General features: G+C 32.2%; 5 protein-coding genes across 13 annotated transcripts; 2 read left to right on the top strand and 3 right to left on the bottom strand.

Moving 5' to 3' along the window:
- Positions 1-280: 280 nt before the first annotated feature.
- LOC137825735 (WAT1-related protein At5g64700) lies at positions 281-8601 on the bottom strand. Its single transcript, XM_068631490.2, has 7 exons — positions 8341-8601; positions 7879-7941; positions 1852-1968; positions 1495-1723; positions 1247-1405; positions 866-1017; positions 281-679 (listed from the first exon to the last, which is right to left on the bottom strand). Exons 1-7 carry the CDS (start codon positions 8532-8534, stop codon positions 457-459), a joined length of 1137 nt encoding a protein of 378 aa, XP_068487591.1. The 5' UTR covers positions 8535-8601; the 3' UTR covers positions 281-456.
- A 21201-nt stretch (positions 8602-29802) lies between these two features.
- Positions 29803-32519, top strand: LOC137823816 (L-type lectin-domain containing receptor kinase VIII.1). Its single transcript, XM_068629095.2, has one exon. It carries the CDS (start codon positions 30126-30128, stop codon positions 32157-32159), a length of 2034 nt encoding a protein of 677 aa, XP_068485196.2. The 5' UTR covers positions 29803-30125; the 3' UTR covers positions 32160-32519.
- A 10395-nt stretch (positions 32520-42914) lies between these two features.
- Positions 42915-45642, bottom strand: LOC137826340 (UNC93-like protein 1). The gene is made up of 3 exons (XM_068632274.2): positions 44948-45642; positions 43889-44597; positions 42915-43438 (listed from the first exon to the last, which is right to left on the bottom strand). Exons 1-3 carry the CDS (start codon positions 45402-45404, stop codon positions 43270-43272), a joined length of 1335 nt encoding a protein of 444 aa, XP_068488375.1. The 5' UTR covers positions 45405-45642; the 3' UTR covers positions 42915-43269.
- Positions 45643-46979: 1337 nt separating this feature from the next.
- On the top strand, positions 46980-64065 carry LOC137824042 (DNA mismatch repair protein MutS, type 2). 9 transcript variants are annotated; one of them, XR_016514950.1, is made up of 22 exons: positions 46980-47330; positions 48001-48129; positions 48246-48413; positions 48501-48584; positions 48842-48892; positions 49983-50039; positions 50121-50203; positions 50319-50442; positions 50519-50578; positions 51194-51436; positions 52120-52267; positions 53691-53818; positions 54005-54052; positions 54140-54270; positions 58855-58937; positions 60057-60160; positions 60468-60538; positions 61407-61717; positions 61938-62128; positions 63145-63314; positions 63436-63524; positions 63690-64065. XR_016514950.1 is itself a non-coding variant. In XM_090294179.1 (19 exons), the coding sequence occupies exons 1-19, from the start codon at positions 47133-47135 to the stop codon at positions 62093-62095; spliced, it is 2379 nt and encodes a 792-aa protein (XP_090150305.1). In that variant the 5' UTR covers positions 46987-47132; the 3' UTR covers positions 62096-62129. The 9 variants fall into 9 exon arrangements, 2 of the variants coding, with proteins under 2 accessions (XP_090150305.1, XP_090150306.1); XR_016514951.1 differs by having other exon boundaries at positions 46986-47330; positions 63149-63314; XR_016514954.1 differs by having other exon boundaries at positions 46986-47330; positions 52116-52267.
- Positions 64066-66353: 2288 nt separating this feature from the next.
- LOC137826584 (TRP-like ion channel protein (Protein of unknown function, DUF599)) lies at positions 66354-68081 on the bottom strand. Its single transcript, XM_068632596.1, has 2 exons — positions 67701-68081; positions 66354-67252 (listed from the first exon to the last, which is right to left on the bottom strand). Exons 1-2 carry the CDS (start codon positions 67860-67862, stop codon positions 66662-66664), a joined length of 753 nt encoding a protein of 250 aa, XP_068488697.1. The 5' UTR covers positions 67863-68081; the 3' UTR covers positions 66354-66661.
- Positions 68082-72089: the final 4008 nt, after the last annotated feature.

Below are 72089 nucleotides of genomic sequence, written 5' to 3'. Positions count from 1 at the left end.
ACACAAATCGATAAAGTTTTCCTCATCACTGCACTGAACCCTGCTACTGACCACAAGCTTGTAATCACCTGTTACACATTTAAGAATGGTTGACTTCATCTTTAATGTCTCTTTAATGTGCATTTATACCAAATTATTGCTGCTGTAGTTTCAGTGCAGTACTCACCCAAACCCTCACATTCTCCCTTGTTAGGTCGCTCTCATCTCATCATCAAACCTTCATCATATTTATTTCATTAAAATTCACAACATCTTTTTTTCAAACTTAGAATCCAACGTAGAATCTACTTAAAATTATTTCAGGTTAAAATCAATTCTATTCTCAGACTCAATTTTCAACAGGGGATTAAACATGCAATTTTGTAGTCATAAAATAGATTGAAAGGCACATATTTACATTTTATTTATCAGAAGTGCAGTTCTGTGCCCAACAACTTATTTTCAAGTTAATTAACATTAATTATTCTCAGTCTTTTCAATTTCAAGAATCACAGAATCGGTGGTGGGTGAAGCACTTGGTACTACTGTGGATGTTGATTGAGTCGCAGTGAGTCCATCAGCCATCATGGTTGATCCTTCTGCAGCTGCAACATTTGGCTGAGACAACTTCTGTGTGTCATTTTTTTTGCTCCACAAAAAGGAGTACAATCCCATTATGATCAAAACCATGCCAACCAACCTACAGACAGATTTTGAATTAGCAATTTTTTTATCTTCATGCTGTTCATATTCCATTGATCTAGTGAGGTTGACAAAGTGCTTATTTGATGAAAGTTAGGTCAAATCTCAAAATTGATCCTAATATAACAATTTAAAGTGACATTGAAAATTAACATGTGATGTAAAGAGAGAAAGATGTTCTTACATTCCAAAGGTTAGTGGTTCTCCAAGTATGACAGCTTCTGAAAAGGCCACAAAAATGAGAGAAAGGGGATTGAACATTGGAGGATAACTAGGTCCTTGGATTGTTATTGCCCAGGATAGTATGCAGAAGGTAGCAGCAGTAGCCAGTGCACCCTATACATAAATAAATCCAACTCTGTAAAACAATAGTGTTTGTTTCTGTTCTTCACTCTTAATCACTCTTGATAGTTTTCAAATTTCGTTAATCAATAATCACTTTGTCTTACAATGAAATTTGAGAAGCATTAATTAGAGCAACAATTTTAAGAATATATTACATTTTAACAATTTTAAGAATATATGAATTTTAGTCAATTTTTAACTGTGAGGAGGTAAATCTTACTGAGTATAGTATAGTGATGAGTTGTAGATTCCACTCTAATCTCCAAGCAGCTTTACTGGAATCTAAACAAACACCAATTACTGCTGCTTGAATTGCTGCCAGAATGCATGCTAGCATTGTTCCCCAGTACTTGAATGGAAATACTTTAAGCAACTTCACCTTTTAAATTGAAAATATGTAGCAATTGAAGATGAAAATTAATATAATCTCATTGAAAACAATAAAGTAGCTTGTAGAATGGAACTTACTTGTGCAATAAACCAGGTTGTGTATGAGAAGCAGCTGCAAATCAAAAAGATAGTACCATGTAGCATGTGGGTTTTGTGTGGTGCAGTTTGATGAGTATGATGATTGTGATGATCAAGATAAAATTCCCTCCCTTTGTAAACACTGCTAACTAATGCTCCTCCAACACACATAATTGACCCAACAGACTTAGCTTTACCAACCCATGTTTGCCACTTCAGTTTCTCCATTCTGCATTAATGAATTTGAAAGTAATTTTTTTATTATTGCAGTGTCTTATTAATTGCTTTAACTGTTGTGGTAAGGAACTAGTCAGAAATTAATAGCCTTTACTTTTATGAAGCAGTGTTTCCAAATACCTTAATATGATAGAGGTAAAGAAAGTGGTTATAGGAACCAAGTTGAGAAAACTCATAGAGTAAGTAGCTGAAGTGTCTCGCAGACCATAATAAAACAATCCTTGAGCCATGGCCATCCTGTAATTTACCTTATGTTAGGAAACAATCAGAAGCCGAAAAGGTTAGTGGAGATACCTACTGTGTATTTTTTTATAATAACAAACACAAATTAAATTTTAAATCATAAAGATTCATCAAAATATTTTCCAGCAATAATATATATGATTTTCTAATTTAAATGAAAGAGTTTAAAGATAAGCTCACCTTTCTTAGTTATAAAAACAATAGAACATAAGTGTAGGATATTTGTGTTTTTTAACGGCACATAAGTGCACGTGATTCATTACTTAAAAAAAGGATTTCATTTATGCATAAATGCAAATGCAAAATTTGTTGTATATACTTGTAAGAAAATGCTAATGCTTTGTTCAGTAATATTAAAATGTTTAATTATTATTATTCTTATTATTATTATTATTATTATTATTATGTTTTTTCTAAATGTAAAAATCAATTTGAGATGAAGAGTTTAAGAAAATATTATAAATGGGTACTTCTAAAACATGATGGAAGAATAGAGAGTAATTTTATATTAACATATTATTTGTCAAACTAATTTATAATATATTTTAATGTAACTTTGAATTAAAAATTCTTATTCACTACTTTCTCAATGAACTCCTTTAAAATACAGATTAATTAATTAGGTGACCTATTTAAGCATGCAATATTACAGCTAAATTGACTCATTTATTTTTTTGTTTATTTTGGTCTTTCTATATATCTAAACAAATAGCTAATATATATAACTTCTTCTTATTGCTTGTTTTCTACAATAAACAGGAGTAATAAATTTGTTAAAAGAGTAGAATGAAGAATTTTGGACGCAAATTCAAGTAAGGTTATTTGTAAGTTTCACATTCAAAGGTCTCACTTAGTTTCTTTATCTTCATTTTTAGTCTCAATACTTCCAAATCAAAATTGCCACCTACTTTTCTTCAAACCAATATACTCAAATGTTTAAAATGCACCAAAGATTGCCTTAAAAAACTTAAACTATAAATACAATGCATCTATAAGTCTATTAATTGTTCTATAAAAGGTGAAAATAAGGAGGACCAGAAAAAACCAGAACTTACTTCTGAAAAAATTACTTTCTCTGCAAACATATGAATTATATATATATATATATATATATATATATATATATATATATATATAACCTTGTTGTATATTGTGTTTTTTAACTGTATATAAATGCACGCACATAAGTGCATCCGATATTTTATTTATTTATTCTGTTTTAATTATGTTATGTTTTAATTGTTGATTTAATATTTTTAGGTAACTGCTCATAAAATCATTTAAGAGTCAGTAGATACTATAAATGTAATTGTTAGCAAAGATAATAAAATATTTTTCTCTGATTTAGTAAAAAAAAAATCAACCATTGGTATAAGAACTATCTTCTTGAGGGATCTGTGAGGTTAGTAGAGAGCATCAATGGAAGGAGGTTTCAATTTTTCAGCAATGGCACCACCTGTCTTTGATGGAGACAATTATCAAATGTTGATTTTTCGTGTGGAGACCTACCTATAAGCATTGGATTTATGGGAAGCTGTAGAAGAGAAAATTCAGTCCCTTCCAGAAAAAATCCGTGACACAAATAAAATCAAAGATGGAAAAGAAGATGAAAAGATCAAAGGCAAAAACATGTCTCTTTGCAGCTGTATCTCCTATGGTATTCACAAGGATAATGTCCTTGAAATCAGCAAAAGAAATTTTGGGATTACCTCAAGGCAGAATATGAAGGTGATGAGAGGATTCGTGGAATGCAAGTGCTGAATCTAATAAGGGAGTTTGAACTATAGAGAATGAAGTAGTCAGAATCCGTAAAAGAGTACTCTAACAGACTTCTAAACATTGTCAACAAAGTGAGGTTGCTTGGATTTGTGTTAAAAGATTCAAGAATTGTGGAAAAACTACTTGTAACGGTCCTAGAGAGGTTTGAAGCCACCATAACAACCCTATAGAACACAAAGGACCAGAGCTCTTAAATGTTTTACAAGAACAAGAACAAAGAAGAGCCATGAGACAAGATGGAGCAATAGAAGGAGCCTTAACAACCAAACATACATACATGAAGGTGGTCGGAAAAATAAAGGTAGCAAGATCAAGCAGAACCAGCAAGAAAATGGAGAAGTTGCTGCACACAATAACAACAAAAGGAGAAATTACCCTCCTTGTAAGCATTGCAACAAGTTAGGTCATCCACCATTTAAGTGCTGGAGAAGGTCTGATGATAAGTGCAACAAGTGCAATCAACTTGGGCATGAAACAATCATTTGTAGAAACCAAAGTGAGCAACAAGATGTAAATGCTCAAATTGCAAATGAGGAGGAGGATGTATTTTTCGTTGCAACTGATTTCTCCAACAATATTATATTTCAAGTGCATCTTGGCTGATTGATAGTGGATGCACAAATCACATGACTTATGACAAAAAACTTTTCAAGGAGTTGAAGCCTTAAAAAATTTCAAAGGTCCGGGAGGTCACATTTCAGTAAAAGGGGAATAGGAACCATTGTTGTAGCAACACATTCAGGTACTAAAACTATAACTGATGTGTTATATGTACCTAACATAGACCAAAATTTATTGAGTGTAGGTCAGTTGCTGCAAAAAGGCTTCAAGGTGTTTCTTGAAGATAGCCACTGTTTGATCCAGGATGCAACAAGACAAGATTTGTTCAAGGTACAAATGAGATGCAAAAGTTTTTCATTAGATCTATTTCAGGAGGAGTTGACTGGTCAAGGGCTTTTCAAGATGCAAAAATCTGAAATGGAAGATGATTCACCAATTAAAGGCAATCAATTACTCTCTGACATATATCATAGATGTAACGTTGCAGTATGTGAAGTTGCTGATCACAAAGAACCTGCTGATCACAAAGAAGTTATTAATGACCCAAAGTCGAAAAAGGCAATGGAGGAAGAGATGTATATGATTGAGAAGAACAAAACTTGGGAGCTTGTTGACATAACTCGAGATAGAAAGGTACATCAAATGGATGTCAAGTCAACATTCCTTAATGGATTTCTTGAAGAAGAAATTTTTGTTGAGCAACCTAAAGGTTTCATTGTGGAAGGAAAAGAAGACAAAGTTTGTAAGTTGTCTAAAGCTATTTATGGCTTAAAAGATGTTCCCAGAACATGGTATAACCGAATTGATGATTATCTTATCACCTTAGTCTTTGACAAAAGTCTTTTAGAATCTACACCTAAATCAAAAGGTGTTGAATGGAGATTAAGCAAAGCGAGGATGAAAAAAAAAAAAAATTTTGCAAATTTGTTTAGCAAGCCACTTCTAGCCAACAAGTTTGAGTTCTCAATACTGAAGATTGGAATTTGCAGTTCAAAAAATCAAGGAGGAGTGTTGGATATTATGTTTTTTAACTGCATATAAATGCACATAAGTGCACGTGATATTTTATTATAGGCTCAAATACTTAAAAAAAGAATTCCATTCATACATAAATGCAAAATTTGTTGTATATACTTGTAAGAAAAGGTTAATGCTCTGTTAAGTAGTATTAAAATGTTTAATTATTATTCTTATTATTACTATTATTATGTTTTTTCTAAATGTAAAAATCAATTTGAGATGAAGAGTTTAAGAAAATATTATAAATGGGTACTTCTAAAACATGATGGAAGAATGGAGAGTAATTTTATATTAACATATTATTTGTCAAACTAATTTATAATATATTTTAATGTAACTTTGAATTAAAACTTTTTATTCACTACTTTCTCAATGAATTCCTTTAAAACACAGTTTAATTAATTAGGTGACGTATTTAAGCATGCAATATTACAACTAAACTGACTCATTTATTCTTTGTTTATTTTGGCCTTTCTATATATCTAAACAAATAACTACTATATATAGCTTCTTCTTATTGCTTGTTCTCTAAAATTTGTTAAAAGAGTAGAATGAAAATTTTTGGACGCAAACTCAAGTAAGGTTATTTGTAAGTTTCACACTCAGTTTCTTTATCTTCTTTTTTAGTCTCAATACTTCCAAATCAAAAGTGCCACCTACTTTTCTTCAAACCAATATACTCAAATGTTTAAAATGCAGTAAAGGTTGTCTTAGAAAACTTAAACTATAAATACATTTATAAATACAGTCTATTAATTGTTCTATAATAGGTGAAAGTAAAGGAGGACCAGAAAAAACCAGAATTTACTTATGGAAAAATTACTTTTTCTGCAAACATATGAATTATATATATATATATATATATATATATATATAAACTTTACTGTTGGATATTGTGTTTTTTAACTTCATATAAATGCACATAAGTGCACGTGATATTATATTTTGTTTTAATTGCTGATTTAATATTTTTAGTTAACTATTCATAATAAAATATCTTCCTCTGATCTATTAAAAAAAAAAAAAACAATTGGTATCAGAACTATCTTCTTGAGGGAGGGATATGTGAGGTTAGTAGAGTGCATCAATGAAAGGAAAGGAGGTTTCAATTTTTCAGCAATGACACCACGTCTTTGATAGAGACAATTATCAAATGTGGGTTGTTCGTATGGAGACCTACCTAGAAGCATTGGATTATGGGAATTCACAAGAATAATGTCCTTGAAGTCAGCAAAAGAAATCTGGGATTACCTCAAGGCAGAATATGAAGGTTTTGAGAGGATTCATGGAATGCAAGTGTTGAATCTAATAAGGGAGTTTGAACTGCAGAGAATGAAGGAGTTAGAATCTGTAAAAGAGTACTCTGACAAACTTCTAAACATTGCCAACAAAGTGAAGTTGCTTGGATTTGTGTTAAAAGATTCGAGAATTGTGGAAAAACTACTTCAGAGAGGTTTGAAGCCACTATAACAATCCTAGATAACACAGAGGACCAGAGCTCTTAAATGCTTTACCAGCACAAGAACAAAGAAGAGGTCATGAGACAGGATGAAGCAATAGAAGGAACCTTAACAGCCAAACATGAAGGTAACTTAGAAAACTTAAACTATAAATACAATGCATCTATAAGTCTATTATCTATAAAAGATGAAAGTAAAGGAGGAAAAAAAAACAGAACTTATTTATGAAAAAATTACTTTCTCTGCACGTATGAAATATATATATATATATATATATATATATATATATATATATATATATATATATATATATATATATATAAACCTTAGGGGTCTAAATCTTTTATATAAGTAAGCATTTTGCCGCATAGTTTTAACTAAAAAACTTTCATTTGTCTGACAGTAATTAATGGTGCTGGAAATAGATAATGTTTATCTTTGACGTGTATATTTTTTTATGACTTGTTCATGTGTTCTTCTATCAACCATGACATTGCAAACCGCTTTAAAAGGATATCTTAGAAGTAAGATGACGGAGATCCTATCTTAAATCTTAAATAAAATACTCCACATAGTTTTAAATAAGACTCTCTTTCATCCTTATAATAATTTGTTTAAAAAAAATTAAAGTGCATATAAAAATTATCAAGAAATAATCTTATAATACTCTTATATTGGAGTAAAAATTAAAAATAAAAACTGATAGTGTATATAATCTTTATTGTACAACATTATGCTCTTTCATAATAAGAAAAAATGTATATTTTTAAATTATAGTGTAAATAAAAAATTATTAAAAAATAATCTTATACTATTTTTGTATTGGAGTAAAATTACTATTAAGAATTGATAATATAGTATATAATCTTTATAGTATCTTTATGTGAAAAATAGGATGTTCTGTAACTTTCTAATATGTATTTTATGAATTTTGAAATGAAAACTTTCTTTCTTTCTGTTTTCAATTTCTTAAATAATATTTGAATACGTACAAGACTCTTTGTTTGTAAATTGAAGGGTGACGTGAAAGCATTCTACAGTGAGAACATATTATAATTAAACTCATTAAAGAACGTATACGTACCCCGTTAGTGCATTCACGAAGAGCCAAAACCAAACCTTGCAATTGAGCTTCTTTGGGTGACCTCTGCAACACCAATTGAAGAGAGAACATTAATAAGCTAAATGTTTTGAGGGAACTTAAAACAATCAAATATCAAATACAGAATAATTGAAGAATCAAAGTTGCATTAGGAAATAATTGTATATCTTCTGAAAGTTGCATTAGGAAACAAAAGGAAAAACATTACTTCTCAAAACTATAAAGAACAAAATTAGCATGCACCAAGCAAAGTGACAAGTTTATCTTAACACACTATGAAAGATGAAAAAAAAAAACATGCAGACTCCAAAACCTGTTCAATAGTAAAAAAAAATTGATTCTGCAGCAAAAAATTGAAGATATTAAACACATTTATTCTGTTGATACTCTTGATAAAATGTGAAGAAGCCATATATAGAAAAAAAAGTTGAGAAAGAAGAATACCTTTCAAAGTAGAGTGCAAAGGGGGCAACACAAATAGCAGCAACAAGGTGACGATAAACAATAAGTGCACCAATGAAAGTTCCTTGAACTAATATAACCCTTGAAAGCAACTGCATCCCAGTTAGAAGAACTTGCACTAGCAACATGCTCAATAGAGTCTGTGATGAAGTGAACCATTCCTTGAGAGTTTTCATGTTCTTTGCCTCCGTTGGTTCTCCCTCTAAGTGACTCAGTGCGTAAGGAGAAGAAAATAAATGAAGAAATAAGTGCTAAATCGCTGTGTTTGTCTGTTAGCACAAGAGAGACAAAAGTTTTAACATGGATACGCATGAAAGAAACGGGTTTTGGCTCGGATGCACAAGTGAAGTGCAGAAATAAATGATAGACAGCTTAGGAAAATTCTAAAATATGGTGACAGATGCCATTTGCTAGGTACCAAACTCTCTGTCACCTTGCCACTGGTTTCTCCAATTTTGTCACCGTTACCTCTTATGCTGTATTCCACACTGATATAATCATATCAACACTAATATCACTCTTTTCTTGTAGTTGGTTTCGATATTGATTGGTGCCAGTTAAGCTTGCTTCATTTGCTCATATATCTATTTTGATTTTAAGATAACTTTGCTTTTAGATGTTTATGAGTTTGTTTTATATATCAGATAAAGAATAGAAAAGGAAATAAGAAAGAAAATTATATATTTTACTCATCTGCCTAAAAGATTAAAAAAAAATCAACCGATAACAATTACAACTGATAGAACCGTTACAACTGATAGCAGTTATAATTGATAGAACATTTATAATCGATAAAACAATTATAACCGATAAAATAGTTATAACCTATGTCGTGTGAAGATACGTAGAATTTATATATTATATAATTATGAATTATATAAATTGACAATAAAAATTTATATGTTTAAGTATGTTTCAGTTTTTTTTTAATAGAAAAATATTTTTTATAGTTGGTTTAAAAGAATTTGTTTTTTACTTTTATAATCATACTAAAAATTTATACAATAAATTTGAGTTTTTAGAAAATTAATACATTTCTCTATTTTAAAATTGTGTTAAAATTATGTTAGAATTGTCGAAAATTCAATAAATATTTTTTTAATTAAACATTTGACTGATACGTGTCATACAAGTATCTGTATTCGACATGCTATTTATTTAAGAGGAGTGTCCAAACGTCATATATTATAACCGATAAAAGAGTTATAACCAATCAAATACAACTAAGAATGTAGTTATAACAGAAAATCTAAAATATTAGATGGGATATTTTTATCATCTAATAATATTTTTATTAATTAGTATTATACTGAATGAGAGAATGTTTTTTAAATTAACCTCTCAGATAAATCTCTGTATATAAAAAAATAGAATATAAATCTCTGATAATTCAAACTATTTTATTTTTTTATATTTGTGAAATAGTTTTCCATACTTATATACGATTCTTTTATCACTTTCACATGAAAATGAAATGAACGGAAAAGGATACTCCGACCATGGTTATAGTAAAAGATACCATTTTATAATTATAAAAATTATTTTATTTCTTTAAGTGAAATCTACATTTTTAATAAAAAATTCTAATAGTATTATGGTGTAGAGTTATTAATAAATCGCCACGCAAAATTAATATGTATGAAGTAAAAAGTTTATTATTTGAGTTGACATGGAAAGAGTTTAACAAATATTATAATAGCATTAATTAGAAACTAAAAAATGATTTAAATATTTCAATTTAAATTCAAACATATTCTTTGTTTCAGTCAACTGAGTTTAAATAGGATCTAGAAGTGAATAAATAAATATAGGAATTTCGTAGAGTGTTTTCTGCAAAAAAAAGTATGAGCAAGAGTTTGTTACGCTACACATTAATTTTGGAGTTTTCCTTTTTTATTGATTTAGGATTACCATCATTTGAGATTTTTAAGATTAGGTGTTACATAGGAAAGAGCTAATGGAGTCTACGATTGAGATTTTTTCTATATATATAGATATATCTAAGAGTTGAAGTAGTGCCTCACGGATCTCTTAAAACAAGAATCAAGGTTGAGGTAAGGGAATGTTTCTCAATGGAGGTAATGGAAGATCTTTCTCACCTAACCTACCACAATAATTTTTAAAGTTAGGGAATTTCTAAGAAATGGAATAATGGTTATTTGTTAAATTACTTTTATTTCTTTTATATATATATATATATTATAAATTGATTTTATTTAAGTATAATTATATTTTGTCCCTACATATTCAATTTATTATAGTGATTTTTTTTAAGAAAATCAATTTGGTCTAAGTTTTGTTAAAAAATATACAATTTGATTTCTTTTATTAAATTAATATAAACGGCATTAAATGATGATTACGTGACATGAATTTCACATATTACGTACATTTATAATTAATTATTGATTATATTTATTTTTAACTTTTGAATATTATTTCTCCGCTGCACACACTCTACTCCCGAACTTATAAGCAAATTACAGGTCTAGCTTCAATTTCTCGCAATTATTGTCTTTGGAGGCGAATTTGGAGAAAAGGTCAGAGTGTATTGGCGAAGCGAGTGGGTGGCAAGGTGGAGGGCTTAATGGAGAGAGTTGCGAAATTAAGGAGATTTAGGATTTAGCGGCAAGGAATTGGAGAGGAGGTTTTGGGAGAGCAAACCGTGGACTAACTCTTTCACCAACTTCTGACGTTCTTCTTCTTCCTCAATTGTTCTACTTCTTTCACCAACAAACCTTTTCTTTTTTTGTTAATTTTCGTGAGGAAAAAATATGAGTATTTTTTTTTATTTGTTATGGACGAAGAAGTGAAACACAAATGTAAATGTAAACATACTTTTGGCGTGAGACCCTTCATTTGTTGGAAAGACTGAATTTCAACAATACCAACTATGGATTGAAATTCAACAACCCCCTCTTAAGAGATGATTTTTAACTTGTAGAAAAATAACTTAGTAACTTACACAAAGACTTTTTAAGAGTTAGTGGTCATAACATTATCCGAAAATAAGGAAGAATGTGTTTTGCTATTAAATTTATAAGAGTAAATTTTGTATTTAAATTTATGTAAAATTTCTTAAATTTAACCATATGAATGGAGTATCTATTGATCCGCTTAGGTCCGCTCTATATAATTTGTAGTTTGTGTAGGACAATGATGAAATAGGACGAGTTAGTCCACAAAACCTATAACCAAAAATATTTACTATATTTTAATGTTAGTAAAATGGAATAAAAACAATTATACTTTTAAAATAAAGATAAGATGATAATTAATTACTATAATTTTTAGTCACTTAGATAATAAATTTTTTATATTTATTTATTTATGAAATATTTAACTTTAACATATTTATTTAATTAGATGTTAATCATATTTTTATTTAGTTTAATTTATTTAAATGTTATCTATATCTATATATAAATGAGATTTTCCATTATAACCGTTTTTTTATACATAAATATTTTCTTATTTTACCTTTATTTATCTCATTTTATTAGTATAATGGAGTATTTTGTTATTTCATATGAATATGAATTACTTAAAAAGTAAAATTATTGTTTAATTTTTTAAATTAATATTAATTTACAGTTTTTATACACAAACCAACTTCTTGACTCTTCCATTAATTCCTTATTTAAGGCAACAATAGGAAGAAAAAGAGAGCATACTCTTACTCATTCCTATACCACAAAATCTTACTTATCAAATAAAATAGTCTTTATTTCCAATCACTCTCTTCACTCCATTTCAAGTAACTATATTCTTTGGTAAAACTATTTTTTTTTTTTGTATTTATCATCAAGCCATAATGTGAAATGTGAAATTAAAAAAAAAAAAATATTATTGTAACATTTAGATGTAGATTTTTGTTTTAGATTTTATTTATGGGAGATGAACCGGAAACATGCGAGCCCATTATTATGTGGGGAGCGGGTCACCAAAACTAACCCAAGAAGTCACCAAACAACAATATATAAAGCAAAATTATACATTTATTGCATATAAAGAATGCATTCTTATCCCATAAAAAATATGTTTATTTTACTGATTAAAAGTTCATTCCTTGAAATGTGAACATGGGAATGTTGCATTTCTTATATCACAAGTTTCCATAAATTATTCCGAAAATTACTGATTTTCAAATGAAAAGTAACAAAATATTTGGAGTGGAAAAAGTAAAACTTGGGGTGAAAATGGTAACTAAAGAATGCTTACCCCATCAATGCGTTAACGAAGAGCCGAAACCAAACTTTGGAAGTAAACCACTTCCATAAATTTTTGAAGTAGTTTTCGACATGTTTTGTAGTAGTTTAATCGTATTTTGAAGTCAATTGCTTTAAGATTTTTCTTTATTATCGTATTGAAATTTTTTGGTCGCATATGAGGCTTTTAGGATTTTAAACTCGATTTCATGAACTTTTATTTTTTGAGTTCTCTCTCACTCTCACTCAGCTTTCACTTTCTCTCTCACCCACAATGACTCCTTTTGCTCCTTACCTCTATTCACTATAAAGTTTTTTTTTTTTTTTAACACTATTTTGAAAAACACTCTTTTAGGTTGTGTAAACAGTAAACATAAGAGATGCAGAAAACATGTGCCTATTGAAATTTAAAAATTTAAAGCTTTGGAGCCAAGTTCTCAATATATATAAATATTCGGTGTGAGGAATTTTCAATTTCATACCATTTCTCCATCATAGAAGTGGAGTTTCATGTGTGTGGATTTTAGTTTGCTTTTTTTGTTTTATATTGTTTTACGTTTTATTGTTTTACAAAACCGGAAGCAAGAAGCCAATATGTGAATTTGGAAAAATCCTAACCACACCTTCGTCAAATTCTGGAACCACACCGACCGGCGGAAGCTCGATTATTTGGAGTACAAATTGGAGATGTGCACCAATCCTTTAAATCCAAGGTTGTCCTACGAGAACCTTTGACAGGTTTAGGTGGATGAGATCACAAAGAAATGTCTCGATTTCAAAGTATTCCAATCGCGAAATTTGGCAGCGGTGCCAGAAGCTGATTGGGCAGTGAAAGAGGAAGAAGAAGTGTAACAATCATGTCAAGACTCTTCGAGAAAGGACATCTCTCGAGCCTGGGGTAAGTACACTGGTCGAGACCAAATGGTTCCAAGATGTCTCGATATCCGGTGTCGATCGACATGTTTAAATTGCATTAAGATTATTACAAAATAGAATAGAGATGAACAAAACAGAACATAGATGAACAAAAGAGTAAACTGAAGACAAAGGATATGAGAATGAATATCTCTTCTTTCTTCAAATCAAAACAAATGGTCTGAATATATACAAGTAGTACACTCATTCTAGGTTTAACTAAAGAGGAAAAGAATAATAATTAAATACTAGAATCATAACACACAAGACAAAATAAAGGTTATTCACCTTTATAAAGAGAAACAACAGATAATTAGAAACGACACCAAATTATTCTCCTCTATAAAGAGAAACAACTGATAATTAGAAAAGACACCCAATTTGTTGAAGATGGTTGCTGCCCCTTCAAGACATGTGTTTGATGAAGACTTTTATGTGCAATTCATGTATATTTACATTTGCTTTAAGAATGTCTTAGGTAGAGTTTAGAGGTTGTTTAAGAGTAGGCTTTTTGCTGACTAACTCACCTCCTAACCACTGATCATGTGATAAGAACAAGCATAAGGTTTCGTAAACTGTTTTTCGCATGTTTTACAAAAAACACGTTTACTGCATAAAAATAAATCTGTTCTTTTCTAAATAAACAGATTCTTTTTTAAACTGATGCCTTGGCTAAGTCTTGTGAAAATTAGATTTTGTGCATCAAGTATTTTCACTAAGTCTTCTACCTTTCAAAACGACTGTGTTTTAAATAGTTAAGCTTTTTCTATTTTCGTTTTGAAAAATAAATCTGTTCATCTGTAAATGAATAGATTCTTTTTTACTCTGGTGCCATGGTTATCTTAAACGGTTTTCAGTTTTGTCCCTGCACCAGAATGGCTGACTAAGTCTCCTCACATAACAAATTCTCTAACTGCTTTTGAAAATAAATCTGTTAATTTTATTTTCAATCTGTTCATTTTATAACAACTTTAACTGTTTTTCAAAAATCTGTTATAAGTTGGTTTTCTATAAAATGGAAACTTGTTTCTGAGTTTAAACAATCGATCATACAATTGTAAAAACAAGTTTTGCATCAGAGAATTGAGGATTTACAAGGAATTAGCATATGTTCTTAAAAGATTTCGAAAATCACAAAGTGCTTGTTCTTGTTTGGTTCCAAAAGCTTGGTGAGAGGTGCTGCTACTGTTCTAGCAATCTGTTCTACTGGTTTAAGGCAGATTTCTGCATCCTCAACATTTCTTTTCTTGTAAAAGTTTGGTTGTACACTCTTCTTGATAGGGTTTCTTGAAGAGTGTGTGTGCTGAAATAGGGGTTTTCAGCAGTGTACCTAAGTTCTTGTAGGGTTCAAGAACAGTGGAATTTGTGTTTGCTTGAAGTGTGATTTAGTGAACTTCACCTTGGTTTAGGTGAAGACTGGATGTAGCTCAGTTGAGTGAACCGGTATAATTGCCTTGTGTTCATTCTCCCTTAATCTCTGCACTTAAATTTCTGCATATCTGTTAAAACTGCCAAGAAATAAATTTGTTCAATCAATAATAAATCTGTTCTTTCTGGGCTCGTTTCATACTGTTCTTACTTTCTGGAAAACTGTTTGATTTTAAGAAGAACATAAATAACCTGTTAAAAGGCCACTGAAACAGATTGATTGTGATAGGTTATTCAAGTAATTGTCAAGCTATCAATTGAACCTTAATCACTTGCTTAAAATTGAAGCTTGCTGTTTTGTGATTCACTGTTTTTCGTTCTAATATTAGTGTGTGTGTGTATCTGGAAAATCTATATGTATAATCTTGTGATTAATCTTGCTGTATAAACGTTTTCCAAACACAAACAGTGCCAAAATAAATATGTTCAATTTCAAATAAATCGATTTATTTTCTGTACACTGTGATAAATACTGATTCTGGGAGTAACTTTTAAAAGATCAATTCACCCCCCTCTTGAACTTTGACACTATTAAACCCAACAATTGGTATCAGAGCTAGGACTTGTATTTTAATCAAGTTTGTTTGTAATAATGTCTGAGTTTAAAGTGCTTTTTGCTGAGGGATTTGCTGTTAATAAACCACCTATGTTCAATGGAATGAATTATGCATTTTGGAAAATTAGAATGCAAATTTTCATGGAATCTATTGATGCATTAATTTGGGAAGCTGTGGTCCATGGACCCTATGTGCCAATGCAGGTTGTCAAGGATGAAGAAGTGGTAAAGCCAATGGAATGAGACCGAAAGAAGGAAGGCTCAACATGATCTTGTGGCAAAGAACATCATAACTTCTGCATTAACAATGGATGAGTTCTTCAGGATATCCCAATGTAAGTCAGCTAAGGAGATGTGGGAAGTCTTAGAAGTCACTCATGAGGGTACTGAAGATGTGAAGAGGTCAAGAAAACATGCTCTCATCCAAGAATATGAATTGTTTAAAATGCAACCCGAGGAGAGCATTGCTGATGTGCAGAAAAGGTTCACTCATATTGTGAATCACCTTACTGGTTTGGGAAAAAAATTTGACAGAGAGGAACTCAACATAAAGATATTGAAGTGCCTCTACAGAAGCTGGCAACCAAAGGTGACTGCCATATCTGAAAGTCGTGATCTGTCAAAGCTGGGAACTGCTGCACTCTTTGGAAAGCTAATGGAGCATGAGTTAGAGCTCAAGAGACTCAAAGAGCAGGAAACAGCATAGAGAAAACCCAAAGGTCTTGCACTGAAAGCAAATGAACAGAATGAGATCAAGGAGGAAAAAAGAAGATGTTGAAGATGATGAAACAATCAGTCTTCTTACAAAAAGATTCAGCAAATTCCTGAAAAAGAATAGCAGAGATAAGAACTAGCAGAAAAGAAGGTATCCTAAACCTAATGATTCAAATTCCTCTAACTATACTTGCTTTGGCTGTGGCAAAACAGGACACATCAAAACAGATTGTCCAAACAATCAATCAAGGGATAAATCTGCCAGCAAGAGAGTTGAAAGGAGCAAGGGAAGAAGAGCTTACATCTCATCGGAGGAAAATGAAGTATCTTCAACCAGCAGCTCTTCAACTGAGAATGAGGAAAACAATTTGTGCTTCATGATGAAGGATGAGGAGTCAGTCTCTGATTAAGTAAGTGATTTTTCTTTGGATTCAGATAACTATGATCAATTGCTTGCTGCTTTCAAGGAAACACATGATGAAGCAAATAGGCTAGCTGTAATATGCAATAAGCTGCAAGAGGTAAATAATGTGCTTGCACCTAAAGTAAAAACACTTGAGGAAGAATTGCATAAGGCCAAAACAGATTTGGTAAGCCTTAAACTAACATGCTTGCTTACCTCTATTAAAACCTGTGCAAACTGCAAAAAAATGGAAAAACAAGTGGAGTATTTGCTAAAAACCCTTTCCAATTTCACCAAGGGAAGAGAGAACCTTGAGTCTCTTCTTGGCTCACAAAATGCTGTTTTCAATAAGAATAGTCTTGGTTATACCCCTGGAAATGTAACCAATGTCAAAAAGCTTTCAAGTTTTTTTGTTCCAGCAAAATCAGTTTGTTCAGCTTTTAACAGTGGCAAAAAGGCATCTCATGTAACCTGTTTTTACTGCATGAAATCTGGTCATACCTCTAGGTCTTGCATTGCTAAAAAGCACCTTGTTCCTAAGAATTTAGCAAAATGGCTACCAAAGAGAAGGTTTTAATCTGTGTTGGACCCTATACTGAAAAGGGTACCATTTGTATCATTTATATTCTGTTTTGCAGATGAGCAACAAGAAAAATCAGTGGTACTTGGACAGTGGCTGTTCCAAGCATATGACTGGAGATCTTACAAAATTCACTAGCTTGAAGCTCAAAGCAGAAGGACATGTAACCTATGGTGATAATAACCGAGGAAGGATTTTGGGCAGAGGCACTGTTGGAACAGGGAACTCAACCATTATTGAGAATGTGCTTTATGTAGAAGGACTCAAGCATAGCCTTCTCAGCATAAGTCAACTTTGTGACAAAGGATACAAGGTGAACTTTGAGTCAAAAGTCTGCACAATCTCAAGTGATTCATCTAGTAAGGTACTGTTTACTGGTAAGAGAGTGAATAACATATATCTTTTGAATATCATGGAAACTAACTCTTCAAATGAGTGTTTGCTGTCTAGAAGTGATGAGTCTTGGCTGTGGCACAGGAGGTTAGCTCACATACACACTAATCACTTAAATAAATTGAAATCTAAAGATTTAGTTTCTGGTTTACCTAACATTAAATTTTAGGATAATAGGCTCTGTGATGCTTGTGTGAAAGGTAAACAAATTAGATCTTCTTTCAATTTAAAAGATATTGTCTCTACAAAAAAGTCTTTGGATGTACTGCATATGGACTTATTTGGACCATCTAGAGTTGCTAGCTTGGCTGGAAATTTGTATGCTTTAGTTGTTGTGGATGACTATTCTAGATTTACATGGACTCTGTTTCTTGCACATAAAAATGATGCTTACATTGCTTTTAAGAAATTAGCAAAGATTCTGCAAAATGAAAATGGTTGCTGCATTAAATCAATTCGAAGTGATCATGGGGGAGAGTTTCAGAATGCTAGATTTGAGAGGTTCTGTGAGAAGCATGGGATATCACACACCTTTTCAACCCCTAGGACACCCCAACAAAATGGTGTAGTTGAAAGGAAAAATAGATCATTAGAGGAACTAGCTAGAACTATTGTAAATGAATCTAGCTTCCTAAGTATTTTTGGGCTGATGCAGTTTATACTGCAGCTTATGTATTAAATGGAACCTTAATAAGACCTATTCTTAAGAAAACCCCATATGAATTGTATAAGGACAGAAAACCTAGTGTGAGCCACCTTAGAGTTTTTGGGTGTAAATGCTTTGTAATGAATAATGGCAAAGAAAATCTTGGTAAGTTTGATGCTAAATCTGATGAAGGTGTGCACATTGGTTATGCTTTGAATGGTCATGCATATAGAGTCTTCAATAAAAGGTTGCTCATAGTAGAAGAATCAATGCATGTTGTTTTTGATGAAACTGATCATAGCATATCTAAAACTGCTACTGATGATCTTGATAGTAATGAATTTAAATCTGTTTTAAATCAAAATGAATTGATTCATTTTGATACTGCTGATACACATGCTATGCAAGAATCTACTGTGCCTGCAGGTTTGCCAAAAGAGTGGAAAACCCCTAGAGACCTAACCCTTGATAATGTCATTGGGAACATTGAGAAAGGAGTATCAACTAGAAAATCCTTGAACAACTTCTGTGAAGCAATGGCCTTTGTATCTCAAGTGGAACCCAAGAATCTGAATGAAGCTCTCAAGGACAGCACTGGATTTTAGCTATGCAAGAGGAACTGAATCAATTTGCTCTTAATGAGGTCTGGGCTCTTGTTCCTAGAATACCTGAGATGAATATAATTGGAACAAAATGGGTATTCAGAAACAAAATGGATGAGCACGGGGTGATTACCAGAAATAAGGCTAAGCTAGTAGCTAAAGGGTACAATCAAGAAGAAGGAATAGACTATGATGAGACATATGCACCAGTAGCTCGGTTAGAAGCTGTTAGATTGCTGCTTGCCTTCTTCTCCATCAAAGGGTTCAAGCTGTTTCAAATGGATGTGAATAGTGCCTTCTTGAATGGTTATATAAATGAAGAGGTATTTGTTTCACAACCACCAGGTTTTGAAGAACATCAGCATCCAGAATACGTGTTCAAACTCAAAAGGGCTCTCTATGGGCTCAAACAAGCTCCTAGGCAATGGTATGAGAGGCTAAGTGATTTTCTCACCTCTCAAGGCTATGACAGAGGCACATCAGATAAGACCTTGTTCATTAAGAAGAAAGGAGATAACACAATCCTAGTACAAGTATATGTGGATGACATCATTTTTGGATCAAACAATGGAGAATTGTGTGAAGCTTTCGTGAAAGTCAGTTTGAAATGTCAATAATGGGTGAGTTGAACTATTTTCTAGGCTTGCAGGTCAAACAACTCAAGGATGGCATTTTCTTAAGTCAAGCTAAGTATTGCAAGGATCTGCTGAAGAAATTTGAAATGGACAAGTGTAAACCAATCAGCACACCCTTCTCAACAAGCTATCACTTGGATCATGATGAAGCTGGAATTGCTGTTGATGAAACCAAATACAGAGGACTCATAGGATCACTACTGTATCTCACTGCCAGCATGCCTGACATAATGTTTGCAATGTGCATGTGTGCTCGGTTTCAATCTGCTCCTAAAGAATCACACTACAATGCTACCAAAAGGATTTTGAAGTATTTACAAGGAACTAAAGAAGTTGGCTTGTGGTATCCAGGTAACATTTCATTAAGTTTAATTGGATATTCTGATTCAGATTTTGCAGGTTGCAAAATTGATAGGAAGAGCACCAGTGGAACCTGTCACTTGCTTGGATCAAGCTTGATCTCATGGCAATGCAAAAAGCAGGCTTGTGTAGCTCTCTCCACGGCTAAAGCAGAGTACATTGCAGTAGGGAGTTGTTGTGCTCAAACCATATGGCTAAGACAACAATTGAATGATTTTGGTATCTTACTTAACCATATACCTCTGCTGTGTGATAATACAAGTGCAATCAACTTAACCAAAAATCCTGTCATGCATTCTAGAACCAAACACATTGAAATTAGGCATCATTTCCTAAGGGAACACGTTTCAAATGGAACATGTGAAATTAAATTCATTGGTACAAATTTACAGCTTGCTGATTTGTTCACAAAACCATTGTCTAAGGATAGGTTTAATTTTCTGCTTAATGAATTGGTTATTATACATGTCAATTGTGCCTAGCAGTGAAAAATTAAATCTGTTTATTCCTAATTGAATGTGTTTATTTTCTGTACTGATATGCATTGATGACTAGGAAAGAGAAATTTTGATCTTTGACTGATTGACTGACTTAGTGGGCATTAACCTCTGTACCTTTGACGGTTTTGGTCATGGTTATGTAACCGATTTGATGGTTTGGGTGCTCAATAAAGGTATGAATTGTGTGCATCATGACCCTAAATATTTGCTGCATATTTTCAAAGATTCTTTGCACAAATTCAGAGCATAAAATCTTCATGCATATCCACTCATAACTGCCATATCAACCTATTCATTTCTATATAAATCTGTGTGAAAATCTGTTACCCACATTGGCTATCCACTTTCTACTCTCACCATTTGAAACCAAGAGAAAATTCTGGTTCAACCATGGCTTCTTCTTCAAGACAGAAATAGAAAAATAAGGGCAAACAAAACACCTCTCAAGGTGTGCTAGAAGGTTGGTTCGCTGGAAATGAAGAAGCAATCAATGCCTACATCCACGAGACAAGCAGAAAGCAAATTAATATACCCAAGGTGCTGGATTTCAACTGGCTGAAATCAGAAAAATTGGCAAAAACAAGGGTTGTGTTGAAGCACCAAAAACTGGAAAAGCTGCTGGAATTAACGGATCACAAGTGATGTTTGGAATTCTGTGGCTGGAATCAAGTATGATGGACTGAAAGTGGGAAAAGGAGCCACCAGTGGGATCCAAGAATTCAATAAGCTGCAATATTATAAAAGCTGTATGAGGAATCCTACAGAGAGCATAAGCAGGTTCCATGCAGGTCATTTGAACCTTACAGCACGTCTTGTTGCCTACATTATAGCATGGAAACTCATCCCAAGAGGTACAAATCATGTTGTTTTACATGAAGAGGATTTAATCCTTCTATATTGCATCATGAACCAGATTAAGGTAAACTGGTTTTTCATTATCAATGAACACATGCTAAAATCCAAAAGGTTGGTTAATTATCGCTTTCCTTATGCTATACTTATTTCAAAATTGATTGATTTCTTTGGTGTTGATGCTACAAATGAGAGAAACGACCCCATCAAGGCTGTAAGTGAGATTGACAATTCAACTCTCACAAAGATGGGATTTCACAAAGTAGAGGACAATTGGGTGGTTCTTAAAGGCAAGAACCCTCAAGCAGAACATAGAGCCTCAAACCTCAACAATGAGGATGAAGATGAAGTTGTTCCCATGGAGGATGACACAGTTCAAGCTGCAGAACGTCCGCGTTATGTTATCAATCACTCCTATGGACAAGAACAATCTGCTGAACATGCTGGAAATCAAAGGACAAGCTCTCCATCTGTAGAAATCAGAGGAGACTCACATGCTCCTCAATCTGTGCATGATGAAGCTGCTGCAACCCATCAGAATGCCATTGTTGCTTATCAAACTCCAGAATACCAAGGTGAACCATTGTCCATGTTTGAAAGGCAAGTTCTGTATCGCCTTGATGTCCTGAATGCAGAACAGAGGGCATACTTTGAGACTACTCAAGCAAGGTTTCAGCACCTTAATGATCAAATTGAAGGAGTTCAAGCACAGCTTGCAGAGCTATACTACAAGGATTAGAAGTATTTTCATGCTTTCTTTATCAGTTTAAAATTCTGTAATGTTGAACAATTTGTCTTTATTTTCTGGACTATTATGGCTATGTTTCTGGTTTATCTTCCCTTATGCTTAAATACTGTTTGATGAATCCAAAGGGGGAGAAAAATAGCTCACCATGCTAGGTGAAGCTAGCTGAAACAGGAAGTTAAATTCTGCAACTTAAAACCTTTTTACATGTTATGCAATGTTCTATTTTTCTGGTTTAATATTTGGTGCAGTACAGGTTCTTAAAGCAACAGAGCTATGGGGATTTGTCTCCATCAAACAAGGGGAGATTGTTGAAGATGGTTGTTGCCCCTTCAAGATATGTTTGATGAAGACTTTTATGTACAATTCATGTATATTTACATTTGCTTTAATAATGTCTTAGGTAGAGTTTAGAGGTTGTTTAAGAGTAGGCTTTTTGCTGAGTAACTCACCTCCTAACCACTGATCATGTGATAAGAACAAGCATAAGGTTTCGTAAACTGTTTTTTGCATGTTTTACAAAAAACACGTTTACTGCATAAAAGTAAATATGTTCTTTTCTAAATAAACAGATTCTTTTTAAAACTGATGCCTTGGCTAAGTCTTGTGAAAATTAGATTTTGTGCATCAAGTATTTTCACTAAGTCTTCTACCTTTCAAAACGACTGTGTTTTAAATAGTTAAGCTTTTTCTATTTTCGTTTTGAAAAATAAATCTGTTCATCTGTAAATGAATAGATTCTTTTTTACTCTGGTGCCATGGTTATCTTAAACGGTTTTCAGTTTTGTCCCTGCACCAGAATGGCTGACTAAGTCTCCTCACATAACAAATTCTCTAACTGCTTTTGAAAATAAATCTGTTAATTTTATTTTCAATCTGTTCATTTTATAACAACTTTAACTGTTTTTCAAAAATCTGTTATAAGTTGGTTTTCTATAAAATGGAAACTTGTTTCTGAGTTTAAACAATCGATCATACAATTGTAAAAACAAGTTTTGCATCAGAGAATTGAGGATTTACAAGGAATTAGCATCTGTTCTTAAAAGATTTCGAAAATCACAAAGTGCTTGTTCTTGTTTGGTTCCAAAAGCTTGGTGAGAGGTGCTGCTACTGTTCTAGCAATCTGTTCTACTGGTTTAAGGCAGATTTCTGCATCCTCAATCAGGTGTAGTCGTTTCACATTTCTTTTCTTGTAAAAGTTTGGTTGTACACTCTTCTTGATAGGGTTTCTTGAAGAGTGTGTGTGCTGAAATAGGGTTTTCCAGCAAGTGTACCTAAGTTCTTGTAGGGTTCAAGAACAGTGGGATTTGTGTTTGCTTGAAATGTGATTTAATGAATTTCACCTTGGTTTTGGTGAAGACTGGATGTAGCTCAGTTGAGTGAACCAGTATAATTGCCTTGTGTTCATTCTCCCTTAATCTCTGCACTTAAATTTCTGCATATCTGTTAAAACTGCCAAGAAATAAATCTGTTCAATCAATAATAAATCTGTTCTTTCTGGGCTCGTTTCATACTGTTCTTACTTTCTGGAAAACTGTTTGATTTTAAGAAGAACATAAATAACCTGTTAAAAGGCCACTGAAACAGATTGATTGTGATAGGTTATTCAAGTAATTGTCAAGCTATCAATTGAACCTTAATCACTTGCTTAAAATTGAAGCTTGTTGTTTTGTGATTCACTGTTTTTCGTTCTAATATTAGTGTGTGTGTGTGTATCTGGAAAATCTATCTGTATAATCTTGTGATTAATCTTGCTGTATAAACGTTTTCCAAACACAAACAGTGCCAAAATAAATCTGTTCAATTTCAAATAAATCGATTTATTTTCTGTACACTGTGATAAATACTAATTCTGGGAGTAACTTTTAAAAGATCAATTCACCCCCCTCTTGAACTTTGGCACTATTAAACCCAACACAATTAATATTAGGATCTTTCTATAACTCTGGTATCCGTATCCTTTAATACCCCACCACAAGTTGGGGAGCAAATATTGATGAGACCCAGCTTGGAACAAATATTCTTAAAAAATTGAGGACTTAAAGCTTTGGTATAAATATCAGCTAGTTGCTCTGTGGTGGAAATGGGAAGCAAATGGATGAGACCCTTCTTTAATTTTTCCCGGACCACGTGACAATCTATTTCTATATGTTTTGTACGCTCGTGAAACACTGGATTTGCTGCAATGTATCTTGCTGAGTCATTGTCACAGTATAAAAGAGATGGTTGCTCAAAAGGAACTTTGAAATCTTGAAGAAGATAAGTTAGCATTGAATTTCACATGTAACAGTGGCCATTGCCCTGTATTCAGCTTCACAAGAACTCTTTGATACTGTTCCTTGCTTCTTTGATTTCCAAGATATGAGAGAATTTCCAAGATACACACTAAAACCAGTCACTGATTGTCTTGAATCACTGCATGTGCCCCAATCACTATCACAAAAGGCTTTCAGATGAACAAAGGTAGTCAAAGAGAAAAATAGACCAAGACTTGGAGCCCCTTTGATATATCTGAGAATTCTAATCGCTGCATTACAGTGAGCAATTGTAGGCTTAGCAAGAAATTGAGAAAGTTGTTGCACAGAAAATGTTATGTCAGGTCGGGTTTTAGTGAGATACATAAGTCTTCCAATCAATCTTCTGTAGGCTTGAATGTCTGTGAAAGGAACACTTCCAGTAGAAGAGAATTTCTTATGATTATCAATAGGAGTGGGTGCAGGTTTGCAGTCTAAAAGACCTGCATCTGTTAATAATTCCAATGCATATTTTCTTTGATTTACCATTATTCCTGTCTTACTTCTTACTACTTCTAGACCAAGAAAATATCTTAAATTCCCAATATCTTTAATCTTGAATGTCTGATTCAAGGCTTGTTTGATTCGAGCAATCTCTTCTTTATCACTTCCTGTCAATATTATATCATCCACATATACCAATAATGCTGTAAAAGATCCTTCAGAAGAATTAATGAACAAGGAATGATCATTCATAGATTGAGTATATCCCATAGAAAGCAAAAATGATGACAGTTTGGCAAACCATTCTCTGCTAGCTTGCTTAAGACCATATAAAGCCTTTTTTTGTTTACAAACTTTTCCTGGTGGAATAGAAGTCAATCCAGGAGGAACAACCATGTATACATCTTCTTTCAAATCTCCATGTAAAAAGGCATTGTTTATGTCTAATTGTTTCAATTCCCAATTATAAATAGAAGCTAAAGAAAGAAGCAACCTTATGGTGGTCATCTTTGCTACTGGAGAGAAAATATCAAGGTAGTCAATGCCTTCTGTTTGTGTATATCCCTTTGCCACTAACCTTGCTTTATACCTTTCAATTGTCCCATCAGCCTTATATTTTATTTTGAATACCCATTTGCAACCTATGGCAGCTTTGTTCTTAGGCAGAAGAGCAGTCTCCCAAGTTTGATTTGACTTTAAAGCAGATATCTCACATTGTATAGCTTTTCTCCAACAGTCATGTTTCACAGCTTCAGAATAAGTGTTTGGCTCAACATGTGAAGAAAGAGACATAACAAAAGATTTGTAAGAAGGTGATAAATTGTTATAACACAAAACAAAATTCAAAGGATATTTAACTCTTGAAGATGTAATGGAAACGTTAAGATTACAATGATAATCCTTTAAATACTCAGGTGATCTTTTTATTCTTGTGCTCATTCGGACAGATGGATCTGATTCAGAACTTTGTTCTATATCATGATTTTCATTGAGGTTTTGGTCTATATGGGAACAATCTACGTCTGAAACCTCAATTTGTGACTCACAATTATTATCACTGCTATTTTCAACATTATCACAAGGTTTATTTTCACAAGGTGCAAGAATGACTTGTGATGGCTGACTTAAGATAGATTGATCTTCAGCATACAAAATTTGATCATCAATATCAGGACTATTAGTTTCATTACTAGTATCTTGAACCCTTTGATATGGAAAAACATGTTCATAAAAGACAACATCCCTAGACACAAAAATTTCTCTTGATTGAATATTCAACAAAATATATCCTTTTGTCCACCTTGGACAACCAATAAAAACACATTTTGATGCTCTTGGATCAAATTTTCTTCTATTTGTTGACAAAGTGCTAGCATAACATAAATAACCAAACACCTTTAATCCATTAAAATCTGCATCAGTTTTGAAAAGCATTTCATGAGGGGAAGAATAGTTTAAAACAGGTGTGGGAAGCATGTTTATAATATGCGCAACATGTATCACAGAATATAACCAATAAATTTTGGGTAAATGAGATTGTATCATAAGAGCTCTTGCTACATCTAATAAATGACCATGTTTCCTTTCAACTATACTATTTTGTTGTGGAGTATTGACACATGATGTTTGATGTATTATTCCTTTACTGACAAAAAAATTAGTCATGACAAACTCAATTCCATTATCACTTCTTATTATTTTTATTGTTGTCTCAAACTGTGTTTGAACAAAAATAACAAAATGTTCCAAAACCTTAACAACTTCAGATTTTTGTTTCAAAAGAAAAATCCATGTGTACCTCGAATAGTCATCAACTATGGTCAAGAAATATTTATGGCCATGAATTGATGGTATTGAGTATGGTCCCCAAATACCTACATGAATCAAATCAAAACATTTTTCCGATTTAGATGTACTAATAGGAAAAGAAAGTCTTTTTTGCTTTGCAAAATGACAAACATTACAAACAAAAGATTTGTTATATTTAACAAAAGAAAATTTATTCTTGATAACATCAATACATTTATTTGAAATATGACCTAATCGAAAATGCCAAAGGGTTTCTAGATCACTAGCACTGACATTAACAGTATTGATGATGTGTGTAGATTCAAGGGGTTTAATTTGAAATTTCTGGTAAGATGGGATCCTGAGTATATAAAGTCTATCTTGCATCTTAGCAGAACCAATTATTTTCAAGGAGTTTTTGTCTTGAATGTGACAACCATTAGAATCAAAGGTAAGAGCACAAGATAGTCTATCAACCAATTTTGTTACTTAAAGAAGATTAAAAGTGAAGCAAGGAATATACAAAACATTGTCTATGACATGATTTTGATTGAGAAAAACACTTCCAGAATAATTGGCAATGACTTGATTTCCATTTGGTAATTTGACATAAATAGGATCAATTTGACGATACGAAGTGAAGTAAGTTAAGGATGAACAAATGTGATCAGTAGCACCACTATCAATAATCCAAGAACTAGAAGAAGAAATAGAGTTATTACCAGTTTGTGTTGTCATGTTGGAAGGAATAACAGAGACTTGACTAGAAACATTGTCACTGGATTTGACCTGTTGTAAAAGAGCTAACAATGTTTGATACTGCTCAGGAGTAAAACCAATTTGTTGAGACTCCACTTCTGACTTTGAACCTTCATGATTCTGCTCATTATTGTTAAAATTTGTATTGTGAAAGGCTGCATGACTTTGATGATGGTTCTGATTTTTAAATTTGAAATAAGGTGGAAAACCACGCTTTTTATAGCATGTATCAATGGTATGCCCTGTCTTTCCACAATAACTGCAAATTTTGGAAGTATATCCTCTTCCATAGCTTCCTTTTCCATATCCACCACTCGTGCCATAGATCATAACATTGTTATTATAACCTCCTTTACTAGTAGCAATCATTGCCTTGGATTGATCACCAAAAACTTGCCTCTCTTGTTGTGTAATGAGAGAGTAAACTCTATTCAAGGATGAATTATCTGATAAACTAACATGGTAAGGTGAACAAAGATTTTGTGAGGGATCAACAATTTCACCCATAGATAAATGCAGCAACCAGAGATGAACTAAAGAGAACAGAGATGAACAAGAGTAAACTGAAGACAAAGGATATGAGAATGAATATCTCTTCTTTCTTGTTATTCAAATCAAAACAAATGGTCTGAATATATACAAGTAGTACACTCATTCTAGGTTTAACTAAAGAGGAAAAGAATCAATAATTAAATACTAGAATCATAACACACAAGACAAAATAAAGGTTATTCACCTCTATAAAGAGAAACAACTGATAATTAGAAAAGACACCAAATTATTCTCCTCTATAAAGATAAACAACTGATAATTAGAAAAAACACTCAATTAATATTAGGATCCTTCTATAACTCTGGTATCCATATCCTTTAATAAAGATTAACAAAGTTAAGTCATACGGAGAACTAGGTAATACGTTCTTAATCACGATCCATAAACTAATCTCGGCTCAACAGTAACAAAGCTCATCAGAGCCGTATAAATAGACACAACAACCAAAACAAAGGCATACCATTATTATGCATTTATTACACCAAATACCAAATACTTACTTAAACATCAGAATATTTTTTCGAGATATTCTTTCAATTGAGAACCAAAGATAATGAATAAGTAATAAGAAAAATCCAACAGAAGTAAAAAAGTTAACAAAGAATAAATAAACGAAAGAAAGTTACACCAACCAAAGCAAATGAATTAACAATTCTCTAAATCCATCTTGTACGATAGAAGCAAACCTAAAAAGAATTAACATTTTATCTTCAAGTAAATAATTAGAGCAAAAAGTTAAAAATATATTGTACAAATTTTAATTGAAATGTTCTGTATGATTTAGGGGACATAATTATTAGTGGCTATAAGGAAGGTATGTCCCCTGGTGACAATAAATTTCAACTATTGGATCAACTCGAGCTTGAATACCATATATTCATTTCATTTATTCATCTTTCTTAGTACATTGTCTATGAGTATTTGTTGAAAAACAAAGAACTGTGTTTATGAAATAATATTTTTAGAGCTCCTTTAATATTAATTCTTTTTAATCTTTAAAGCTGGTTTTTTTGTTATGCTTTCTTTAATTTTTTTCATAAAAACTTTTGAATGTACCTTTTAATCGATTTTTTTTTCTTGAAGATTTTCCGATGAAACTGTTTCTGTAAAACCGACGCATTGGAATAATTGAAGAACGGCAAACATCACTTTTACAGATTAATTTTGAAGATTAAATTAGATTAAAAATTTACTTTCTAGTTTTTAATAATAAAAGATATATATAATAATTTTTCTTTATTTTAATAAAATAGTTGCGTAATTCTCTGTTTTGTTTCTGTCCTTTCCATTCCATGCAAAATATACGTGTAGACTATCTAAAGACGTACGGATACAATTAATAAAAAAAATAATACAATATTAAACTTTACAAATAAATAAAAATTCTCCAAAAAATCATATAAAAGAACCAAATTTAAGTTCACGTCTCTCTTTTGAGGACGAAATTCATGTTAATAAACTTTTTTCTTTGTACATTAATTACACGTTAATAACTTTAGTAAATCAAAAGTCAAGTAAAAGATAGGTACTCTTTTGTCAATTATGAAATGATTTTGCATTATTGGTTAAAAGTTTTGACTGCATATATGTTAATCTCAATATCAAGGGGTTTTTAAGATACATTCCTTCCATTCTAATAGCTGCAATTTGATTTTTTTTTTAAATATGTTACTTATTGGAACAATTTTATTAAAGTAATTTTACTCTCAGTAAATATATTATTTTTACATGTTACTAATTACAAACATTATGTAAAGAGAAATTAATAAAAACAATAACTTCATTAAAGAATGATTCTGTATTTCCTCATCTTTTCCTATAATCAATAGATTATTATTGATTACACCAATGAGAAATTGTTAAATAATAAGGAGACGGTGCTCTGCATGTTTATTTGATCCACAATTATATTTCTGAATTATGATTATGATTATGATTATGAATATTCCTTAGACACGTGTTAAAACTTGCTTGATCTAACTTTTATATCTAAAATATTATGATCTTGTTTTCATTTGCATATGGGTTACGGAAATGATATGGTTGAGCCAGAAAAACAAAACGTGAGTGGACCACAATTTTGAGCAACCAATTCTTGACCTCATATGTCTCCAATGTCATATCATACCCCACATAGCAGGTTCTGCAGCTTCCCTAATCAAACTTACCTTCATTACCCTGCATCACTTTCCTCTTCTTCAAATAATTTACATCACATAATTTCAACTACTTAATGTCTTTTTAACATTAGTCTAATCACTTTTGTTTTCTTCCCATTTGGTTTATTAACCTTTGACACCTATCTTAGCTTTATCCATTGCATTACTACCACAATTATTAGCACTGCCAGAAACCATATTATCCAGCTGAATAATTGGAACTTCCTTTGTTCTATGCATTCAATGGCTTCTTCCTTCTGCAATATCTTCCTCATACTTTGTTTGTTCAATGTTCTGGCCTCCATAGGGCCATATCCAGTTGCAGTTCATTCAGCTGGTGATGTTCCAATTAATGTGACCAAGCACTTTTCCTTCTACAATTTCAGCTTCAGCAACAACCCCAGACTAGTCCATGATGTGAAGCTCCTTGGCAGTGCCAAGTTCTCAAGTGAAAAGGGTTCTCTTCAAATCCCAGATGAGTCAGAATACACGGATATAAGACACCAAGCAGGTAGAGGCATCTATTCCTTCCCAATTCGCCTGCTAGATCCAACCACCAAGACCCCGGCTTCCTTTCAAACAACTTTCTCTTTTCAACTCAACAATTCCACTGCCTCTGAGCAAGCTGCTTATGGAGGTAGTGGCCTCACTTTCATTATTGTCCCTGATGAATTCACTGTGGGAAGGCCAGGGCCATGGCTTGGCATGCTCAATGATGCTTGTGAGAATGACTACAAGGCCGTGGCTGTGGAGTTTGACACAAGAAAGAATCCAGAGTTTGGAGATCCAAATGACAACCATGTTGGCATCAACTTAGGTACCATAGTATCTACCAAAGTTATCAATGTTTCTGATGTTGGAGTTTCCCTTAAGGATGGTTTTGTTCACCGCGCTTGGATCACCTATGATGGTCCTCAAAGGAGAATGGATATTCGTCTTGGAAGGGCTAATGAAGAGGATTATCCTTCCATACCTATCTTCTCAGAATCTATGGATCTCTCTCCTTATCTGAATGAGTACATGTTTGTGGGGTTCTCAGCTTCCACCGGTAACCATACACAAATCCACAACATACTCTCCTGGAACTTCACTTCTACAAGCCAAGCTTTTCTTCGCTTCCCTTCATCTGAAACCTGCCAGGGTAAGATCTTACTAGAGAATAGTACAGCACCACCAACTGCTGAGAAGTCTTCTAAGAATGAGCCACCAAGAAGCTTTTTGATTTTTATGGTTGCTGTGGCATTGGCTCTGGCTCTTTTCCTTGGCTTTTACTTCATTAGTAAGTACAGGAGAAATGCTTCCAAATTAAACACTTCATTGGAGACAGAGATTCACTTGCCAAGGCCTCCAAATAAACCACGCCGCTTCACATTTTCTCAGCTTTCATCTTCAACTCGGTCATTCAGTGAGATAGAGTTGCTTGGCAGTGATTCTAGAGGAGAATACTACAGAGGAAAGCTTTCTAATGGAAGCCAGGTGGCTGTGAAAAGGTTCTCAACTCAGTTTCTCAACACACATGGATCAGACAAGAAGCGTTTGCTGAAGGAAATCAAAATCATTGGCCATGTTCGCCACCCGAATTTGCTTCCTGTTAGAGGATGGTGTCAAGACAACCATGAAGTCATGGTGGTCTATGACTTCGTTCCCAATGGCAGCCTGGACAAATGGTTATTTGGGGCTGGTGTTCTTCCATGGACTAGGAGGTTCAAAGTTATTAAGGATGTAGCTGATGGCTTGAGCTTCCTCCACACTAAGCTACTAGCCCACAAGAACTTGAAATGCAGCAGTGTGTTTCTAGATGTCAACTTCAGAGCTGTTTTGGGTGATTTTGGGTTTGTGCTGTTGGGGGCTGAATCAAAACAGTTTGAGTCAGCAGTGTGCCATGGCGCAGATGTGTTTGAGTTTGGTGTCCTTGTGTTGGAAGTGATAGCTGGAAGGGTAAGGGATGAGAAAGAGGTGGAAAATCCAGAAGAGAGGAACCTATTGGATTATGCTTGGAACTTGCATCAGATTGATGAGAAAGTTAAGCTGGTGGACAGAAGGATGGGATCATTGATCAACTTGGACCAGGCAATTCGTGTTCTAGAAATTGGGTTGCTTTGCACCCTAAATGAGAACAAAGGAAGACCCTCGATGGAGCAAGTGGTGGAGTTTCTTCTGAACATGGATAAGCCCATTCCTGAACTGCCAAGAACTCGTCCTGTTTCCTTGTTCCCCTATAATAGCGCCAACACAGGACTTTGCAACACATATTCTTGTACTTTTTAGGCGAAACCATAATGTTGGTGAATGCTTATGTGGGAGATGAATGAATAAATGTTGAAGGGACCATTCTTAAGCCTGCAACAATGGATTGATTTTCCAAATGCTGCAAATGCTTAAAGTTGTGTGTTTGTTACATGCTACATAAATATTATGTTGTAGTTAGCCCGGGGTATTCATTTTCAGCATGCTTTGGCATTTCTTTAGAAGATTCACAGGAGGTTGGATGATTTGTGCCTCTATTTAGAATCCTCTTGCTACATGGCAAGTGAAAGATGGTTGATAATGGTAAAAAGGGACAGCATAATCAATACTAATTTTATGAATAAAGGTTAAATTGTATGAATCAAAGCTCAATTATACCCCTCTCTGTGCATTTTGTTTACTCCCCCCTCCAGTTCTTTAGCCCCAAGGCAATTACTCCGATTATTTCTGTTTTTAGTTTCTGCATGAAATTATCATTGGACAATAGTCATGTGTAATACACGAGATTCTGGAATACACCGCTGACATTCTATCGTAGTGATGCAGCACACATGTTTTCGTGCCAATAGCAGAAATAAGAAGAAGAAAAAAACTGTTGTACTTCTATGAGGTAACACTGAAAAAATGCACTGTGGTTATCCTTCTCCTTAGCATTTTAGTGATTTCTCTATTATTTTTGTACAAAGTACTCGTAAAAAGAGCCAAAAATTCAAATTATAGTGTATTATGCTTGTATCGATAGCATTCCAACCAGAGGGAAGTTACTTCTGTAAGGATGAAAATACATTAATTTTGGTGGGTTATTGGTCGTTCCATGTAGCATTTAAATAATTTAAATCCCAATTTTTTAGCTTACTCTGAAGTTTTCTGTTCGGTAAAATTCATGTTCAAAGGTTACTAGACCATTTGGAGATTAGAGCGTCTAGTGATTCAATACCTTCTACCTTAACAATAACTTTTGTTCAAACCGGCTATTGTATCAGTTTAACATCCAACGTCAGTTGGCATTTCTCGCTCTTAACTAAATCATTGTGCATGCCACTTAGCAATTGTTTGGCGCATACCCTTCACAAGTTAGTTAGAAAGTTTTGACTATAAAAATAGGACCTTGTAACAATAGTTATTGTAAACTTAGAGTTGAGGGTTCACTATGAGATAGACTTCATGTTGTAATCTCATATTCTTTTCTTAGTGAATTTTTGAATGTGGACGTAGACTAGGATTTTGTCAAAACCATGTTAATTCCTCTGTGTTTCTTCGTTTACCTTTCTTGTTTATCTTTGATTTGTTCTTACTTCGTCTAGCGTTTGTCTATGTTAGAAAGTTCAATGAATTGTAGGTTTTTTCTTTACAAACTGGTGGAGTGAGCGTGGAGTAAAGGAATCTCAATCATCATGACTTTTGCACATAATGAGGTTGAAAAATTCACTGGCTTGAATGATTTTGGGTTATGGCAGTTGAAGATGCGTGGTCTTTTAGTTCAACAAGGTCTCCTTGAAGTTTTGGAAGGTGAATCCAAGCTTGACAGAACCATGGTTGAGAAGGACAAGACTGCATTGTCGAGGAAGGCTCATAATGCAATTGTTCTAAAGTCTTTGTGGCAAGGTGTTAAGGCAAGTTTCGAAGGAGAAGATTGTAGCGGGGCTATAGATGAAGTTAAAAGGCTTATATATGACTAAGTCCCTGGTGAACCTTCTAAACCTGAAGCACATGTTGTACATGTACAAGATGAGTACTGATAAGGTTGTCAATGAACAACTGGACGAATTTAACAAATTGATTCTTGATCCTGAAAATATTGATGTCAAATTAATGATGAAGATCAAACTGGTGTTGTTGTATAAGAGAGAAAATCTCTCTCTGGAAGAGGTTCATGCTACCTTGAACTCAAAATAGTTGAATGAGAAGTTTGATATTAAGGCATCCAATACTGGAGATGGCCTGATAACAAGGGGGAGACTATCTAACTGTGATAACGAAGGAGAAGTTAGATGGAGATTGAAGTCCAAGATTCGTGATGGGAAGGTAGTAAATATCTACAAGTGCTACCAGTATAAGAAGGAAGGTTACACAAGAAAATATTTTCCTCGGATGCAGAAGAGGGTTGGAAATCCTAATAGATCGTCTAGGTTTGGTAGACGGTCTAATGGATCGTTCGGTAGACACCGTCTAGATCTGGCGAAGCAGTTTTGGTTGAAGAAGATTATGAATCATCAGAGGCCCTCATAGTGTCGGGTAATGTCGATGATTGTGAATAGATAATGGATTATGGTTGTTTCACATGACGCCTAATTGTCTGTGGTTTCAATAGTTTGCATAACTTGAAGGAGGGTTTGTTCTTCTTGATGATAACAAATCCTATAAGATAACTAGCATTGGAATGATTAAATTTTGTTTGCATGATGAAACCGAGAGAATGCTTGAAGAAATTAGGCATGTACCTAGCTTGAAACAAAATCTAACATCCCTTGGTGAACTTGAAAAGAGGGGGTATGTATTCAAAGGTGAAAGAGGGTTTTGAAGATGTTGAGGGGGACCATGGCAGTCATGAAGGATGTGAGGAAGAATGGCTTGTATCCCTTGGAAGGTATTGTAATCTCTGGGTCTATCTCTACTGAAAAGACTGTCTACTCTAAGATAAAGTTATGGCACGAAAGATTAGGTCACGTAAGTAAGAAAGGATTAGAGGAGTTGGACAAACAAGGTTTGTTTAGAAGTGACAAAATTGACCAGTTGGCATTCTGTGAACACTACATCCATGGAAAAGCTTGTAAAATTCGTTTTAGCATGGGTCAGTAGAGAACGAAAGGAACCTTTGATTATGTTCATGTCCTACTCCATCACACTCTAGTGCAAGATACTTTCTGTCGATTGTTGATAATTATTTGAGGAAGTTATGGGTCTACACTCAGAAGACCAAAGATGAAACAATTAAGAACTTCAAAAAGTTGGAAGCATCTAGTGGAAAATCAAATTGGTAAAATGGTCAAGCAATTCAGAATCGATAATAGTCTTGAGTTCTGGTCTAAACTATTTAACACCTTCTGCAGAGAGCATGACATAACGAGGCACCAAAACAAATGCAGGGATTCCTCACCAGAATGTCCTAGCAGAAAGATTCTATAAAACTATTTTGGAACGACATGACATGGAGTGTTGAGGTTCCCAATAATTTTGGGCTAAAGCTACTACTATTGTTGCATATATGATAACAACAATTGCTTTGGACATGAATACTTATAAGGAAGTTTGTTCAAGATATCCTACAACCTTGATCATCCGAGAATCTGTGGTTGTGTTATCCATGCTAATATTAGGCAAGGTAAACTAGATGCTCGTGTAGTTATAGGTATGTTTGGGTATCCAGAAGAGTGAAGGGATATTGTCTATGGTGTCTAGATTCAGGATCTAAGAACTGTATCATCACCAGAGACATTGTCTTTAATGAAACTAAAATGGCTTACAAGCCAAAAGTTTCTAAATGTATGCTTGTTGATAATAGTGATGCTGGGAAGGTTGACATTGAGGTGGAGTCCAATAGATGAAATGAGTCTGAAGTTGTTAGATCATCTAATATGTATGAAGATTGTAGACACTTGGTTAAGTTAATGCGTCTAAAGACAATACACATTCTGTTACATCTGATGAAGATCAACATGCTAATGAAGGTTAGCTAAAGATAGAACCAAAAGAATGATCAAAGCTCAACAAAGGTTTGGTTATGCAAAGTTGATAGCATATTCCTTGGTGGTTGCTAGTAAGGTCCTATAAGATTAACCTTCTATTGAATCATATGCCTTAGAAAGCAAGGAGAATACTCAATGGCTAAACACCATGAATGAGGAGAAGAAGTCGCTTAATCTAAATAATATAGGGACTCTAGTTCGTAAACCTGAGGGTTCTAGGTTGGTCAGTTGCAAATGGATTTTTAAAAGAAAAGATGGTGCTCTAGGAATTGATCAACCAATATTCAAGGCAAGATTAGTGGTTGGAGGGTTTACACAGAGGGAATGAGTAGATTATAATGATGTTTTCTCCCTTATTGTGAAACAAAAATCCATAAGAATGTCGTTAGTTATGGTTGTTGGGTTTAACCTTGAATTGGAACAGATGGATGTTAAGACTACATTTCTTTATGGAAACTTATATGAAACCATCAATACGAAGCAATCATAAGGATTTGAGGAAGAAGGCAAGGAAGATTACATATGTAAGCTAAACAAATCTTTGTAGAGTTTAAAACAATCTAAAAAAAAATTGGAATAGATGAATTCATGAATTCATTGCTAGAATTGGTTTTGATTGTAGCAAGTACGATAATTGTGTCTACTTCAAGTTTATAGAAGACAGTCTATTCATTATATTATTGTTGTATATAAACAATATTTTAATAGCAAGTAAATCTAATGTTCAAAATGTTAAAATTGAGTTGAATAACGAGTTTGAAATGAAGGATCTAGGAGTTGCTAAGAAGATATTAAGGATTGAGATCACCAGACAACATGATGTGAAGCATTTGTACTTGTCTCAGGAGATCTATCTCAAAATACTTGATAAGTTTGGCATGACAAACTTAAAACCTATTTCCACACCTCTTGCATCCCACTACAAGTTGAGTGATCACCAGTCTCCTAAGATTGTGGAGGAACGTTATTTCATATGTTAATCTCGTTGGTTCTATGTTATGGTTTGCACATGTCCTGACATAACTTATGTTGTGAGTGTTGTAAGCAGGTTTGTTTCTAACCCTAGATGAGCACATTGACAAGTTCTTAAGTGGATCCTTAGTTACTTAAAGGGGTCACTTAGAAGAACCTTGGTTTATGGTGAAGCTAGATGCTATCGAAAAAGTTTTGATAAAAAGGTTTGTTGTCTCAAACTTTGTTGGATGTTAAAAAACCTCTCACTAGTTATGTGTTTAATTCACATGGTATTGTTATCATTTGGAAGACCAATCTCTAGAAGATAATGGCTTTATCAACCACTAATTAAAGTATATTTCCATGACATAAGCTTTGTAAGAAGTTTTGTGAGTTAAGGGTCTAGTAAAGGAACTAAAGGTGTGGGACCAAGTTATAATAGTTCACTATGACCATAATAGTGTTATATAACTATCAAAGAACCAAGTCTATCATAAGAGAATGAAGTATATTGATGTGGAGCTGCATTTCGTGAGAGAAGAGATTTCTCGAGGATCTGTGAAGGTGGTGAATGCATACTCCCTTTGATATGATCACAAAAGTTTTGAATGACAACAAATTTTTTCATTGCATGATATAATACAACTAATAGGTGATGAAATATGTAATGAGCCTATAGAAGTGAGTGTTTTATCACTCAAAAGATTTGTGTTGTTGAACCAAAATGGAAATTTGTGAAGTTTTTTGGTTTAGTAAAATCCATGTCTAAAGGTTCCTAAACCTTCTAGAGGCAATAAATTGCCTACTGTCTAATTAGACTATCTTGAGGTTAGAGCGTCTCTAGCGATTCAAATCGTCTATCTTAACCAAAGCTTATGTTCAGATTGTCTATTGTTTCAGTTTAACTTTTGGTGTCAGTTGTTGTTCCCCGCTCTTAACTGAATCACTATGCACGTGACTTAACAACTATTTGGTGCATCCCTTCACAATTTAATTAGATATTTTTTATTGTATAAATAGGACCTTGTAATAATAATTATTATTAACTTAGAGTTGAGAGTTTACTATAAGATATACTTCATGTTATAATATTATATTTTTTTTCTTAATAAATTTCTAACTATGAATGTAAATAGTTAAACCACATTAATTTCTTTGTGTTTCTTCGTTTACCTCTCTTGTTTACTTTCAATTTTCATTATATGGTGTTTTCCTATTATAATATATTGTTTTCATTGTTTATACTAGTGGAAACAAAGACACAGTCCGCATTTTTTATTTTTATCATTAACATTTTCCAAAGTCATAATATTACTACAACAATAAAAAACGATTCAATATATTTTATATTTATTAATAATTCTCAATTTAATGGAACGAATAAATAAAATGAAATGAAAGAATGATCAATTTGATAAAGAGGAATAAAAAGCGAACTTGTCAAGAAGAGAGTGTGAACACCACCCCCAAGTAATGACTCTAAAAGTTTGGTTGCGAAAGGCGGGACAAACATGTTACCATTGCAAATCCAAGTTATGAAGACACAATCTTCTGTAATAGTCGTTTCTCTATAATGCAACGAACATCTTCCCTACCTCACGTGAGAAAGATCGCGTCAGAAATCATAGACTCAAAATTCTATTAGTGAATTTGGAGAAGCTTCAATGTCACATTTGTGATGAGAATAGGTTATTCACACGAATGATGTAATTGGAGTGAAGAAGAACAAGTAGCTTTTCTCCTCGTTCACATCCCCATCCACATCACCCACACGAGGCATTCGAAGATAGTTGTCCGCCAAATACTGCTGACGAAGGTCACAGTCACAGATTGAGTCATCGGTGAAGAAACCGATGTTGTCATTCATTAATATATTTTTTGCTAAGAAATAATAAGAAACCAAATGATAAGAAGGGATAACAACTATGATTTTAAGAGAGATGAAGATATGGAAAAAAAACTGCTCCACGTACAAAATCACTCCACATTCAAAATTTAAAATTGGTAATTGTTTTCTAAAAAAAGATAGAATATTAGTTTTAAAAATAAAGAAAAACAGTGTCTAATTAATGATAAAAATAATTAATTATTTCTTAAATGCTTAAAAAATAATGAAATGACTGAAATGTCAAAGATAAAACAATAAAATAAATATTAATATAAGAGTAAAATTTATAAAAAAAAAGTGTTAAAAAAGGAAATACCCTTTATATATAGGTATAAATAGACAACTTTTTAATTATGAATTTTGTTCTGAAAATAAAATATGTTTGTTTTTTTTTTATCCATTTCGTTATCAATATTAGTTTTAGTTATGAATATATATATATATATATATATATATAATGTATTTTTTTTTAAATCTACCTATTTTGGTAATTTTCATTAAAAGTTGCATATGTATGGTAAATTTTTTCATGAAAATATTTAAGTTTTGCAACACTCAAATGTTTGAAGATACATTTGTTGAAGGAAATCAAAGGCATTAGCCATGTTTGTTGTCCAAATAGCAAAGGGTAGTAAACAACCATGACTGGAAAAAACAGTTCTCCTTTTCTTTTTCTTTATTTTTTATGCAGAAAATGTGCCAGATTGGAAAGTTATGGTAAGAAGGTTAAATTACATTAATTAAAGCTTAACTGTTGTTTTCTTTTATTTTTATGCTTTCTTCCAATGGACTATTTATTTTTTCTTCTGATTTGTGTATAAAACTTGAAAATGTACAACCACAATTTAAAACCAGTAAATTAAAAACTGAAAGTTTAAATTTAATATTATCATTCCTATAAAATAATTTTTTTCAACAATAATAACATAATCAATGCATGGAACAAGAATAGTGGTGTGGTGAATTTACAAAAGAAACCTGCAAGAATTAAAAAAGGACCAAAGCTATATTACCCATGGTCGGTGTCGAGATAGCGAGCTGCGAGGGCTCGCCGTGGTAGATTTGAGGACTCAGTTACGAAAGTTTTGGGATTTGAAGGATGGGGTATGGAAGGTTTTCGGAATTGAAATTGAATTGAACCCTAATTGAGGGAATTGGGGGTTTTTGTTTTTTTGTCTTAGCGAGGAAAGAGGGAAGGTAATGAGAAAGAAATAATCTTAGTTACTCCTAATTTAGAAAAAATTTGGAAAATGAAATACTTGTATCTATAGGTTAATAGAATACTTGGATAATTCGTCGGTTTATATTAAAAATAAAAATATCATATATTTAACTAAAATTTAAAATTTTTATCATAATTTTTTTATATATTAAATAACGTAAAATTCAAAGTAATGTAATTTTATAGTTTAGTTTAATCTATATATATAAATATAATTGAAGGAATACCCTAAACCCTTATAATGAGAAACTTTTGTTACGTGTAATAACTATGTTTTTTTTAAAATAAATATATCAAAATGGATTTTACTAAAAGAAGAACAGGACACGTGGTGCACTTATGAAGTTTCTTCATGGTTGAGTGGAAGACCACCGGTAAAAATTACAAGGTGCTCTGACGGAGGGTTAGGATCTTCGTTTTTCACTCAAAATTCTAAAGTTGTTTAAAGTAGTTTTAAACAAAGGAAATTTAGGGTTTCCTTTTTCTTTCATAGAAGTCTAATTGGAGTGGTTTGGTTGCTGCAAAATTTATAGAAGGAAGACACTTTAGAACAAGATAATAGTTTTTTAATTTAAATTTGAAATCTCAATTTATTTTTATTTTTGATGAAATTTGAAGTCTTTTTTTATTATTTACACGTGCTCTTATCCCTAGATTTTGTACTGCACTCCTCAATTCAACTGTTCTAGAAACATAAAAGTTATGGGAGAGTTCTTGGTAAGTTTCTCTTTACAACAAAAGTTCTTCGACAGTTATTGGTAAGTTTCTCTTTATAACATGATTCGAAAAATTTTTATTATATTGTTATTCATCCGGTTTTTCTCATGATGTTTTTTTTCATCTAGTCAAATCATTTTGTTTTTACGTACATCTATTAGAATTAAAAATCTATTTCTTTTATGCGAGCACCATTACAAGATACAAATTAGTTTATGAGAAACATTTATTTTATGTAGCCATACTATATATACATTTCTCATCATATTGTATGTTTAATTTTTTCTCGTAGTATTGTTTTTCATCCCGACAAATCATTTTGTTTTTATGTAAATCTAGAAGAACTAAAAAGATATTTGTTCTATGTAAATCTAGATGAACTAAAAAGCTATTTGTTCTATGTAGACATCATTTCAAGATACAATTTAGATTATGAAAAACATTTGTTATGTGCAGCCATACTATGTATACATTTCTCATCATATTGCGTGTTTAATTCTCTGTACTAATACATCTTAAATGTTTTGTTTTTTTGTTTTGTGCAACTGATACAATTCTTTAAGTTTGAGATTATTCTAACTGAAAACCTATTTATTTTGTGCAGACACCATTTCAAGTTAATAATTGTTTTTATACCATGAGTTGCAATGTTAATAGCATCAGTATTGTTGTAGAGTGCACATAAATTTAACTAAAAGTTGTAAGTAGTTGTTACCAAATGTTATAATTTTAGTTTGAATAAATCCTTTTTGTGTATGAAAATTGGAAGATTGGTCAAATATCTTCCTTAATGCAATTGTGTTTTAATACAATTTTGTAACTCTAATTCAACATATGATGTCACCATAAATATTTGGATGGAAATATATGTGCACCGACAATATTAAGTGTATTGTATTTTGTATAAGTTTTAAAGCAATCAATTGAAGAAGTTATCAGACTAAACTTACAAATAATCAAATTGAATTGAACCTATAGACAAACTAACAAATGCACAATGATGTTCTAATCACAAATCCAAGCATATATACATATAGCCAGTATGATGTTATAAGCACAATTCCAAACATTATGTGTAGAATGTCAAATAATATGTAATTGCACAAATCCAAACAGATATACATATAGCAAAAAAAGATAAAAAATTTAAAGAGGGATCTCATGCTTTTGTGAATAAAGATTGGTGTTGGTCGATGTTTTATACAAAACTTTATTTATATCAACTTCTTTATACATCATTTGATTCATTGAAGTATTGTTGATATTTACTCTATTTTGTTAGATAGTAAACCTTCTTTCATTATAATATTAAATTTTAATTTAATTTTATTGCTCTTTCTTATATTTTTATTGTCCCAAAAGTGACATAAACTATTATAATCAAGTAAATAGATCTAAAACAAACAAAAAATTGAAAAATGGCAGGCCAACCCGCCCCTATAATGGAGTGGGTTACTATTTCCAACCCACACAACCTTGGTAGGCTAATGACTGGTTGGGCCAAAACAGGCCAAAATGACCCGTTTTTGCCACCCCAATTGTGTTCTTCAATTTAGACAAAATGTTAAGTGCACAAACAAATGAAGAACGCGAAGAAAAGAGCTTATTTGTGTCCATGAGTTTTGAACATAAGGTATTTGATTTTTGGTTTCATTATTCATTATTTTGTTTACGGTTAAGAACTTTAGATTTTTTTTTACCTTTATACAATACTTTTCAAGGAATCGACATTGTATACCGTGTATTCGCTATCCAGTTTAGAAGAGAGCTTACTCACGAATGGATCTTAGAAGACCACAGAGGAATTCTACATCAATTCATGTATAATATGGATCTTTTGAAACCACGCATAACCAATGGATGGTCTGACAAATTTGAAAAGTGCAAAATACGGAAAGAAAATGTGCCAAATATACATGAAAAAATTTATGTATGTTATATGACTTCAAAGAAAATGACAAGACTGTTTTTGAAGCACAGATTAACATATCAAATAATGAAATTGAAATTATTTGTCTTTTAGCATGAATGTTTTTTTTACATAACTATTTATTGTTATGTACTTTTCTCAAAATTTGTCTCATTGTTGAGACGATTTATTTATTTATGTTTACTATTGATATTTAGGCATCTTAGTATGTTTAGTTTTTTATTTATTTATTGGTATATGTCTTATACCTATGATAGTCCTACAACAGTTTGCATTACTAATTTAGTGTAATTCAATTTGATGTTATGTAACTCACTAACCCCAGTCAAACGGAGAGACAATAATATGGAAATTGTTAAATAAATCAATTACAAATCAATTATGCCCCAAAATGGATGTATTCTATCATATAATTTATCATATGTGAATCTGAACAAAGATGATCTCAAATAACTGTAACGCTTATTTGGAAGTAAAAAACAAAGTATATAACGAAATCAAGTTCTCAATCTCCCCTCCCAAAAAGAAATAAAACCTTCAGTTTTAAATCCTTCCTGCTCTTGTTCCCATTTTCTTCTCCCCATAGATTTGTCAGATTTTGTAGCCAGAGGAGGATTTTTGTTTTTAACAGATGAAACTGAACCTAGAGAAATTTAGAAGACAACACATGAAGAGGACATTGTTATATCAACAGCTGCTGCTGAGGGAGCAAACTGATCCATGACAGGTTCTCCCTATTCATCTTTCACAGCAAACATGACCAAAACAAAGAGTAATGGGTAGCTTATTGTTGTGAGCACCCAATTCACTATCAACTGGGACATCAAACACACATTCTGTTCATCAATTTGCCATGCAACAGCAATCCCTGCACTTTGTATTCCTTTAAACAACCCACTGTACCTGTATATATATACACAACTTCTTCAAACATCATCATCTGCTTTCCAATTTTCCATGCATCATCCACAACATAACTAATCAACCACCTCTTTTCATTGCTAGAAAACAAGGCACATAGAAGAATTAAGCTCTAGTTGTTAACCTGGTGCACAACCTGTGCTTGGATATTCTGTTGATTAATAATTTGACTAAAATAGTGTATATTAATGATGATAGTCAATCCATGAACTAGCTCCTAGACTTTATTTGAAGGTCTAGAAAGCATATCTTAATAAGGCTAAGTCTATCATTGCATTTGTCATGGAGCACTATTATCTGATATGTATATGTTCAATTATCAGAAACTGTAAAATATCCTTAGGGATTACACTCAAATACTCTTATATCACACAATACTAATAATTTTATTAAGACAATTCTCAATAGTATAATTAGCCTGAATTAATTTACCTGCTGAGGATCTCAGAATCATCAGCCAGGGCTCCAATAACCCAATAGACCAAGCTCTGGAACATGGCATCTAGCAACCCAAAACTAAAGTACAAGGCAAAAGGCCCTGCAAAGCCTGAGGACTTAAAATCCAACTTTTCAGGCAAATCTTTGGAGGAGTACCTAAGCTGATTAGCAAGTGCACCACCCCAAATTACAGTCCCAAGAACACCAACCACCACAACTCCCACCAACCCCCTCACCCTTCTCCTCTCATAGCTGAAATCCATCACATATCCAATCCCCACTGAACCCAGCATCTGAGCCCCCCAATAGAACACACTGTTCAACCCTCTAGTTCTCAAATTAAACAGTGCCCCGTTCACTTCATTGAACTGGTAAGGGTAAAAGAAGTTGCTGGACCAAGCTGCGGGAACCATAAGAAGCACCTTCCAATTGGAAAACAACTTGCGAACCTCCACACATTCGGTGGACAAATTGGAGTACAACATGCTGGTGCACCTGCTGCCATCATCACGAACAACCTTGCATGCAGGCAAGATGGCCAAGGACAAGAGGGTTCCCACTGACATAAAGCACATGAAGCCTATGTAGGTTCCATCATTGACCGAAGCAGCCTCACTACGATGGTAGTTCAAGATGAAAGGAATCAAGCCACCAATTACTCCACCCATGTTGAAGATGCTCCAGAAAATAGATATGTAAGTGCCTTTCGTTGGTAACAATTGATTAAAAGGTGATAAAACAAAGAGTCGTGATAGTCAGTATCTTCAGAATATTAGCTATGAAATCAATAAGAACATTTTACTTTTTATTTCTTAGTAACCTAAAGATATTGGCTAACATTTTCCTAAGATAGACTATAGATGCTCCTATTTATAGATCTTATGTAATGTAACTAAATTCTTTAAGGAGTGTTTTGATTATCCTTTGAAGCACTTCAAGCATACACAATCTCACTTTTTAAAGTAGTAAACACAAAAGAAACTTTGTCCTATCATTGAGTCAAAGCATAAAGCTGGATAAGATTTCTTTCTCCTGTCATCAACAAACTAATACCTTTTCTATTGATTGGAGGGTAAGATGTCATGATTGCACCTTGTGCAGCCCATAAGAGGCCTGCTCCTACACCAAGGAGAGCACCGGAGAGAATGGCAAAGGCTTGGTGGTGGTGATGGTTGTAGTAGAGTAAGGAGGATGTGTAGAGGACGTAGGTGGAACATCCTGCGAGAAGGGTCAGGTGAGGTCCAAGGATGTTGTAGATGGCGCCGCCAAGGATGCCAAATATGGAAAAAGTGGTGTAGAGGGCAGTGAGGGAGTTGTTGGAGGCAGTGTGGTTCAGTTGGCCTCCACCACCCATTCCTGAGAGGGCGTTGAACATGCCGGGGCAGCAAAAGCAGACAACACCAATGAGAATCACTTGAACTAGTGGTGAGTTGTACCTTAAAAAGGGTGAACATGAACCTTTAGAGGTTTCAGATTGTTGGACTTGGTTGCCTGGTTCTTCATCTCCCATTAAGAAATGGAGTTGAATGTGGTGGCGTAGCTGTTTGTGTAAGTGCGTCAGAAAGATAATGGAGTTTTTAGACACATGTTGATGTATAAACAATAAAAAATAGAGTGTAAGGTGTAACTAAACAATGTAACTCTGAAATTATGTAAGTTCTTCTACTCCTACTAACTATTTATTTATCTTTCAATCTACTTCAGAAGGAAAAAATACAAGAGAAGAATGAACAGAAGATAGAAAAACATAAAGTAATGTCAGAAACTTGACAAATAAAATCAACTTCAGGTACCTTATTCCCTTCTCTAAAGACATTCCATTACAAAAATGGATATCTGTCAGGGAATCTAATTCTGTAGCAACTTTGTAACCTCAATTAATAGCCAACCGAAATGGTGAAGAATATAACCCATAACTCTACTTTGGACAATTAATTGACCATGACCATGAACATAACCATAACCCACTGAAGAATATATACCATGCACTTGCACATGGTATATATGATTTCCCTTTTCCTCTACATTTCTTAACTTTACACATATTTTTCCAATGAGATGTAAGCAAATTATCATCTATTAGTGAAAAATTTCTTCTTACTCGTTAAATATAACATAAGTAGCATAATTGACTCCAAGAAGAGTTTGGGTATACTTCATAAAATACTATTTGATTCTATAAAACAATCTTATTTTTTTATTCATATTAATATCGTAACAATTATTTAAATATACACTATTTAAATATAAATGTAGTAATATTCTTAATTCTTATTTGAATGTGATGTTGGTAACATAATAGCAAAACTTATATATGAAAATTAATTTAGTGAAACTTTTCGTCAAAGTTAAGAATGTTTAACACATATATAAGTAGATAGAAATTTAAGGTTATTTTAACAAGATAAACAATAAACAAGTAGAAAAACATCTAAAGTTTTATCTAAAAATACGTTTTAGTCTTTTATTATATGATTTTTGTTATAACAATTTATTAGAGTCAAATTTTACTTCTTTATTACAGATATGTTAAAATAAATTATTTAATTTAACTATAACTTTTTATCTCAAAAAATTAACATCTATACTTTTTTTCTTTTAGGTATATTTTAATTAACATTTCTTTAGATTTTTTTTAATCTTATTTGTCTATTTCTTTTATGGCATTTACTTTTTCTTTCTTCCCATATGAAGAAATTGAAAAAAATTCTCCTGTCATTTTGTCTTTATTTTTTAAAAAATATAACTAAAAAATGACACACCAGTTTTTTTATTATAATATTATATATTTAAATTAGGTACAGTGTCTTTTGTTTATATTTTAAATTTTCCAAAATTCAAGTTTAGTCTTCCGTTTTTTTTATCCAATCTAAAAGTAATATACTTTTGTCCACATACTTATATTTTACAACTATTTATAATTGTCATTAATTATTACCTATAATCATTTTGAAGACTAAAAAAAATTTATAAATTAAAAGAAAATAATAAGGCAATGTTTTCATAGAACGAAAACCAAATTTAATTTTTTTAGAGAAACAACAAAGCCATATTTTATCATTTTAAATCATTATTATTTTTTGGTAGTATCATATTTGATTCTCAAAAGTGGTTAAGTTCAGCAGTGAATGTTGTTGCTCCAAGTGTAGTGGTGTTGCTTCCTCTTCTCATCCTATCAGCAACATTACTGTGCAATCTTCTGAACCCAATTGTTTGAAGAAATACCCATGACATAAAAATGCTATCTTTCGCCATAACCATACCTGTTGTCCCAGTAATCACCATTAACAAATGGAAGCAGAGACATATGCAAAGGCTAAGGCAAAGGGTGTCAGCTTCTATTCACCACGACAGCCTCAGAGTCCTCGAATGGGACAAAGTTTGCGATTTAGTCGCTTCCTTCGCCACCACTTCCTTGGGCCGTCAAGCCCTCAAGGTCCCTTTTCAGCCTTTTCTCCTATGTTTGGTTGGGTTGAGTTGAGTCCATTGAAATTTATGCTAAGGGATGAATGAAATAATATTATGTTTAATTGGTTGGAGTTTAAGACCAAGTGTTCATTTCATTTCTGTATGCCTAGTGAGCTTTTTGAAGATTGACATTGAATGAATTTGGTTTTGATTAGAATTGATTTTAGAGGGAAGAAGTAAGTTTATAGAAAAAGCTCAGTATAAAATTTCTGATTAAATGCAAAAGCTACTTAAAGTTACTTCAACTCAAAATCAATTATGGATTCATAACCAATTCTTCAACATGGGACTGATTATGTCAACATTTACTTAAAATTACGATAACTGATATTTCATTGTGATTTTGAAGGACTCAACATGAAACTAAACATGTAAAGTTGGGGTAGAACTGATTTTGATAAAATTGATTATGCATTTGAAATCTGTGTTTAAATTAACCTCGTCAACGTATTTGACGTTGAAATGTGAGATTGTTTGCTGGTGCAAAATGAATTGGCTATCTAAACTAAATAATGAAATTATATTTATAACTTTTTCCTTTTTTATTCCAATCTTTCTCATTCAATTATATTCCACTTTTCGTTACATATGTAAACATGTCTTATTCCATATTATGATGTCGGGTGTTCATGTGACAGGACCAGCTATGGTCTCTGAATCAAACTTTTGAAGAAAGTCTTGCACTTCTCGAGGAAACAAATGCTGCCGTCGAAATGCACAAGCATGGCACTCTCAGATTGCACTTGGGGCACCTTGATGCTATGCTGGTCAGTAATCAATGTGTATAAATTGGTTCCTTTTATAATAATAATAATAATTGCAATTAAACTTAAAACAGTTCTTCATGTTTCTGTTTTCTTTATTGCTAATCAAGGTTTTGTAGGTCAAAACCGCAATTCAACATGCCCGGAGAAGTACACCTGTGAGTGGCAATGAAGCACGGGCCATTGTCACTCTTCTGCAGTGTGCTGAGATCTTGCAGGGTGATCTCAAGGCAGCAATTAAGGAAGACAAAGATTGGCATGGTCGTTTCATGCCTCTTACAGAATTGGTAAATGGAGATTTTGAATGTGTCATTCTCGTATAATTAATGTTTCTATGTTTCTGGCCTTTTTCATCCCCCTAAACATGCTTGCAGATAATGGAATTCGTCATCAATCGGTCCTTAATTAAAGTGATAGAGCAAGTTGTTGATGAAGATGGCTCTGTTAAGGACTCTGCGGTTTGTTTCATGTCTCCTTCAAGTTTCCTTTTTTCTAACTCTGCATATTGTGTTAGTGGTTCGCCACTCATTTTATTTGGTTTGAGATGGCATATATTATCTTAAATTTTCTTAGCATTCTTTAGTACATGTATTAAATGAAGAGAATACTTCAGCTGTGCATCTTTCTTTTCTTGTTGTCATACAGCTGACTGTCAGTTTTACGTTGTTCACTTTTTGCAAAAAGTGCTTGTAACATAAACATATATTCTTCTTAGAGTCCAGCCCTTAAACATTCACGCCAACAAGTGCAAGTGATTGAGAGAAAGGTAACTCTTGTTTATTTTTGTGATATTTATTACTGTTATTTCTGTACATACTAGCTCCAGCAAAAATGTATGTAGTTTAATAGTTTTCAGTTAAGATATTTAGATTTGAATGTTTGACAAAGAAAGTAGACAATAGAAAGATTTATTCGTGGGTATCTCAAGTAATTAGACAATAGGAAAAAAATTAGCACTTCATTACAGGTAAACTTACACTACTACTGTTCTATGTGGATAACATGATTATTGCAAGAGATGATGAAACAAGAAATTGGCTTGAAAGGAAAACTTGGCCGCCCAATTTGAAATGAAAGGCCAAGGAAAGGGAATATTCTTCAGGAAAGACAACATTTTAACCCTGAAGATTTATACTAATGCAAACTATGTAAGTTCTGATATTGACAAAAAGTCTACCCTTAGGTATTGTATGTTTCTGGGAGAAAGTCGGGTGACATGGAGAAGCAAAAAACAAGATAGGGTATCCCTTTCTAGTGTAGAAGCTGAATTTCTGCCATTAGCATTGCAAGAAGTCCTCTGCATCATGATAGAACAAAACATGTGGAAATTGATTAGGGGAGCATTGAATTCAAATTTGGAATTAAATTAATACTGATATAATATTGTTGAAAATTAAGGAAAGAAACCAGAATGTAGAGATTTTTTTATATATGGAAATCAATCAGGATTAATATGGTCTGATTTATGCTGTTAATAATAGGCTTGATGATGTAATTGGAATTTGTCTTTCCTTCTTTATAGCTACAGTACAGAAGTTATATGAATAATATTTTCCTGATTTTTAGGCCAAATTAGTGTACAGAATCATTCTCCTCTTCCAATTTATACCTCCCGATAGAATCAGTTCTGTATCAGTGAAATATATTCACTTCTCAACATTATGATTATTTTGCAATAAATTCTTTCACACACTATGTAAAATGCTATATTAGTAAATCTTTTATGCCTTCTATTCTGACTTTATATTTTTCCTATGGTTATTTATATTATCAGAATACAATATATGTATGTTTATTTTAATTTAGAAGAGTTCATTTTATACATTCCATTAGGATTATTTGTTTCCTATCTTCAGGTAAAACAGCTAATAGAGAGCATAATCAGGAGTGAAAGGAGTGAAACCTCAATCCTAGTAAGATTCTTTTGACTCTACATGTATTTCTTTTCGATATAATTGTTTCTTTCTGTATTAATTCTGTAACAATTCACACAGGAAGTGAATAACGAAGATGGCAGGTGGTGCATAAGAGTTGATTCTAGACAAAAGACAAGTTTTAAGGGTCTATTATTGTCCAGGTGCATAAAATTTGTCAACAAAACTTTGATCACTTATTGTTCATGAAATAATGTTTGTCAATAAAGCTAGTAGGTGCACATAAATTCCATTCCTTAAGATAGTATTTATTGGCAGTGGATCAGGAATTGGAAGTACTATAGAGCCACTTTCTGTTGTTCCTTTAAATGATGAGTTGCAGCGAGCAAGAAGTTTGGTGGCAAAGGCTGAAGCAGATGTGCTTTTGGCATTAACCAAAAAGGTTACAAATGTGATATTATAAATATTCTAATGGTCATGTTCTTTTTTTCTCATATGATGTCTTAATTCGTGTACAGATGCAGTTGGACCTTGATGATATTGAAAAGATATTAAACAGTTTGGTTCAACTAGATGTGGTAAATACCTTGTAATGTTTTTAAAGAAAAGTGGATCACCACTTCTCGTTTGCTCTTTCTATATTCCACTATATTATGCAATTATTCTCCTGCAAGATTTACTTTGTTGCCTTTCAAGGAGTTTGTTTACTGGTTTTCCTTTCCATGATCATTCCCTTGAGAGTTTTCTTATTTCTGATTTGAATTGAGAGATATGATTTGATTATGTTAGAAATATGATTTGATTAATTAAATAGGGATATATGATATGATAAGCAATTAATTCAGTAAGTATATTATTTGCCAGGTAAATAATATATTGCTTTTGAACAAAAATTGTGTTTGGTCTGTTCACTTTTTATTGCATCTAGCATCAAAAGAGGTCCAATGGAATTGACTATACTTATGATTGCCCTTAAAATTATCTTTGACACCATATAAAATATAAACCACAATAATAGTATTAGTATAACTATAAACTTGGGATTTAGTGCCCCCATGGCTACCCACTAAGTTGCTTACAAATTAAAGAACTTGCTTTGGTAGGTGACCTCAATTAACATTTTATATTTGGCAACATGATAATCTTTCTTACTGTGCAAAAAGATAGTCAGTAATGTGGTTCCTTTTATGCAGATTAATGCTCGTGCTACTTATGGACTTTCGTTTGGAGGGTCAAGTCCTCATATATTTTTGCCAGATAGGAGTGAATCTTCTACTACAGAAGCCTTCTTACGAAGGAGTGAAAATTCCTATGGACCATTGGCCAACAAAAGGGGATGGAAGTTGTATCTTCTAAAAGCTTATCATCCTCTTTTGCTCCATAGGCATAGGGAGAATTTGAAAAGGACCAAAAAGGATGTCAATCTTGCTACTTCAGTTAAGTGACAGATGCCACATGCTGAATTTAAAGAAAACGGGGGGGAGAGGGGAGATGAGAGGAATAAACACTACAAACTAATTTATAGACTCTTGATAGACTTAGTGAAGACTACTATCTCCCTACGATTATAAGTGATGCAACTCCTACGCACTAATACCCATGGACACAAAACACATTTAAACATGTGATACATAAAAAATTTATTTCCTAAGTACTTTATTGGGGGATGCATTTTGAAAAACAGAAAACTACTATTTTCTTCATATTAATTTGTATCCCCTTTTTATTTGTTTTATTGGGGGATGGATTGGAGAGTGGTTTCTATTGCTAGGTTGGAAATCTTTGATGAAAAGGCTTTCGTGTTGATTGTCTGTAATACTGTGCCCTTTTCAATCTAGGGAGGCTTAAAGAACATGGTCTTCTGATTGTTTCTTATACTGATCAATTACTTCCTTTCACCTCTTATTTTCTTCCCGTGAGAAAATATCAGGAAAAAATTGGACAAAAGGACTATATCATAAAGAAAAGAAACGTAACTTAGGGGTTTAGGAAGTTGCTTTAGGGTTCTTCCCCTAACCAATGTATATCATAGTTTATTTTATAAACTTTCGATGTTTTTCTTTTCTATGCTTATAATGCATTTTGTGTTCACTCATGATGAAGTACTTCTGGTAGTCAGGATGCCACTCTGGACAATGCCCTGCCAGTACCAGTTGATTTTTTGATATCTAAGAAAACTCGTGTTGTAGTTATAACTGGCCCTAATACTGGTGGTAAAACCATATGTTTGAAGACTGTGGGATTGGCTGCTATGATGGCGAAATCAGGTGTGTCCATTGCCCCCCTGACCCCTATTTCTGAATGTTTAGCATCATAATAATACATGCACATCATTAAAACTGTTGTATAAATAAAACTAATAGAGGTTTGTAGAAGGAATGATAAAACGAAGAGAAGAATAGTTTGTATTAAATACAAAAAAATTATGTTCGTGAGAGAAGGAATAATCCTCTGCCAATCCCTATGGCTTCTAACTAAAAAGATACATAATAATCATCACACTACTTCGCCACATCAGCAACTCTTCAATTCTTTCATTCTTCTCTCTTTTTCCTAAGCACATAATCAATATCATAGACCTGCCTTGCTAAAGGCCCATTAAGGAATCATCATCTTTCCCAACACTATGTCCTGTGTCAAGCAGTCTATCAAAAGCATTGTTGTATTTTGTCAAGTAGAAATTCATTTAATTTAAATTATTGAGAGCCTCTTGGAATTTAACCATTGGTTTCTTGACGTGGATTGGTTTTATCCTGTGACATCTTCCTCAAACCTGGACAAAAGAATTTAGAGAGGGGGTGAATCATTTGATTTGTAATCTAGTTTCAATGAATTCACTGTCCCCTCAACCATGAAATATACATCATGCTAACTTACAACCACTTATTTTTAGAAGGAATAAGTTATCAAGTTACGCATTGGGTGTATTTTAAGAAATTTGTAGTTATAGCTAGCTAACGTATTCCTTCTAAAAAAAAATAAGTGATGCTAGCAAACTCCATACTCATTTTCTATTATGCACTTTTTTTAGGAGTATTCTGGATATGAACTCATGACCAGGCACAACTTTACCATTGTACTAGGAAGCACATGCTCACAAAGACCTTGTTGAGATGTAGTTGAGTCTAATGTTGGCAACATGGGAATGGCTAATACTTATTCCCTAGTTTGAGGGGGAGTATTAGAAATCAACCCCTAAATTATAGGAGAATCACTATTATAGTTCTTGAGAGAGAGAGAGAAGGGAAACAGAAAAAGGTTATCTTTCAATTCGTTTCAGGCCTAGTTGTCAATGTCTCAGAAAAGGGCTACCTATAGAGGGTTCTGAACTTCTGATCAGTGGAAAGTTCTGAGTAACGATCGAGTGAAGTGTCACCAAGTAAAAAGTTGTCAGGACGTCACCTCTGAGAGGCAATGGTCTAATAGGAAGTTGGGTATTATGTGGTGCCTAAGTCTCACATTGAGTAGTATGCAAGGTTTGGTAAAATATTTAAGTGTTTGGTTCTTCCCTTTTAATAGCTAGCTTTTGAGGGCGGGTTCCTCAAGTGTTGGTGTACTTATCAGTATACCATTGTTATTCATGAATAGCTTTGTAGGATTAATTAATGAAACCATATATTTGAACCAAATAAGTTTTGTGCTTGTTCTGTTTAAATATTTGAATTTTATTCAGAACCTGCGATGTTGCAGGTGTCTATGTTCTTGCTTCAGAATCTGCGAAAATTCCTTGGTTTGATTCTGTTTTTGCTGACATTGGTGATGAGCAGTCCTTATCACAATCTTTGTCTACGTTCTCTGGCCACTTAAAGCAGATAAGTGTAAGGAATAATGTTTTAATTGTGTAGAACTTAAATGCTGATGGCCCTTTCGTTCTGTTATTGCTTGTATATTTCACACCTCGATGCATAATAACAGAGCTATGATGAAATTGACTGGCATAATTTTCCTTTATTATTTTTAAAATATAAAAGAATCTTATTTCACCTTCTAATTTTATCTTGCAGCATATTAAATTACATGCAACGAGCCAATCACTAGTGCTACTTGATGAGGCATGTATTTTCTGAGTTTAATTAACAGTTCGAATTTGTAATGTCATATATGTGCGTGACGAATAGTACTTTGTTTGCTATTATTAGGTTGGTGCAGGAACAAACCCTCTTGAAGGAGCAGCACTAGGAATGTCATTGTTGGAATCTTTTGCTCATGACAGTTGTTTGTTGACTATGGCTACTACTCATCATGGTGAATTGAAAACTCTAAAATACAGGTAGTCATTACAGATGAGAACAGCTTAAAAATATTGATTTTGGATATACTACATGAAATTATCTTCGCCTGTAAAATAGAGAAAGATGAACAAAAGAAAAGAAATAGAATCAAAATTATTGGAAACAAATTTTAGTCTAATGGGCATGTACCCATTTTTTTAAGGGTGCAAATACCTAAATTTGATTCATTGCCAGTGCAACTTTTACACAACCAAGTAAGAAATTTTAGATCATTAAAGCAACAAAGGTCAATAGTAATGAAATATTTTTATTGTTTTTTGTTAAGAAGTGGGCTTTAAGCCTAACTCAACCCCCTAAAACCGACTCTAATCTCTAGTCGATGTGGGATTTTCAACACACCCCCTCACGCCGAGGCTACCAACTCGTGCGTGAAGATATATGTTATGGATGGTCCGATAACGGCTCGATGGCGGGTGGCCTGATAAACCCAACAAATACTTGCTAGGATAGGCTCTGATACCAATCCAGAAGACTCCCCCTAAGCAACAAAACCGGGAGGTTGCTCCATATAAATTTCTTCCTGCAAATCCCCATTAAGAAAAGCATTTTTAACATCCAGTTGATAAAGAGGCCATTGTTGAAGAGCAGCCATAGCTATGAATAAGCGAACAAAGGCCATCTTTGCTACTGGAGAAAAAGTATCACCATAGTCTAAACCAAAAATTTGGGTATAACCCTTAGCCACAAGACGAGCTCTGATACCATCTTAAGAAGTGGACTTTAAGCCTAACTCAACCTCATAAAACCGGCTCTAATCTCTAATTGATGTGGGATTTCCAACATTTTTAAATGAGTGGCACCATTTATAATAATTGAACGCTGTAAGAAAGTAAAGAATTATTTTATTAATAATCATCACTCCAATTATATTCTTTATAATCTCTATTTGTAGTAATAAAAAATAATCAAAACCTTTTAAAAATGGAAAAAAATATGCTGAAATGAATGGGAAGATTCTGAAGATATTTTTTCCTATTTACTTTCTCAATATTAAGAATATTTTTATCCTAATAATCTTCCATTTACAACACTCCTCTTAAAGTTAGTAAATGAATATCAATCATTCCCAACTTTCCTACAAGATCTTGGAATTTGCTATGAAAAAGCTCTTTAGTGAAAATGTTTGTTATCTACAATCCTGTAGGGACATGATTTGTAACCACTAGGCCCCTATCAAGATTATCTTTGATGAAGTGTCTATTAATTTCAATATGTTTGGTTCTATCGTGTTCGATTGGACTATGGCCAATTTTCATGGTTGACTTGTTATCACAGAATTGCATAGGATGTCAATCTTTATTTTATGGTCAACAAGTATGATCTTCATCCAGAGTCCTTTAGTACCTTGAACAAGGATTTAAAATTCAGCTTCTGCACTAGAACGAGATACTTTTTCCTGTTTTTTGGTTCTTCGGGTCATTAGATTCTACAAGAAACATAAAGTACCCAGGTGTTGATTTTGTCCGTCAGTGACAAAACCTAAATAGTCTATATCACTATATATCTTCAAGGTCAAAAAGTGTCTTGTTTCCTAAACAATAATATCTTCAAAGGTCAAGGTGTTGATTTCAAGTTCTAAAGAATTTTGTCAACTACTTGCACGTGTCTTTCTCTCAGATCATGCATAAATTTACTTACCTCACTAACTGCATAAGAAATATTTGGTCCCGTGTGTGATAAATAAATGTTTTCCTACCAATCTCTGATATTGGATTTTTTCTACAAGAGAATTGTCTCCAATTTCAATTCTATAATTTTGTTCAACAAGAACTTTTGAGGTTCTACATCCCATCTTACTTGTTTCTTTAAGGAGATTAAGTACATATTTTCTTTGGGAGATGAAAATCCCCTATTTTGAATAAGCAACCTCTATTCCTAGGAAATACTTAGGTTTTCCTAGGTCATTTATTTCAAATTGGGCTGCCAATTTTTCCTTTAAAGCCAGTTTTTGTGTTTCATTATTTGATGCAATAATCATGTCATCAACATAGACTAACAATAGTGTAAGTTTACTTGTAACGAAGTGCTTTAATAATAAAGTATGATCTCTTTGGTTTGACTTATATCCTAAGGAAACCATTTCTTTTGTAATTCTCCCAAACCAGGCTCTTGGAGTTGTTTAAGACCATATAAGGCCATTTTTGGGGCATACCTTATTCCTTCCACTGTGAGTTTCAAATCCTGGAGGAATCTCCGTGTACACTTATTTTTCTAAACCTCCATGAAGAAAGGAATTTTTCATATCCAATTGGTATAATTCCTATCCAAAATGAGTTGCTAGTGCAAGAACAACTCAAACTATATGTCTTCATATCACAATCAGTTCCATAAGTTTGAGTATACCCCTTGCAACCAATCTAGCTTTATACTTATCCCTTTGAGTATATCCATTTGCACCCTACTACCGTTTTATCTCTTGGTTTGTCAAGAATCTTCTATGTTTGAGTTTCTTTCTACTACATCGATCTCCACTTTTATGGCTTGAGTCTAATGTTCACATCTCATGCCTTCTTAGATTGAACTAGGATTTTCTATGGCAACAATAAAGCTTTGATGTCTATTAGAGAGATTATCAGTGTAAACATATTTGGAAATAAGATATTTAAAACGTGATATTTTTTCCTTTCTCAACGATGTTGCAGGTGACATCAATTGTCCCATGATAGAAGCTAGGTGGGCCAAATCAAGTCACAATCAAATCATGGCACTTGGGTTGCTACATTCTTAAGTAGAAAGACTTGCATCTTGACTATTTGCTATAGCTTTTGACCTAGTGGTAAACGCTTGATCCAACAATTGGTATAAAAAATAAGGTCATGAGTTCGATTCCCAGTAGGACAATTATTAACGGGGAGATTGTTGGAGGTTACTCAATTGTCCTATGGTGTAGACCAGGTGGGTTGAGTCACAATTGAAGAATTCAATTCCTAGTGCGACGATTGCTGAAGGGGAAATTGTTGTAGGTGACATTGATTGTTTTGTGATGGAGGCCAAGTGGATCAAGTTACAATCAAATCATGAAATTTGGACCGTTACACTCTTAAGTAGAAAGAGTTGCACTCTAACTATTAGCTATAGTTTTTGGCCTAATAATAAGTGCTCAATCAAACAAAGGCAATGGGCAAATTCTTAATAACACTTACCACCTCATTATAACCTTTAGGGCCTTTACCTCCAAGTTAGATAACTTTTCTTGCTTTGGAGTTAGAATGGGTTATCCTTGATACTTTTTGCCAAAATTTGTATTTTTCTTCTTCCTTGAGGTGGCTTCATCACTTGGATCGTGAACATTTTGCAAAGATTCAACAGACTCTATAGTGAACACATACGGGAACGGGAATTTTATAAGGTTGAAGGAGAGATGCCCAAATCTTTTATAGTCAAGTCATATTTGGGAATTTGCTCATGTTTTTTGTATTGCTTGTTGGCTTATGACATTTGTTTTAGCCCTTGAATTCCAACACAAACAACCCAATGTGCTTCTTAACAATTAAATTGTCTTCCTCGTGACAAGGTCTTGAAATACTCAATACAGAAAAAACTTAGTGAACAATTCAAATCTTTTGTGAGCTTTAGTATAGAGATTAGACTATTGTTCAGTTGTGGGATATATAAAACATCATTTAATACAATAGATGTTTCTAAAGTCATATTCCTGGATTTGCATATGGGTACACTATCACCATTTGCAACTGTAATAAGTTGTTATCTAGTCATTTTGACATACAAATTGAAGAGCTTAGGAAAAGGAGTTATGTGATCCGTTGCTCTCTAATCAAGAATTCAAACATCTTAAGTCAGATGGCCAATAATATTCAATATACACTTACCTTTCATGGGTAGGGTATATGATCTAGAGGACTTAGTCATTGATTCAACATTTTTTCTCAAATGGTCAATTTTCTCTTTAAAAGCTTTCATGTAAGACATTGAAAAACACAAGACAGAGATAATAAAGGTTTAGCCCTTATCGCTCTAATTCCTCATAAAAAAATTGTTTGGCAAAAAAACCAAATTAGGTCAAATGAGACGTCACCACCCCTTGGTGTTCAAGAAGTCTCGCCAACCCTGTCTGTGGCGACAGTGAGTGAGGCACACCTTTCTAGCCCTCCATTAACCACAACAATGATGGCAAACAACGACGATGACAGTTGTTAACAAGGCAACGAAAACATTGAATCTAAGAAAATAGAGAATTATTTTAACATAATAATTACATTCTCACCATTTCTATTTGTAATAATCAAAACCTTTAAAAAAGGGAAATAAACTACTAAAAGTAATAAGAAGATTCTAAAGATATTTTTTCTTAATTCTTTGGAGATATTAAGTATATTTTTTTATTCTAATAATATGCTATTTACAGCAATAACTCTGATAATTTTGAACTTCTGTCCAAATGGATCTGATTTAAATTAAATCCATTGTTCGGATGTTTGTTTTCTATGCATCTTTTCTTCAATGCATTTAAAATATATGATCCTTTTACTTGTATTCTCATGAAAAGTACAAAACCGTAGACTCTAGTTTTGCTTTGACATTTGAGTTTTATTCATGAGTAGTGATGAAGCCTTTGAAAATGCATGCATGGAGTTTGATGAAGTGAATTTGAAGCCAACTTACAAGATTCTGTGGGGTGTACCAGGTAAGAACTCTTTGACTCATGAATAATAAAAATGAATACAAAATTGTTTATGCCTTTCACTTGTTTTCTAATACCCTGTTTTATGTTTCGGTTTTTCTCCTTCCTTTGTGTGTATTTGTGTTCGTCTGAAGCATCTAAAGGCTAGAGATAAATTCTCGAATATTACTATCCCGAAAAGATGGTTCACTATGAAGGGATAAGCCTAAAAGGAAACTTCTTTATAAGGTTTCAATTGCTAGGGGTATCATTTTCAAATGGCGTTATACATTTACATTTTTTCATTGCAAATTACAATCCTTTTGACTGAAATAAAATAAAGGGTTTTTGTTTGTGCATTACTTACTTACCATCAAGTGAAGAGGTTGTTTCATTTCACTTGAACCCATGATCTATGTGTCATACGGAATTAGTCTTACATGACAAAGCTTGCCCTCAAAACCAATAATAGTTAAATATTTTTTTTAATAATGTAATATAATACACAACAAACTAACATGTATTTATAAGTAGTCAAGTTAGATTAGATCTGAATTGTGAAATAATATAAGTAAATTTTCATTAGTAAAATAATACATATTAATCATCTACATTAAATATAACGACATGCAATGGGAAAAATCATCTACAGAAGTAACAATATCTTGACCCTAATGTAGAATCAGTCTAATTAATCCTAATATCCACCATTACTGTATTTACAAGATTCTAACAGGATGAAATAAAGTGGTCATCAATTAAAACAAGTGGTTCCCACAGTTCAAAATGACTTATATCGGTTCAGAGATTCAACTGATGGTTTCTATACTAAAGTTTTGATTGCTTATCAATCAAATGTTTGACCACTTTGTAATATTCAGGATTGTCTGCACCTAGTACTCAGTTCAAAGGTCAGTTTGCTAATGATTTGAAAGGCTGGACCAAACCAGCTGATGGACAAGTTTCTGGTTTAACCAGTTCAATCCAGTTCTCTAACTATGTTTGCAGTATATTTTGGGTGAAGCAATGTATTAAATTTTATGTTCAAAACAGGAAATTGCATATTTCATGGACCATTTGAAATGATGGTCAGATATAATGGACACTTAATGTGTATAACACCAAAAGAGATTTCCATTGTAGGTCGCTCAAATGCAATAAATATAGCTGAGAGGTTGGGACTACCATCTGTTGTTGTGGATACTTCTCGTAAGTTATATGGTTCTGCTAGTGCAGAGATAGATGAGGTATATGTACTCTGAAATATATCTTAATTATATTGATTATCTGTTAATGGTTGTGTATGATATTCTAAGAACATGATGTTTATTTATATTATTTTTTTAAATTTAAAGTAATGAATAGACCATTTTTTTGCCTTGAACTTGGTACTAAAATGGATATTTTTGAAACAAATAAATTGGCATGTATTATATGGTGGTAGTTTTTATACAGGGCTCTGTGCCTCCATATATTTACCACATTATCAAATCTAATTCTTTTAATGTATTGCAAATATTTTAGTTGTTTCAACATAGTTTATTTTTCATGTAGGTAATAACTGATATGGAAAGGTTTAAACAAAATTACAAAGAGCTGATGGATGAAGCGCGTAATTATCTGATGTGAGACTCTTTGCTTTAAAAAAAAGTTAAATTCATTGCAGGCTTTATCCCCGTATTTGCATTTCATGGACAATTTAAAGAGAGGTCATTTCCTGATTATAACATAGGCACTTGTTATGTATCTAACAATGGATTAAGTTCATTCAATTTGTAATGCATTCAAGGACAAATGGATCATGTAATCATATTCGCATCTTGCTTTTAGTTCTCGATGGTTAGTATTTTTTTTTTTCTGCAGTTATCAGAATTCTTAATACTTGTTACAAGGCTTCCATCCCTCTGTTTTAATAATTGGAGAGAATTTGTTAGACTGACCACCTGTAAATTTTGTTATCCTGTGTTCTCTTCTGTGCAATGGATGGAAACCTTGATTAACCATGGAGGATTCATTTATCAGAGCGTAGAACCAACCATATATTTAGTAACAAAGTAATTGTTAGTAATTAGTAATAAATGCAAGAGTCGTGTGCTATATATTAGTATTACTCATAGATAATCCATTCAATGAATTTTTTTTATTATGGAAATATAATCCTAGTAAACTTATTCAGATTCTTTACTAGGGTCTAATCAGATTGCAAGAACGAGGAAGATGAGGGAAAGAAATGTTATATATCATCCTCCCATTACTTGTATTATTCTGACTAGTTGTTCACAAATTATTTAAAATTGACTTAATTTTCTTAACTGTTTCATCCACTGTGTACTGCAGTTCTCCTTTGTCTTGGCTTGTAATAATAATTCTTCAAGATAATTATTAACAAGATCCACCATACCTTGCTCCAGATAATTATTAACAAGATCCATCTTACCTTGGACTTGGAGCATCTATAAATTTTTAATTGGGTTCTTTTGTTTGTAATTGTAGGCACTCCAGAGAACTTTACAATAGTCTATTGAACACCAGAAGGAAGATTATGAAACATAGTACTGATATACGATTTAAAAAGATGAGAGATGTATCCGACGCTGCAGCAATGGCAAGATCCATCCTTCGCAAGAAAGTGAGGGAAATGGATATATCAGCTAAGCAACCTTCACAGAACAATAAAACTATTAGCAGCTCTCATTTATCAGCAACCAACAAAAGCCAAATTGCAGCAAATAACAAAGAACCTACTGTTGCTGATAGAAGTACATCTGCTGTAAAAGTTTTTAGTCAATCATCATTAGGTTCAGGTATGTGGAAAGATAATGAAACATGAGGGATATACAAGGAAACCAAACTGCAATGAGATAATATATTTAATTTCTTGCATCTGAATTAAGTGTACCGCTCTAGTTTATTTTTACCTAGTGATAGAACACACTAAAGTTATGATGTCTAGTCTTATACTGAGGATTTTTTTACATCATAGGAATACTGGTGCAAATGTCATTCACCTTATTGATGTTGCAGGTAAGTCTAAGCCTCCCAAGGTTGGTGATACTGTTCATATCTCTTCCCTTGGGAAAAAAGTGACGGTTTTAGAAGTGGATTCATCCAAAGGAGAAATTGTAGTTCAAGCTGGAATCATGAAGTTGAAGCTGAAACTAACTGACGTTCAAAGATCATAAAAGTAGGGAAACCATGGCCATGGTCATAAATGAGTAAGTGTTTTCTTTGTGCTTAGGATCATATGGTTTGCCATTTTTCTAACTGCATAGTATAATAATAACCCTGCACCACACGAAAGTCCATATATTAATAGAAATTATGAAGCATCAAGTTTCGAGAATTGAAAGTTGATTTTTTATAATTTTTTATTTTAGAAGTCAGTGCATTTTATTGTGCAACTAAGTATAGATGCGCCTTACTCCATCCCTTGATTATAGGTGGGTAAGGAGACCAATCTGCCCGTTTAAGACCGGTCTGCCCAACCCGTGTTTTAAATAACCAGATAAGTCTGATTAGTGAAATAAATGGTCTTTTTTTTTCTATATTGGATCCACACACCCAGTAATAATCTGAAAAAATGAAAAATAGATCAATTTAAAAGAAATTTATATCAAACTAATATATACCAAATTACCAAACTAATATCTACTACATTAAAATCTATCAAATCAAGCTAAAATATACCAAATTGAACAAAATTCCCTTTTTTTAGTTGGTTACTTGTGTAATAATTTCATCTAAAATGCTGCAATATCAAATCCACGGATTTAACAGACCAAGCCTGTAAAGTGATTATAATTATGCTGATTTAATTCGTTATCTGAAGGTCTGCAGACTTAAGTATCGGTTCACAAATTGGATCTATATAGCCACCCTTTTCTGTGATGAACCAACAATCCCAAATGCTTTTGTTATAAACCGAAGAAACATGAATGGTTTTGTATTGCATCTCTAATGTGGTACCTCATATGAGAACCTTTGCAAGTGCACCTATCTTGTACTAAATTTTAACTTTTACCTTATTAGAAGAATATACATGTAAGGATAGAACACTAGACTATTTGGTCATAGACTTCGACACCATGTCATGAACCAACTGTCCCCAAAAGATTAATCTGATAGGTGTAGACACCCAATGGTTTTATTATTTTTATATTTCATCTCTAACACCCCTTACCCTTTAGAAGTCTAAAATATCTGTTTAACTTATTTGTATGCCCTTGAAAAGGAAGAATGTGCATTGAAACTGCTACAATATGATGTGAAGTGAGTTGAAACAAAGGTGGGGGGACTTTCAGTTTCAGAAACTTCAGTTCCTAGATTTAGCCGGATTTGTAAATAAATACAGTTTTGCAATGTCATCAGCATTACAAATAGTTGGCGTGCTAATTATGCAAGGTACATTTTTCTTGGTGATGCATACAAATTCTGTAGACTGATATGCAATTTAAGCAACTTAAACTGTTAGCAAATTCAAATCAAGAAGCATTACCCTGTTATGGTTTTGTCTCCTTGTCAGAATGTGCAAAACAGAAGAAAACAAGCAATTCAGTTAAAGAAAGTTGTGGACATCTCATGGTGCTTGCTTAGTGGAAAGAACAGTGACAGGTATTCATAGAAAACAAAAAGGTTTAGGTATTTTACCCTTTGTTTCTTTTCACTTTATATAGAAATGAGCCGTCCTATGAGAATTTGTTAGGTGCCCTTTATTTTTGGTACTGCTAATTGTATTATCTATAGAAATGAACCATTTGTTTGTATTCTCTATTTTAGGCCTTTTGACCCTGATGGAGGTGGAATGTCCCTGCTCTCTCTTGAAGAAGATACTAACGGATTCCAATTATGTACTTGGATTCCTTTTACCAAAAAAGCACCTTCCACGCCCCCCCTATAAAATCAATTAATGAAAAGGGAGCATGGCCTGACTGCAGAAACACTTTTTTATATGTTATATTGGCGATAACCAAGTTAGAATCTAAGATCTTGTACAAACTATATTCCCCAACCACTAGCCCCACCCTTGTGGTTTAGAAAGATTGTGGTAAAAACACACGGTTGATGTATAAAACTAGTTTTCTTTTTCCAACACAATTTTGTGTAGGGTGTTTGGTTCTGCATCAAAATTTATGAAATGCATGTTTTTTCATAAGCAACCTAGTGAAGTTTCTAAGTTTTTTTAAGAAATAGACACGGTTTTACCTTCTCAAATGCATGTCCAAACACACATGTAATTATTGTAGTTTATTTGCCCCATATACTGATGTAGTTATAGTTTTCTTTTTGTGGTACTGTCAGGGAATATACTGAGTAATTTTATTGCTATTGCAAGTTGTATCTAAGCATGGGAGACAGTAGACTTACTGGATCCGAGGTTTAAAAGTATTTTGTTAAGAAAATGGCCAAGTTGGAGAACAATTACCTACTGGACTTTATCATAAAATAAAGTTGATCAAATTAAAAATGCAAAAGATATTGAATTCAAAACTTCCACCAAGTTGGTGGAACTTCATTCATCAAGCACTAATGGGTAGTTGAAAGGAATACAATAAGTAGTAAGAGTTTGATATACTAAGCTTGTATTCATGCAACTGCTAATGGCATGTATTGCTTAATATTAATAATGATATTTTGGTTACAAGCTTGGAATTTTACTGTTATTTTTCATTTGGGTAAGATTGCAATCAGGTTTTTTGTTTCCACAAAGCTCAAGACACTTTCGGTTGAGTTTTGTTTTAGTTTGTAATAGAGTCACGACAATACTTTTTCCTCAGGCCAATTAGTTAGTGGAACTAACTTTATGTTTTTGAATTTGCATTGTGTTTTGACTTGGCTTCCTAAGAAAATATTGCACATGACGAGGTATTCCAGCTTTACATCACACGCCACTAATGGAATTTGCTTTTGTACCAGTCCTTGTACTTTGTGGCATTGTTTATTTCTTCTGCATCATGCACCACTAATGTTAATTTTCAAGCTGTTACCAAGAGACGATGATTTTGAATAATTTACTTGAGGCAATAGACATTATTAGTTCAAATTCTCTAACTGAAACATTTGTTGATTATTCTAAATTATACAACATCTCCTGCAACAGTAGCAAGCAGCAACCCCACAATAGGTAGTGGCATATAATATACATCCATTAAAATAAGTAAATGCTTTAGTATCATGTTCTTCATTTTATCTTACTTTTCTCTCTTTTATTCTTATATGTTCCTTGAATTACTGGTATGAAAAACTAGAGTGGTACTCAAGTGAAATTGGACTATGAATTTTGCCTAAGTTTAGCATTCTAGATGGATTTAGATAAACCATGGACAATGAACTATAAACAGAGATCAAAATAATACCTTAATTGAAAATCTTTAAGTAATAGATTTGTTGCTCTTTTTATTTACATATTTTTTATCTCACTTATTTTAATTTTTAACTACAAATAATTAGTGTTGAAAAATCTAACAACAATGATCACAGGAAGAAATTGGGTTACATAATTGTTCAAGTACGAAGAATACAAATTGGATTATTTTTCCTTAGAGCATTATAGGAATGTCTTTAAAGTTAACTTTTTTTTATTATTGCAAAGGTGTTTTCCAATTGAAGTATAATTTATAAAAATTAAATAAAATATAATAGTAGATATTTTTATTATTGATCTCAAATATTATTTTTTTTTTATCAGCATCTCAAATATTATATTTCATTAAATAAAAAAAAATTCAAATTAAGAAAGAAAGAAATTATAAAAAATCAAAATTTGAAATTAACACTTATTTTTAAAAAAAAAATTAACTCAAAGCAATACTTAAATTAGATAAAACAAATATATTTGGAAAATAATAAAATAAAGTAAAAATTAATCTAGAACAATTCGTTAAAAATATTTTAATTCAAGAATTAGATTTTAATTTTATAAGGTAGAATTGAATTGTATAAAAAATATATAATGAAGAAATAAATTATACACTCAATTAATTTAAAAATTAAAATATTTTTTATTCATTTTAAATCAAAATTGAACACATTCTTATTTTCTCGTTTCACACAAAAGAAATACTCTGAACACTCTACATTCTTTTTCTAACACTACTTACTTAAATTTGGTTAAAAAAAGTATTAAGTTTCAGGGAGAAAATGTACTCTCTATTTTTATCAAAGTAGTGTAATTTGATTTAAAATTATTAAGCTGGTTTAGTTTTTAAAAAGTGTGATATTATATATAATTATTTATTTTTTTATTTCTAATATGCACACATCTTGGAAACATTTTTTTGTTGCTTTATTTTAGCATTCACAGAATATTCTATGTCTTGTCTCTGTTGTGCTTCTTTTTTACCATCAAAAGAAAAAAAATGTATTTATTATTTTCTATGCAAACTTTTTAAAATAATAAAAAATATAAGTAAAAGTGAAAGTAAAAAAAATAAAATCCTCAACTTCAACGGAACATGATTTGTTTTTTATTTGGTTGTGCAAACCAAACAGAGGAAAGAAAAAGAAACAAAATCTCTTCTTCTCTGATACCAATTACATCTAATAACATTACAGATAAAAACACTTATTCCTTAATCTTTATTTAATTAACCATCTAAGGGTTCTTTAATCGAGTTTACATGTAATCCGAGTCAACTTGAGTTGTTGAACTTGAATCTTCAATATTTGTATGATCAAATATTTTGGAGAAGGTGCATTGTTACACATATCTTACTAACCAATAGCACAATCAACCAAAGGTTAATTAACATCTAATTATCCCTTCCAATTTCAACATCTGCATGGTGATTATTCAATTCAAAAACCTGAGCACTGTCAGTGTCAAGAACCCCAGAATATCCACTCTCAAATATAACATCCAAGAAGTAGAGCATGGAAACAAGAGCCAAGGAACTGAAGAACACTGGAATTGGTCCAAATAGCCACATGAAGAGAGGGAATGAGAGGTAGAAGGCACGCAAGCCAAGGGACCAGAAGTAGCTGCCTCGGTTCACAGTGGTGGCAACATACTCAGCTGTGAGCATTTGGTGCCTAGGGTTTTGGGACACTTTCTTGAAGGGCACGTTGATAAGGATACTTGCATGGCTATAGTACCTTATGGACTGAACATTCAGCAAAAATGCCAACAAGAAACACACCAATATGGAGAAGAACTTTACTGACAGACCAAGGTCACTCCTGTCCCCAAAAACCTCAGACATCACGGTTTTCCTCTCGTTGCCACTGCTCATCAACACAGCAATCAGGGAACTCAACATTATAGCTGTTGAGGCCAAAAGGGTCGATGCCATTATGTTGTTCCTCAATGATTGCACTGCTAGAACCCCATTCTTCGACACATCCTTCACATAGTATCATCCAAAATCAATATCAGTACACATAAACATGCAACATAATGCATAACAATGTTTTAAGGAAAAATTAAGGATTTTTACAATTATTACTTTAAAAATGATAGCAAAAGACGTGTTTGCTGTTTGATTGTCATTCTGGAAATCACGTTTACAGAAACTATTTAACGTGGATCATAGACTTTTTTCTATCCATAACTCAAATAAGCAGAAGCAGGGTTTTTTTTACTTGACATCAAATGCACACATGATGCTGCATAAAACAAGTTCTAAAACTAACTATTAGTTATGTCCGAAATTCACGTCCAATTATGAGTGATGTTCCCAAAACATGCTATATTGGTTGGAACCCAGAAACACAATTGTTGAAACTAACGAAAACCCAAAATAAAAATCTCAACTTTTGAGCAGGCATTGTGAGGAGAACATGTGCACATACCTCCATCATGGCCTGGACCCAGAAACGGCGATTGATTGCATTGACACCAATGACTGTTTTGGTGGGGTGTTTCATGATTCGGTAGAAGAGCCATAAATGATACACCAACATCAAAAGGAGGCCACTGGGCACTAGAATGAGATCAAGAACTTTCTTTTCCATTCAATGGCAATGTGATTAAGAAACCAAAGGGAAATTGCAGAGTAGAGATAGAAGTATGTGTGCAGAACACAAAATGGATATGGAGATTTAATCTGATCTCGTTTTCCTCTTAGGTTTTGTGGGGAAGATGAAAAAGTGAAGATGGAAGATTGAAGATTGAAAATGGAAGGAAGAGAGGGGAAGTGGTACACGGGTGTTGCCGTGGATGTGTGGGAAGAAAGTAATCAAAATTGGTATATATAGAACAATCTCAACGTCGGGTTTACATGTCATGCACACACACTCCTCATACATACACATGCCATTCTATCGTCATTGGCTATTATTTCTTTAAATTCATAAGTGAATTAAAGTTTTTTTTTATATATATCATTACAATGATAATAATAACATAGAAACCAATTTTTAGAAAAAAAAATAATTAGAAATTGTAGTGATTAAATTAGAGATTATTTTAGAGATTAAAAAAATTTTGGTTTCTAAATTAGTTTTTATTATTATTAAATGGTTTATAAACTGGTATCTAACTAGCAACTAAGGTTTTTTTACCAAATTTAAATAATTGGTAGCAAAAACCTTAATTGCTAATTATACACTAATTTAAAAACCATTTAACAATAATAGAAACTAATTTAGAAATCAAAAATTTTTTAGTCTCTAATTCAGTCACTATATCAACTAATTATTTTTTTCTTCTAAAAATTAGTTTGTATTTTATGATTTTCTTATATTATATATATATATATATATAAAATATTATGATATAAAGTATTTTATACAAATATTATTATTATATATTAGTATCAATCATTACATGAGTTATTAGATCGAATGAGGTCTACATCTTTTTAAGCTATTATTATTAATTAATAATGTGAATCACATATTCTTAGAAAATTATTACATAAAAATCATATTTAAAAATAAAAGATAATTAATTATTATATTGACTAAATTAAATATTATTTTAAAAATTAAAAATATTTAAATTTCTAACCAATATTCAATATAATTATTTAGATTCTAAAATTGATAGGTAAAATATTGATAATTAATTAGATATTAATAATATAAATTAATTGATACTAATATTTTTTAGTTTATAAAACAATATTTAATTTAATTAATAAAACAATTAATTACTTTTTGTCTTTATAATTAATTTTTATTTTATAATTTTTTTATACTGTCGGTGTTAGATAGTATTAGCCCAGATGAGTTTGGGACGTAAATATGTAAGAATAATATATATAATTATATATTGAATATTGAAGGTAGTTTTGATTATCCTTTCCATTATTTTGTATTTGTTCTTCCCCTTTGTCTAATGTGAAACATATGAAGGTGTGAATCATGGTACAAGTTTGAGAGAAGAAGTCAGACACACATGTGATTTCTGGATTTCGATAGCCAACCCACAAAATTCACATTTAAAGAAACTAACTCGTATTAATTAATCACTGTATTTATCGTATAATAATTTTTATTTATGGTATTTATTCTTCATATCATGGCATCAATTGACGAAAATAAAAGTTGGATGAGTCGCATCCTATGAATCGGACACTCCTTTTAAATGGCGTGTTCGTGTCGGACACGACACACTCTTATGATACATTTAGGACACTTATCGGTTAAGTGTCCAATTAAAAAAATATTTGTTGGATTTTTGACAATTCTAACACGAGTTTAACATAATTTTTAAAAGGATAAATACATTAATTTTCTAAAAATCCAAACTTATTGTATAAATTTTTATTATGATTATAAAAATAAGGAACAAATCATTTCCAAGTAAAACATATTTCTGCTAAAAAAAACTGAAAACATATTTAGTACATATAAATATTTATTGTCAATTTATATAATTCATAATTATATAATATATAGATTTGTATCTCCGTATCCTACATTTTAGAAATTATACGTATCTCCATATCCGTGTCCGTATCGTGTTAGTGTTGGTGCTACATAGCATCATAATCAAATTGTTATTTTTAAATAATTATATATTTAAGGAAAAAAGTTATATTTTAATAATTAATTATAATTTTTAACTTAATAATAAATAGTTAATTCAACCATTAATGTCAGAACAAATTCACGTTTAATTTTGAGTAGAACATTTATTAGTTTTACTCTTTATTTAATAGTCTTAAATTTGCTAGTCATTTCAAATGTTTTGAGCAAGAACTATAAGTCTTACTTTAATTTCTAGCTTTCACTTTAAATGGTGAGTAAATAATTATTTGTGAGTGATTTAAAGTCTTTTTCACTAAAAAAATAATTTATTTTTATGTTTTTATTACAATTTTAAGCTAATTACTTATTATTACATTTCTTTCAAAAGAAATTATTTTAATTTACTTTTATGTGTTATTACATTTTCTTTCTTAATATAGCTATTTTCACTCACCGTCTTAATTAAACCTGTGATATAATCAGAAAAATAATTATGTTACCTTAGAATTTTAAAAATGACATGTCAAAGATAGCCCTTTTTATTAAAAAAAAAAGACAATTAGAAAAAAAATAGAAAAAGAATATGTCATTGTCTTAAATATTTAGAGAAAAATATATTGTATTCCTAATTAAGATAGCTCTCTTTCAATGGTTAGAGAATAATCATATATATATATATATATATATATATATATATATATATATATGTATGTATATGTGTGTATCACAAATTTTCACACGGAAAATGTATGTATTTTATTTGCACCAAGTTCAAGAAAAAAATGGCATTCACTAATTTAAAACGAAGTATTCCTTTTTACTTAATATCTTTAAATTTGTTAACAAATACAAAATTTGAACAAATGATCACCAAATATATAGATAAAACTAGTATAAGTATACAATTGTGATAATATTTTTAAAAAAAAATATTTGTTGTTCATCCTTATCTTTTTGTATTTGATAACATTGTTAATTCTCTAAAAGTTATGTAGTATTGTATAAAATTGGTATCATCTCTAAAAGCAATAAATATATAATTAATGGATTGAGGTTGAAGTTAACTTTGGAATTTGGATTTTGACTTTTGCATCTCTTCATTAAACGGCAAGATAGGACTTTGCTTAATCCAAATCCATAAATTATTACATATGTTTCCATGAATTAATGTTAATGGATTTTTAATTGAATGGTGGAGCTCTTTAATTTGGTTACGTTTAATTTCTTTTTTGTTAATGCTTATCTAACTATGCTTTTATATGCCAAACATTTCACGTGGTATATTATTTTAGTTAATTTTTTTAATTTTTAAATTATTTATTATTTTAAAAAATATTTAGAGATTTCACGACGATCAAAGACATTTCATAGTATATAAGTAAAGTTGAATTAGGTTTATAGTTTACTGTATATAACTATTAAAGTCCACTTCTTTAGAAAAACTTAAAAAAAATGTAAATTTCACATTTATCAATCAAGTTTGTAAAATTTGATTAGAAATTCATAATATATAAAAGTGGATGTCAACCTCATCTTAAAAATGTTAAATTAAATTTAAACTCAATTTTTTTAAAAAAAAAAACTTTAAAAAGTATTAATTATTTTTTTAGAAATATCCTCATAAAATAAATGCTCAATATTTGTATCATTTATGGAATAAAGATAATTTATTCAAATAAAATTATCTTATCATATAAAATGGTTGAATAAATTTTTTATTTTTCATCATTGCCTTCAAGAACAAATAAAACGACAGAATTTTTTTTATAAAAAAAGAAGCAGAAAGATACATAAGTTTAGCTGCAAGAAAGGCATAATACAACCTTCACTATAAGCCACCACATCGTAGAGAATTTTGTCTGAAGTAATGATTTTATATTCTTAATAAAAATATAAATTGATGTGAATATTATAATTGAAAATATAATTTTTTGTATACTTAAAAATACGTTTTTAGCTACTCGTTAAGAAATATTTTTTATAATCTTATAATAAAGGCAGGAATACACATTCTACTTTCATTATTTTTGGAAATGCAAAAGATTTATAAAACAAGACTCCATATAAATGCACATTTTTTTGTACTTTTTTAATTTTTAACGTATGATTTTGATTTTTTTTTATTTGAACTAATTATATTATTTTTTAATAACATTTGTGATGAATATGTTAAATTTAAGATTCAATTGGACAAAAAGTTAGGGTAGATAGAAAAATATGTGTTTAATTAAAATTTTAGACCTTTTTAAATGTGGATATTAAAAT

The sequence above is a fragment of the Phaseolus vulgaris genome, chromosome 8, assembly GCF_051622355.1.
Source record: "Phaseolus vulgaris cultivar YP4 chromosome 8, ASM5162235v1, whole genome shotgun sequence".
Classification (NCBI taxonomy): domain Eukaryota; kingdom Viridiplantae; phylum Streptophyta; class Magnoliopsida; order Fabales; family Fabaceae; genus Phaseolus; species Phaseolus vulgaris.
The sequence above is the reverse complement of the archived record's forward strand: the minus strand, read 5'-3'. Positions and strand labels throughout refer to the sequence as shown.

What these genes read in the sequence shown, in the direction of transcription:
- LOC137825735 (XM_068631490.2), bottom strand. Translation starts at nt 8,534, where the DNA reads ATGAAAACTCTCAAGGAATGGTTCACTTCATCACAGACTCTATTGAGC. An exon ending in TTTGCACTCTACTTTGAAAG is followed by an intron (nt 7,942 to 8,340) that starts GTATTCTTCTTT and finishes TTGGTGTTGCAG; the next exon opens with AGGTCACCCAAAGAAGCTCA. An exon ending in TTTACCTCTATCATATTAAG is followed by an intron (nt 1,724 to 1,851) that starts GTATTTGGAAAC and finishes TCATTAATGCAG; the next exon opens with AATGGAGAAACTGAAGTGGC.
- LOC137824042 (XM_090294179.1), top strand. Translation starts at nt 47,133, where the DNA reads ATGCTATCTTTCGCCATAACCATACCTGTTGTCCCAGTAATCACCATT. An exon ending in TGGGCCGTCAAGCCCTCAAG is followed by an intron (nt 47,331 to 48,000) that starts GTCCCTTTTCAG and finishes TTCATGTGACAG; the next exon opens with GACCAGCTATGGTCTCTGAA. An exon ending in GCTCTGTTAAGGACTCTGCG is followed by an intron (nt 48,585 to 48,841) that starts GTTTGTTTCATG and finishes TATTCTTCTTAG; the next exon opens with AGTCCAGCCCTTAAACATTC.
- LOC137826584 (XM_068632596.1), bottom strand. Translation starts at nt 67,862, where the DNA reads ATGGAAAAGAAAGTTCTTGATCTCATTCTAGTGCCCAGTGGCCTCCTT. An exon ending in GGGTCCAGGCCATGATGGAG is followed by an intron (nt 67,253 to 67,700) that starts GTATGTGCACAT and finishes TACTATGTGAAG; the next exon opens with GATGTGTCGAAGAATGGGGT.
- LOC137823816 (XM_068629095.2), top strand. Translation starts at nt 30,126, where the DNA reads ATGCATTCAATGGCTTCTTCCTTCTGCAATATCTTCCTCATACTTTGT.
- LOC137826340 (XM_068632274.2), bottom strand. Translation starts at nt 45,404, where the DNA reads ATGGGAGATGAAGAACCAGGCAACCAAGTCCAACAATCTGAAACCTCT. An exon ending in CCCTCCAATCAATAGAAAAG is followed by an intron (nt 44,598 to 44,947) that starts GTATTAGTTTGT and finishes TACCAACGAAAG; the next exon opens with GCACTTACATATCTATTTTC. An exon ending in GATTCTGAGATCCTCAGCAG is followed by an intron (nt 43,439 to 43,888) that starts GTAAATTAATTC and finishes ATATATATACAG; the next exon opens with GTACAGTGGGTTGTTTAAAG.